This window comes from Solea solea, chromosome 13 (assembly GCF_958295425.1).
Source record: "Solea solea chromosome 13, fSolSol10.1, whole genome shotgun sequence".
Classification (NCBI taxonomy): Eukaryota; Metazoa; Chordata; class Actinopteri; order Pleuronectiformes; family Soleidae; genus Solea; species Solea solea.
In genome coordinates this window covers 9,304,425-9,376,513 of record NC_081146.1, presented here as the reverse complement: position 1 = coordinate 9,376,513, position 72,089 = coordinate 9,304,425, and the positions used below count along the sequence as shown (strand labels likewise).

At 39.7% G+C, this 72,089-nt stretch overlaps 1 protein-coding gene across 1 annotated transcript; it reads right to left on the bottom strand.

The window, feature by feature from the left end:
* Positions 1–47,781: 47,781 nt before the first annotated feature.
* LOC131471036 (transcriptional repressor scratch 1-like) lies at positions 47,782–59,747 on the bottom strand. Its single transcript, XM_058647257.1, has 2 exons — positions 58,737–59,747; positions 47,782–53,092 (listed from the first exon to the last, which is right to left on the bottom strand). Exons 1-2 carry the CDS (start codon positions 58,849–58,851, stop codon positions 52,365–52,367), a joined length of 843 nt encoding a protein of 280 aa, XP_058503240.1. The 5' UTR covers positions 58,852–59,747; the 3' UTR covers positions 47,782–52,364.
* Between the last annotated feature and the right edge of the window lie 12,342 nt (positions 59,748–72,089).

The following is a 72,089-nucleotide window of genomic DNA, read 5'->3' as shown; positions in this document are numbered from 1 at the left end:
AAGATGGCCTTGTGCAGAACAACTAGTTCCAACAGTTTTTGGTGGTGTCAGACTGTAATGGTATCTCATCAGAGGCACATCTCATCTGAGTTGCCAGAGCTCTACTTGTCATGAAATTCCAACTTTTCGCTCTTTGTCCTAACTCCTTTCATGTCTCTCCTCTCATTTCACCATCTCCTCTTTCAGCTTCCTGTGTTAGCCTTGTCCTGCTGCATCCAGTTGCACACAAACCCTCATTTTCACATACACTCATCTTTATCTCCTCCCTTACGGTACCGCTTCAGAATGTGGAGTTAAATGGTCTATTAACAGGAAGCAGAGTGAGAGCTCCAACATGTCAAATATCAGACAGAACTTGAGAGAAGTGGAGGGGACAAAGGAGGAGGGGAGGGGAGGGGATGGCTTATTGAAATGGAAATAGAACAGGCCAATTAAAACATTTCACTGGGAGCTTGTTTGCATCTCTAGCACAGCTCTCACCGATTATATATACAGCACATTATGGAGTAATGAATATGAATAAATTGAACTCCACAATTATCGCGCCACCACTGGGGTCTCAATTAATATACTGTGTCTCTCAATCATAATATAAATAAATATATTTCTCGTTCATAATCAAAAAGATTCACATTTAAATCCCATCAATGAGAATAAAAACTGATCCTACTCTATGCGCCTACAATATTTAAGTTAACAGTAAACTGTGGACTGGGCAGTTAATTCAAAGAATGCAAAAGTACAATGGTTATAACTATGAAATATATACCCCACATTGTCTGTAGTGTTAATGATTAAACTGCTTATTTGTAATTCATGTAAATACACCTTTGGAATCACCACTGCTTGGAAGTGAGTCTAAATAATGACTGTGACCTCTGAATGCCTCAATTATTTTATACACCTGGGATTTGGCAATACCACCAACCAACAGCCAGTTGCTTGTTAATTACTGCAGAAGCTGAAAAGTTTTTTTTTTGTTTTTTTTGCTGGAGCAGATACTTTTTCTATGCAACCAAGTATTTTATAACCGTTTAAATCTAGCAACTGTGGGAAATGTTTGAATTCATAATTTTTGGCTGTCAATGTTCAGTTCTCTGACATTAAATACATTATTATTAAATATTATTTCTCAGTGTGATCACATGGAGCTGCCTCTTTTGAAGACGCTTCATAGTAGTTCACTATTCAGTAGCTTCAGGGTGGGTAACACATACACATGTTAACTTAGTATGAGTAATCATTTATTAATTGTACTTAACTGTCTGCCTCTGAGCAGCATAACTCAGAAAGTAAATGATAAACTTGTATGAAATCTTCTGGGGCTCTAGGTAATGGCCCATTGAAGAAAGTGTTAGATTTTGGTGGTGAACTTCATATTGATACAGATTTAAGATATTATTTTTCTTTTTTTCTTTTTTGAAAGAAATAACAATTTACCTTTTCTTTACTGAGCTGCCTTGGTAAAAGCGTGCAGTCTCCAACTGCTTTGTCTACTTTAGATTTTTGTATTTTATTTATTTGTAGTATTCCCTGTATCCATTTGTAAAATGGTAAATACAGAGTACATAACTTTTAAGTTTTTAGATGTTCTAAACTCAGTAAAACTTAAGTATTTCATTTTTATTTTGCATAATTGTGTAATTGGCTGGTTAGTGACACTATAAGTATGAAATTTACTTTAATGTGCTTTATAAATAGAGTTGAACAATTCATGATTTTCAAATCAAAATTGCAGTTTGAATCAATGAAATCAGCAAATTGCAAAGTACAGTAAATAAGGAACTGAGGCTTGACTTAAAAAGTCATAAATCAAGTAGCAATTGTCATATGTGTCATGAAGAATCACATATGTCTTCAAGAGTGAGCTATTGAGGTAATTGGATGGTGCTGAGACGAGATGGAGTCAGTTGTAAAACTGCAGACAGGGACTGATCACAGCAGCAGCATATCAGTGAAGCACGGAGAGGCTAAAAGATCATTCAGTAAAGTCTGCCTCATTGGCACTTGTCTGAAGGTTCTAATGTATTAATGCTCAGTATACACTCTGTCTGTCTCCACTGTTTCCCAGTTTAATCAGTCAATATTATACCTCTTACAACTTCCACCTGTTCTCAGCACTCAGAGCAAGCTTCATCCAGACTTTACATCACTGCAGGTTTAAAAATTAGATGAGAAACACTCCTGTTGTGTATACTTCACTTGCTCACTCCAGCCTGTAGGGACGCACAATTCCAGGGGACCTAAATGACAGTCAGGAAAGGCTCTTTTTTTGCTGCACTGTCACTCCAGAAAAGCTACAAACTATAGAATAATTTTAAGACACAGTACTGAAATCCTCAGCTAATTCTCTGGTTCTTTCTCCTCAATCTCACCCATGTTCTCTCTGGGTGTGTATGCACCTATCACTGCTCTCTGTCCGCAGATTGCATGATCCTGAAGCTTCATGTGTGGCTGCAACATGGACAAAAACACTAAGGGAGACTCATGAACTCCTCTCGCCCAGCACATTCTGCCAGAAGCTCAGCCCAGAATCAGATGGACAGCTTGTCTTTGCTGTCACAGAAACAGGCGACACTGGAATTGGGTGAGTGTTTGGGATAATCCAATGTTTCACCGACTAACTGTGCTCCCTATTTTGCCTTCATGGACTGACAAAATAATGAACTTGTTAGAAAGAAATGCAGCTATATCCCTGATACCTACCAGTCAGGGAAATCAACTTTGGTATTTTATACAGCAGACACTCCCTTCTGCACCAGTGTTTTGTTAACATTTTGCAGCATGTGATTGTGGGGCCCTTTAATATTCAAAATTATTTTTTTTTCTGTAGCACTGTGATCAGGTGTGAGGTAGAAAGTTGCTTTTCCCTGTTGGTTCGTGTTCGAGTTTGAATATTGAATGGATGATGTCATGAATCACTGTGATGTTGTCACCTCACTGAAACTGGGTTTCATTTTGCCTTTGGGTCTTTTTGTATGAGGAGTTTTACATTTTCTTGCAGTTACTGTTTGACTATTCTACTTGTGTTTTCTTCCCCACATAGTTTGGAACATGCAGGTCAATTGAATTTTGGACTGCGGTGCGTAGGTGTGAGGTTTTGTCCATTTGTTTGCGTGTTTGCCTTGTAATTGACTGACAAACTCTTCAAGGTGAACCTTGCCTTTCACACACACTGCACTGAAATTGGTTCCAGACTCTTAATAGAAGTTATAAAAGGATGGCTAGATATGGACCTGGAGGTGTTGAATTTGATTGGATTGTTCACTGCAGGCATACATGGCAAGTGGTGGCGTCTGTGGTGTGATGAAGTTGATTCAACTGAAGGGATGCTGTACTTTGACAAAGGCTTTTGTTTTTTGTTAATAGCAGATTTATGACTTAATAATCAAAAGGTATCTTAAAATGTACTACTTTAATAGGAAAGTGTTATTTTACCTCCACAAATCTGAGACTTAACTCTTGGACATTTATCCTTGGAATTTCACCCCAACCACCCTAAAGTGGAACTATGCAGTATTTTGTGACCCCAGTTTAACAGCTTTGCAGTCATTGTGATGGTTAAATTGCTTATTAAGGGGAGATTGGGGGCTGTCTCCACTCCCCCTACTGTCTTTTAGTGGAAAACCAGCCTTGCAAGATCAGGGCCTCCAGCCTGAAATCAGAGGTCTGCTGAAGTCGCGGGTCTCGCGAGAAACATGAATGGAGGAAACGACTGTGTGACCGAGCGAGTGGCCACAGACTAGTAAACATCAGACCGGTTTTTTCAGAATGGCAAGAATTGAAAAACACAGAAGCATTCAAAACAGATACTGGACTGGCATTATTGCTGTTGCACATAAGTGTGTTTGGGATTACATTTTCTGTTCTCTGTGTATTTGTCCACGGCTAGTGTTCACCCGCTCTGTTGAAAACAAATGCACAATGCCAAAAAAGGGCAAAGTAGGGGTGAGTTTTTACGACAGTGTGGATAATGTGGTAGACACAAGGGGGAGCGAGAAACTGACTCGACTTGTAAAGTTCCACTTTTAAAAAAAACAACATAGTAAAAGGTCTGTATTTATAAAGCACTTTTCTAGTCTTAATGACCACTCAAAGCTGCTTTACACTACAGTTTTGCCATTCACCCAGTGCACCACATTTTCTATCACTTGTCTTTCATACCCATTGACACGCTGCTGGCACAGCCATCAAGAGCAACGTAGGGTTAAGTGTCTTGCCCAAGGACACATTGGCATGTAGACTAGCGGAGCTAGGAATCAAACCCACAACCTTTGTGTCTCGCTCAATTTCTTACTCATAATTTAAAGGTGAAATAGGTGAGATAGTATAGTGGGCGACAAATGTTGTCCGTATGTATCTAGAAGCAGTGTATGGAACACACTGCTTTACTCAAATTTACCTCCTTTTACTGGATATCTACATACATGTGCTTTAAATTGTTTAGTAGAGGTCAAACCGAGCTGCTGGATTGCTTTTTCAGTGCTTGACACAAATTTAAAATAGGAAAATAAACCACATTGTTAGTACCGTTAGCAGTGTCATCTGAAAATAATGCATAGCTTTCATCAGCTGCTTGTGAGGACTTGGACCCAGAGAAAATAATGCAGCCATGAGTTTGTGGTAGTGCTGAGACCTCTGCTCTCTGTCTCCCACTCTGACAGCCTCTTAGATGAATGCTCTCTGCTTTCTGGAGCTGACTTTGTTGTTTTTCCAGGCAGCCATGTGCAACTAGGCTAATGAGTACATTTAGCTGGAAAATGCTGAGGTAACACTTTCATCACACTTTGCATTTGTGTGTTTGAGAATGTGTGTGCGTGTGTGCACGCAGCCATGGCTTTGTGTATATTTATGTGAGTCTGTATCATCTGTTTATTAAGGTCACAGTGAGTTATTGAAGTTTGAGCCAAAAAAAAACTAATTAAAGACTCACCCTGCCCCTTATATCACACCTTTATACTCATAATAATCTCTTCCTCCATTCATTTCACTGTCTGTGTCTCACCCCAATTTCTTTTTATCTCACTGTCTGTCTAACCTTCCCCTTTTTCTGCAATTTTTTCACCTGCCTCCACATTCTTGCTTTGCTCCCTGTCCATCCTTCCTTTCCTTTTGTCATATAATTGAATTTTCCTCCTGAGATGCATTGTCTTTTTGTTGTAATTAAGATAAGATAAGATGGTTCTTTATTAGCCCCACAGTGGGGAAATTTATGGTATCACAGCAGCAAAGGTAATGAATAATAAACAAGCATTTTCACATCTATGAATGTACAATATACAAACATATATGGACTAATAAGATTACAAAAAATACAATATAATATACAGTATAGACAAGTTAACAAAATATATACAATATTAGCTTGATATTTACAGTGTAAACTAGTTCAGTTTTATATTGCACATACATAACATGTTACAAGTGGTCTACAAGCAGTGCTTGTTGTGCTGTCTAACAGCAACAGGGAGGAACCACATGCGACACTGGTCCTTAGAAGGTGCTGTGCTCCAAAAGATAGAGTCTGATCTGGCCCTTCCTGTAGAGGGCAGTAGCATGGTCAGTCGGGTCCAGGTTATTGTGCAGACAAACACACAGGTACTTATTAGACACCACCATCGCAATGTCCATTTACTGGATGTTCACCGGTGTTGGGAGGGAGTGTCTTCTCTTATGGAAATCCACTACCAGTTCTTTAGTATTGCCTGCATTAATCAGGAGGCACCAGTCCATAAAGTCATGTATCAGTTCTCTGTACTCCCTATTGTCATCATCTGTGATAAGGCCGACACTTGCAGAGTCATCAGAGAACTTCTACAGGTTCTACAGAACTTCTACAGGTGTGCTGCCAGCACTTCTGTTCCTCAGAAGTGCTGGCTGCACGTCTACATTGTTGAAAGCACTGGAGAAAAAACAAACAAACAAAAACTTGATCCAGTGCTCACAGGCGTCTCCAGGTGAGAGGAGCAGCATCCACCCAGATGCCAGGCTGGTGGGCGAACTTCCATTGATGGTCTCACCACAAGACTCGCTCCAGGGTGGGATGTTAGTGCCACTAGCTGTTGAGGAAACACACATTTGTTTACACATAAGTGTGTTTGAGATTAAAAATATAGAGGGCAATGAGGACAAATTTAAGCCACTTAAAAAAAGGAAAATGAGTCAGTGACTTTGACCTTCATGAGCTTTGCTCGGTCCAAATGAGTCATTCATGGGACAGATGAATAGGAGGAATTTGATGATACATTACTAATTGCTATGTTTTGACATCTTAATAACATTTGCAGTATAAAAAAAAACCCACCTCTTGTCGAGAGAGTTTCAGAGTTGTTTTACTGAGCAGTTTAAAGGTGCACAGAGGGAAAGACACTCACCTAAAACATGACTGCTTTGATTAAACTCAGAGGATAAAGGCCAGGAGTGTGTTGCTGTTCCTCACTCAGAGCACTGCATCAGTAATGCAGAGAAAAAGGGAGTTGCTTGTTTGTGCACTTTGTGCGGTTAGTCTAATTATTTTGATTTGTAATTCTGCATAGTGAGGCCCGGCCTCTTTTTTTCTTTCCTGGCATGTTTTGCTTATCTGCTTTGCTGAGCTTTTCTTCAGCTTCACAGGAATATGGCTTATATATTGCTCTATACCTACAAAGTACAACTTCTGGAAGTACTTTGTAGGTCACTGTACACATCAGATTAATATAGACTATGCTTCATAAGAGAATTCATAATAGCTTTTGTTTATTTATTTCATTATTTACACAACTATTACTGATGAAATATTTAAGTCGAACTGTCCATTAACTGAGCATGTCAATGTGAACATTGAAAAGTACGTTTTTATTGAAATGTTCGGTGTCTAGATGTTTTAGGTTTCATTTCATTGTTTCATATAACATAATTTACAGATCTCAAAAAACAAATGTAACATCTTGGCAAGCATCACTCCACACACTTATTTGTAGACAATTACCAACAACGGGGGTCATTGCATTTTGCTAAGAGGAAAGCAAACTAATTATGAGGACGTTTGTGCCCAGCAAACCATGAAAATGCCATATCACATCATGCAAACAAAGGGAACAGATGCTGTTTCACCCTAAATGAACCATTTCTTTTTCATGGAGCATGGATGTGTGTGACTTCACTTTGTTCATCTCTGTGACACAAGTCATTTTGAACACATTACCCCATGTAAAATTATTATATTTTTACAATCAAGAGTTGAAGCTTCTCTACAAAGCCTTACAGGTGTGTGAACAACATGTCAGGTACACAGTGTAACACCAGTGTCATTATAACACAAAAAGACATGAATTTTCAGCTATACACCTACACACATATACACATTCTTTTTCATTCACTACAAGGAGTGTTTCAAGCACTCCTGTGTTTCAAGAATTTGCATTTTTTTCAAGCAAATTCTCATTTATTTGGCTTATAAAAATAAAAGACCTCTAAGCTGCTGTAAAATGGCTGGAGAAAAAAAATCAATCAGCATCACTATGCAAGAGCTACCCCATTCACTGAAAGATCACTTTTATGTTAGTTTTGCCTGGCACCCCTCGTCTCCTCATTCTGCTTTTTTCATATCCTGTCTCCCTTTATTCTCTGCCCTGTTTCTCTTTCCTCTCATTTTCACCCCTCTAATCATACACTTGTATCTCTCTTGTGTGTGCTTGACGAGCGGGGAGGGGGTGGCTATTGTAATAAGACCATTAATCATTGAAAATAATTTGCAGAGAAATCAGTCAACCTTGTTGAATTTGACAGCCACCTTATTGGGTCTATATGCAGGAACATAATAAAGGGTCAGGTAAGAAGCTTTAAGTGTGACCCATGGGGTGTTTTTGCAGTATGTAATGCTAATAGGACTCTGTACTTGTATATGAATTTTATATTCAAATATTATTGGTGAGTTTCAGTTCCATTGTTCAGTTTGTTTTACTGTGACAAACCAACAAAGAGTTTTCTGAGGAAGGTGAAATCTTTAATGGGCATATTTCAGAGAGTTCAGGTCTAACACATGCTGTACTTTAAGTTTCACTCAGAGCATCAGGGCAGCTTGTTTGTTACAACACAAACAAAATGGCCACAATAGAGATGATGCAGCAATTTCAACTGCAGCCAATGAAATCAAAGCATTTTTCCAATAAAGTCAACTCTAATCAATCCTGTCATTTATAAGTGTTGGCTTTCATATGGTCTTTCACCATGGGAGCCTTTGTGTGGGTTTTTATATACTGTAAAACCAACTTAGACCAACCAAGAGGTAACTTTGCAATGTGCCTCTCATTTTATCTGTTCTACAATAGTCAGGGATGGGCATTTCGAGAATTCTATACAAAATATTTATTTTGTTTGCTAGAAAACTTTTTTTGCTAGAAACTCTCCATTTGTAGTTACAACATTTGTACTAGCTTTTACTGGAAAAGTTTGCACTGCAGCTCTTTTCAAACACAACTTTTTGTCTGCTGAAAGAATTTTCTCTTCATGTTTCAACATTTTTTTGGTCAAACATTATGATCATATTTCATATACTTACCTCATCTTGACTGGTTGGTAATTTATATCTTGACTGGTTGATAATTATGTTTTGAAAACAACACATCACCAACGTTAAAATCCAGTGGTGTAAACACAGACTTTTCAATTAAGATCATTTTCTCTCTCTCTCACTCATCATCCTCGTCTTCCTCACATATACTTCAGACACTGGTATAATGAAATTAGATTAAGATGAAGCAAGAGATAAGGTGACTCTAAGAGAGAGATAAGGTGACCCCAATTTTTTGTTAGTTGTTTCACTGTAGAAGAGTATTTATGATTTCCCTTATCACGGGTAATGGCCAGTGACCAAATGATCAAAATTGCTATCTATTTATCTGATGATGGCAGAACCACCCCCTGCAAAAACAATGAAGCAAATCTCTCTCATCATCTGTGTGTTTAACTGCAGCATAGGATCACATTTAAAAGTTTAAACATTTAAGATTTAAAATCTTGTTTGTGTGACGTGAGATGAAGAATGAATGTTTCATGTAAACTTTCCTGCTTCTTTAAACTAAACATCACACTCACAGATTGTTTCAGAGGTCTTTTTTTCTGCTTGATACCCATACGAGTGCTGTTTTAATTAGCTTGGCTCCCAGATGGAAATGTTTCCAAAAAAAAAATGTGATGTAGGGGATTAATAGATTCAGATGGAACAATTCTGGAAAGTGTGTGTCTTGGGTTAGTTTTGTCACTAACAGCATCCAGCTTTGTATTTTGCATTCACCTATACGTACATCTCTGTCTGCCTTTGTGTGTACAAGTGTGTTACTGTGTTTGTGTGTGTATTTATGTGTGTCTGTGTTTGTCTGCTTTGTTCCACATATAATATTGTTGTTGTTGTGGAAAGGGCAATGTCACGCATGTATACAGACACACACACAGTGCAGTAATGTTACACATGAAGGGTGTCAGTAATGGGATTCTGGTCAGGCCAGTGTGACCATGCTGTACTAAGCTAAGGTCATTGATACCATATCAGGAGCAGAGAGAGAGAGAGAATTTTAACTGGATGGATGAGAGGAAAACAAAGGAATAGCCTGGCAGGACAGACAGTAAGCAGAGGAGGATGAGGAGAACAAATTGTCATTCAGTTAGCTGTCAATTGGTGTTGGTTTTCCCTCAGGTGCTATCCATTACACACATTTTCTTTTTTGTCCTCCCTTTTTCATCTCTTCTTCTCAGCTACACTCTTTTCTCCTGCACCTTCTCTTCTCTTCTCTCCTCTTCACGTTTACATTTGTGTCTGTCTGTGCTTGCACAGTATGACTGTATGTGTGTGAGACAGAAACACCACACATTTTATAAGTAGCCATTTGTTTTCTGCGCGTGCTCACCTACATGTGCGTTAATGTGCATGTGTGTATGAATGCCCCCCCTGTTGTGACAGTGTTGAAAGCCAAGCTGACAACCCCTTCTCCCTGCAACAGCATATGCCCCTCAGCAAGACCACTGGGAGACAGTACACAGAGAGAGAGAGAGAGAGAGAGAGAGAGAGAGAGAGAGAGAGAGAGAGAGAGAGAGAGAGAGAGAGAGAGAGAGAGAGAGAGAGAGAGAGAGAGAGAGAGAGAGAGAGAGAGAGAGAGAGAGAGAGAGAGAGAGAGAGAGAGAGAGAGAGAGAGAGAGAAGGAGGTGATGAGAGTTGGGGGGAGGGCAAAAATAGAGAAAATGAGAGGAGGACAATTGGTAATGGATGGCAAGAGGGAGAGGAATAGGAAGGGAGCCACCAACTGAGACCAACACAGAGGGAGAGAAAGCACCCCCTCTGCGTTCCTTTTCAGCCCCGGTAGCATTGGCATGTGTTAAATGTAAAGCTGCTGGCTGACTCACCAGGCTACCAGCTCATATTCAGCACTCTGTACTGCTCTTGTCTGACAGAGAGACAGACGGAGAGAGAAAGGCAAGCAGCTTAGCTTCAACACTCATCAATGATGAAGGGAGAGAAAACAGAGGGAGAGGCCACCAGTGAATTAGCATTAAAAAAACTGTCTTCACCATCTTGCCTCTCAAACACTTTTTAAATAACATTATCAGTGGTTCAGAAATGTTCGTTGCCAGAGCTGTTTAGAGGACATGAACAGGTCAGTTTGAAACATCAGAACCTGAGTGTACAGAATCACCAGTGGAACTCAATATTATTAACTTAAAGCTTATAATCAAGCACTGGAAACTACTGCTACTGCATTTGAATGTGCAAGTGCATTAAAAGTACCTGGGTGGAGTTCTTAAAATGGTTAAAAATAAACGCCATAGCGGCTACATAGCAGCAGTTTTTATTATTTAAACATGTTGCATGAAAGAAATGGCACATACACGTTGGGTTACTTTTGAGCAGTTTCTTCATGTTTTTGCTTGAATGGTCACAATATATATATTTATGTTTACTAGATTAATTATGGTTTGTCTCTCTGGCATGAGCGAGTGAACAATCTCCCACTATCCTCATCAAATTTATTTACAGTACATTACTTACCGATGCCCGTTTTTGTTTTTTGTTTAAAATAATCATGAACACATACTGCACAGTTTTAAACAAATTATCAAAGGGAAGAGACAATTTCAATCAAACAACTGAAGAAACTGTTTTCATGCATACCTGTAACTGCGTGAAATTGCATTTCCCCGCCAACGTGAGAGTTATTTTTGGTTTGTATCACTCAGACAAAAACCTCAAACATTCCAATCAAATTATTATCATGAAGAGTAACAAGTTTCTTTCTCTGAGTGACTCACATGTCTCTTGGGATAAAAAAAAAAAAGATAGATGTGGGAGCTGGGTACATCTGTTAAATTTGTTTTACAAAAACATATTTTGTATCTTTGCTTCAATTCCCCGTGGGCACATCACACAAAAGATGTACAGTATGTTTTCCTACTATTTTAAGGCATTTTTAAAGCCCTTTACAGAACACAGCAGTGTGTCAGGAGAAGTGAGGTATGAGTGGGATGAACGTTAGTGATCAGTCACATGTATCACTCTTGTTAAGAGATTTTTAAAACAGTACATTTATCACTTTTATCTGCTACTTGTTACTTTTTTGTATCTATTACTTTGTTACTGAATATGTGTGGAATTTCTTTTTTTCTTTCTTTTTTAGCAAATTCCTTTTAGTGAAATCATTGCTGAAGGGCACCATAAAGCTGTAGCGCATTACTTGTAACATTCAAACCATTGTCAAATGAGTTCACACAATGGTGATTAAGCTTATCATCTTCACACAGCTCTCTCTGTGTGACTATCTCTTTCAGTAGTTGGAAGCTTAGTGGGGGGGCCACACGGTTGGTGTAGTGGTAGCAGTCTTGCCTTTGCAGCAAGAAGACCTGGGTTCTGCATGGAGTTTGCATGTTCTCCTTTTTTTCTCCAGGTTTTTCAGTTTCCCCCCACAGTCCAAAAACATGCAATATGGGGATTAGATAAAGTGGACACTTTAAATTGACCCTGCATTGGCCCTATATCAAGCTGAGATTGGCGCCAGCGCCCCCTGTGACCCTCATGTGGAGGATAAGACGGTAAAAGATTAGTGAGTGAGTTCAGTAGGACCTCACATTCGTATTTTAATCATAATTTGATTTTGGCTTCTCGCAAATATATTTGCGATATGTGATATTTTTCTCCACCAAGAGCAACCAAGTGCTCCCTGAACAGATGCCTGCATGTGCCAATCACAGCTGCTGCTTTTTCCTTCACTACGCAGCTCCAATAAAGTTTCCTAGATGCATTCTGAACAAGTAACACTACATTGAAAGACATATTTGCAACCCATTTACAACTAACCTTAACCCAAAGTACGCTCTCTCTCTCTCTCTCTCTCTCTCTCTCTCTCTCTCTCTCTCTCTCTGTGTGTGTGTTCTACTACCACAAATAAAGTAAAACAAAATTCCTAATGTTCAAATAGCAATGGTATTATTTCTGTAGATTAGAATGATGTTTTAATGCAAGGCAGCCAACAACAGTACCAATTTCATGTCAACACAGACATTTTTTATTTGCTTTCATGAGGAATAAACAGCTCTGCTGCAGTGAAATATTTTGATTGGACGTTCAGAAATGCACACTCGAAGGAGCGAGAGTCTGGGGGACTGGTTTACTGTGCACATACTGTAATGACACAGTGTTCACATATGCATGAAGGTGATGCAGTCATTATAATGTATGCAATGGCCTTGGAGAGAATACATGTACAGTACACCCACTATGGTACTGTAGACTACATTAAGTTTTAATTTAATTCAATTCAATCAGGAACATCAAACAATGTTTCTATTTATGTGGAGATGAAAGAATATGTCACAAAGCCATTTATAAATATGTTTCATTAACTTTTTACAACACGCCAAACAAAGCCATGTAAAATTAGTAAGTAATTAGTACTGTAAAATGTTGCTGTAACACACGCATTTAAATCCATGTGGGCCTGTATACTCCCATTTCCCCATCTATCCACCTCCTTCCATTTAGTTGTTTCAGCAGGTTGAAAGGCTTTCCACTACACTACCTGCTGATAAGGAGCCTTGATGACCATAGTGGATGTAAAATGATTTCCCTTGCAATTTTTTTCTCCGACATCAGTAAAATGTCATGAAGTGTAGGCTGTTTTCTGAGACTGATTGCATAGGCAAGGTAAAGGAATTCACTGTACTGTGCATACAGCATGACTGATGAAGGAGCCGTCCAGCTGCAGAAAACCATAGTGGTGCAAATACTGTGCAGACTTAATATTATTTGTGATTTTAAAGATTGCGTTAAGTAGTTGAATCAGATTTAAATTTTAAAAATGTTTTACATTATACCGTATTCACCTTCACTTTAAAGGCAGAGTGCAAAACAGAGATTTAGGCACATACAACCAACCACATTACCACTAGTGCAACACAGGTTTGTTCATTTTCTCTGTCGTATGCAACAGTAAACTGATGGCAAAGTGTGCAGTTTGCTCACATTAAGCACTTTTTGGACACGTCTTTCTTCTCACACTGACAAAGCTGTTTGTGATCTTCAACAGCCTTTCAACAAAGCACTGTTCCTACGAGGCCTGATCCCTCCTCAACCCCTGTCTCCCTCTCTCCCCCGTCTCTCTGTCTTTCACCCTTCAGCTATCTGTCTGTCTTTCTCACTCATCACTCTCTCTCTTACTGGCTCCCACTCTCTCTTACCCTCCTACTGTCTCTCTGCTGCTTTCTCCTTTGCCCTCCCTTTTCCCTTTGTTCCAGGGATCAAACAAGTCTCTCCCTTGCCCATACTCCATCACCTGGGAATGGGAATGCACATACACACACACACACACACACACACACTGACACCTCTCCCCTTCAGTTTGTAGCAGTGCTCATGTTTCTGTTCAGGACTTTAGACTAGTTGCAGTCAAAGAACAAGCTAACCTTTCAACATACCTATTGCTTTGGATTAAAGAGGACAGAGGAAAGTTAAAGAGCAGAAACACAAAGCGCAAAGCAGAACAAGACACAGACAGAGCAGATTAAAACTGAAAATTTGTTTCTTCTGTATTGAACTGAATTAACCATGATAAGATCAGAGTCAACTCAGACTGGTGCAAAAACCACTGCTCAGTGTTAAATCTTACACAAAGCTGTGTTGACAAGCAGTTTCTCCAACAACTTAAGACTCAAGAATCTCCAAACATCTCAACAACAATACAGCTTTATTCTCAATTACGTGTAGGTACCTGAAAAAAATAGTGTTTTTTTTCCTGTTTGACCTTCTTTAAAAACAGTCTTAAATATAATATGTTTTGGTATTAGAGAATTATTTTTGTAGGGATTTGATTTCCTAAAGCTGCAGTTCATAGCTTTCAGTGACTTTTGTTGCTGAAGTTAATATTCTGTCTTTGTGTGGTCTTCATAAAGAGAAACGTGTATGCTGCCTCCCTCATTTGAAATCTTGAAATTTCAACTGAAAACTGCTGAGGTTTTTAGTCATACACCAACCTGTTTGTAGCCATCTTGCTTTACTAGTGCAATGCTCACCAAAAAACAAATAGCTTCCTGTGTGCAGTATGTGAATGACTTAACACCACTATCCTATAAGAAAAGACAGAGATAATCCCATTTAGAGTACAAATTTCTTTTCTAAGGGTGTCCTGATCAAGAGGCAGCAGCAACAAACACACACATCAACAAAGACAACTCATCCAAATTACAATACAACATTTGAGAGCCTAACAACAGAAACCTAAAGGCAATGACAGTCCTTCAGAATGAATTTAAAGGACTTATTCTTATTCTGAATGACACTGTATCTTATTTTACAACATCTCAGGGCCAGGTGTGTCACTGGGTGTGTTTTCTGTTTCTTTTGCCAACATAATAAAGTTAACAAATGCTCTAACCCCATGGTTCCCAACCTGGGGTCCCAGCCCCCCTTAGGCGGGCGCCAGAGATCACATGGGGGGGCACAGAGCTTTGACTGCTCTGAGTTTGTGAGGTTAATATAATTATATTTGTGCATCCCAATCAGACACTTTACTGGATAATCAGAAGTCAGTATCATCCAAATAAAAACTATCATTTGTTTGGTCCACCTTTCAATTTATTAAGCTATTTGTCACCAACATGTGATCACGTTCCTGTTGTGTGAGAAACGTAAAAGTACCAAAGACTCACCAGGATCAAAAAAAGAAAACACTTTTTACTTTATTATTTTTTGTGTGTGCACCCTGGACAGGGGTTCGGGTCGGGGGGGGCACTGGTTTGTCCTGGACACAAGCAAGGGGGGCTTCAAGGAAAAAAGGTTGGGGACCACTGCTAACCAAGCAATGATTGGTTAGTTGCAGAGTTTCCATCTGCAGTTGTATTCACCTTTGTGTGAGTCCAAAGTACATTCCCTATAATTCCACTTCAGGTTGAATTCAGCCCAGTCCCATCCAGGTTAGTGTTGGATCTGGTCCTGTCCAGCTGAGAAGTGAACAGGTGGTACATTTGACAGCAGGTTTGAGCTGACATCAAAGGATCCAGGGAGAGGAAATGCTACGAAGTGAGGTAGAGACAAGGGCAAAAACAGATCTGTAGACCAAAGAATTGTGAGGCTAAGTAAGAGACTGAAATGTCAGTTTTTCATGGACAAAGTTCGAAAGAGAGAAGGAAGTGGTAAATGGAGAGCTGTGTGATTGGAGAGGTTGGGGTTTAACAGGCGGGTGGGCGTGACAGAGGGTTGGGCGTTTGTCTCTACAGCAACAGCTTGTGTGCTTAACTCTGATGAATACAAATTATTCTGCAGTGATAAAAGTCCAGAGCAAAACTCTCAGTTACAAAATACACCCCTTTATCTGTATCTGTGTCTATTTCTTACTTTGTACAAGATTTATTCAAATCATTAACTTTCTCTGTGAAGGATCCGTTTGACCTCTTCAAAATGCCAGTCTTTTGATAAACTCATTTCCTCATGAACTGTCACAGTTTTTCAGTTTTGACCATGTGTACATAGTTTCTCTTTCACACACACACTATTATAGGCGCCTTTCTACAGATGATGTCAAGTGAATGTGGACATTGTTTAGCAAGCGCTGGGACAGGAAAGAGAAGGGATGTCGTAGGAGGACACAATAGGAGAAAGAAGAAGAGGAGGAGGATGTGAGTGGAGGTGGAGGACAGTAAGGAGTAAGAGAACAAGATTCAAGACTTGGAGAGAAGGCAATGTGGAAGCTGCAAGTGTGGATGTGGGGAGGACTGAGGTGAAAGGGTGGGGGAGAAGAGAGAAGACCAAACAATCCAGAGAAAGAGAAAGAGAAAGAGAAGTGATGCTGGATTGAAATCTGTCACATTCGGAGGGGAAGCAGAAGGAGGACAACAAAACAAAGTGTAGTATAGAGGAGACAGGAGGTAAGGACACGAGCATAGAGGACATCGGGTAACACATGGGGGATGGAAGAGTGGGAGAAAGTCATATGGGAAGAGTATAGAGGAGAAACATAGGGGAAAATGTATGTCAAACATAGCCTGAGGAAAAGTGAAAAGTGATTAAATACAGACAGGGAAAGTGGAAGGACAAGCAGAAAACAAAACAGACAGAAAAGGTTTCCTATTGAATCCTTATAAAAAGAGGTGTGTTTGGGTGAAGGTTATAGGATGATCACTCCTCCCCCTGACCTCTCCTTCACTCACCTCTCTCTGCTTTTCTTGCTTGTTGTCTCTCTCTCTATGTCTCGCTCTCTCTCGCTCTCTGTCTTGCTGTGTAATGTTAGACCAGTGGAAGGGAAAATCACCACGGTCAGCTCTTCTCGTGGCTTTCTCTGTTCTCGCTTTTCACATTGTGTCATGTTATTCATGCTCACAAAATGGAAAATGTTGCAGAACTTATGCACCCTAATTAAACACATTTTTCCTCGGTAGTTGCTGATTCTATTCATGCAATCTACTTTATTTCTGGAGCCATGATCAAAGTCACAGTTTTTTCTGTCTTTTTTCTTTTTCTTTTCTTCTTTTTTTGCTGCACTGCTGATCCATTCTCAATGGAGATTTGTGAAACATTTGCTTCTTTTTTTTCTCCTTTTCACACTTTTAACCCGGAAGGGTCTGACATCCAATTGTATGAGAGAGAAGAATTTTCTTTTTACAATAGATACATTTATATACACAATTCTGTATTACACTGCAGCTTTCAAGATTAATCCTGTGTGAAAGCTATGCCGTTCTTCTGCAGGATTTATATGGCAGATGTGTGGGTGACCAGTGAATGTATCTACTATATCCTCTTTTTGTTCACTTGCTTCATGCAGCTCTCTCAGCAGATCTATCATTAATGGTCATTGAATCCAATACGGCAGTGACAAAGGCCAGTGTGCGTTGTCTAATGTGGAATCAAGTCACCCTCTAGCAGTGAGTGTGGCTCATAGTCGTCTGCTTACTCTGCCGTCCTTTGCCTCAAAGCACGAAATCCATTCTGCTGTCCATTTATATGCTGAAAATAAACTGTCACTCAGTTCATCAGCCAGTGAATGACTGCCTCTTCTGTTTCTGCGTGTCTGTTTGGGTGGTTGAGGTTTAAGAATTGTGTGAGCAGGCTTGGTGCCTTGTGGTACCACAAACACTCAAAACTGTGCGTGTGTGAAACTGTCAATTTATCTTGCCCAGCTCCATCCAAAAAGACAGACAGCCCATTGAGGCGTATGCTGCACAGAAAAATAGCAACTCCAACTGACAAACATACTTTAGTCAAACACAGCCAGCCACAGTGGAATGGGGTTATGCATTTAAATTAAAGAGATATTGTTAACTTATTCATACTTATTGCACTTTTTTGTCTGTGTGAAATTGTTTTTGTTTTTTTATTTGTTTTAATAGTGCTTGATTCAAATTATCGATTAATGCTGCAGTGAATGTGAGACAGACTCTCCCTGAGGGGTGACTGTGGCTGTGTTAGCGTGAATGAATCTGAATTGTGTTCAGATGCAAAGGCAGTGTTTTGTGCCCATAAATACTGTCATTCTGTCTGATTCTCATGTCACACTGAGGAGCAAAAAGGGTGTGTGTGTGTGTGTGTGTGTGTGTGTGTGTGTGTGTGTGTGTGTGTGTGTGTGTGTGTGTGTGTGTTGCGTCTGTTGCTCATGCCTAACCAAGAAAAAAATTCTGAGATCTGCAGATCTATACAAAATAATGAATCCAGTGTTCGCAGCCAAAACAGTCTTGGCAAAACTATGAAAGGTTATTTAAAACATCAGCATTTCACTGCCAACAAGTAGATAATTGAGATGTTACAAGGATTTGACATTTATTTTTTTCTGAAATAGAAATATACAAAAGCAGCGGCTGGAATGTGTAAAAACAAGGATCATTAAATCACAATGAATTTTCTTCACAAAATCGAAGAAAACATATCCTGCAGTCGTGAGTTTTACCCCTCTGACGAAGCAGCGTGGGAAAGTTTCAAGAGCACAGAGACGGTGAATTAAAGCAATATATCAAAGACCCATTCACAGGTTTATTATGCATGTGAGGTGGTCCAGTGCATACAGTTCTTTAAGGAGGAGGAGTGAGACACAACCCCAGGTTATCAGTGATCAATTTGCTTCCCAATTATCTCCAAAAAGAAAAGTCTAGTGTTGTTACATGGATTATATTCGGGCTGACAATATTGGGTCTCAAGCAGCTTTGTCTGTGGTTTCCATGGTGGACCCACCTGTGTCTGTCCTCGTGTGGGGCCCCATGTTATTGAAACTATATGGGACCACATAATCTGCTTCAAGCCCATGCCCACTTAGTACCCAGGTGAAGCCTAGAAAGTGGGCATGGACTTGAAGTGGACAAATACGGGTGGGTCCACCAACTATAACCCTTATGGGTATGGGTATCTGCTACTTCACTACCCTTTTATGATCTGTCGCCTTTAGTTATTCCATTTTATGTTAACTATGAAGCAGCATTATCATTGTTGTCTAAATCCAGTGTTCACTGTCTTTGGTACATGACAACACATCCTGAGAGAACATGCAGAGACCGTAGTGTTCTCAGTCTTTTCTTCTTGTAATCCTTATCTTTTCATCTTTCTCTGCCTTCTGAGTGTCTCATTAACTTTTTTCTAACACATTTCCTTTTGCTTTTTTCTAACCTCCTTATCTTCCATTTACCTCTCTCTCTGTCTCTGCTGTCTTTGTCTCTATCTCTGTCTCTTCCTCTCTGTTCCCCGCCTGGCCACACCAGCTGAGAAAAGCTGTGAACATGAAATAAATTATGAAGCATTTCTATTGCTGCTACACCTGTAGTGACTGCACTGCTGAGAATGATGAAAACAAAAGCAATGAATTAAGGCAACTCCACAAGTCAGCAGCAGTAGTTCTGCAGAAGTATTCTGTAGTCATACTCTGAAGAGATGAGGGCAGTGCCACTAAAAATAAACCTTAATCCCTAATGCTTTTTGATAGGTTCAATGGTCTAATGTTGCGAGCCAGAATATACTGCGCTTACAGAACTTTCACTCTTTATAGGAAGGGCTGTCACAGTGACTGCTGTGGATGGCAATCCACTGTCACAACCACATGTGACTTTGTATTCAGACAGAAACAGTGGCAACTGCACTGGTGGACAACAGGTGATGTGGCTCTTTAAGAGCCGTGGTGAGTGGCTGATGATGATGAGCTGCGTAATGTGTTGAGTCATTTCCTGTAACTCCAGTATTGTGTAATATATTAACTCATTTTGCTGTTTTTGTAAAGCATATACGGTTCCCTCCCACAGTCCAAAAACATGCCGATTTGAGGATTAGGTAAATCGGACACCAATACTAAATTGATATGGGTGTGAGAGTGTGAATGATGCAGGGTTCATGCGGATGCTTAAAAAGTCTTAAAAGGCATTGAATTCATAAATCTAAAAAAAAGGCCTTAATTATTATTAAAATGTCTTAAATACCTCTTTCAAAAGTCTTGAAAATGTTGTAGGCTTTAATGATTTTTTTGTAAGTGAAAATCTCAAAATAATTGGTTACAGTTATTGGGGAAAAAAAAAAATCAAATGCCTCTATATGTGTGTCCTTGTGATGGACTGGCAAGCACCCCCGCGACCGTCATGTGGAGGATAAAGCGGTAGAAGATGGATGGATGGATGGATGTTGGCACTACATGCTTAAATGTGTGTGTTGACCAAGTATGTGTTCAGTGTGTGATTGATTTGTTTTATTTATCTTTTCTTTTCTATTTTTAACCACGTATATAATGAGCAAAAACCCTAACCAGTGCACTAAATTTAGTTTTATACACCATGACAAAAAAGCTATCTTGAAAAACGCACGCTCTTGCTGGTTTGTCCATTGGAGCTGCTGTAGAAACATGCCAGTGTACGATGTCAGACTTTGTCAAAGCACAAACCTTGTCTAAAGTAGGCTACATATGAAAGGCTTATTCTAAAATAATATGTGTTTTTTTGTTTTTGTTTGAAGGCAGTTGTAAACTTAGACAAACCTAATGATGGTTATACTTACAGATCCTCTTTTGTCTGAATTGTTATTTTGGTTTTGAATGCGTTTCCCTCCTGTATTACCTTTTTTTGGGGAGAACCTGGTTATGAATATTAAAATCATCAGAGGCTCACTGTGTTTGTGGAAGGTAAACACATCTGTCACAGCTGTTTAATTGGTAAACAAGTTGGACGGCTTACTGTTTGTTTGTAAACAACTGTGTCACTGCATGATATAAAAGGTCATTAAAAGAGCCTGTCTGATACTCTGTCTGAACTGTCTGCACCTCTCTGTGGTGTTTATTAACAAACACATTTCATTTACATATAAATTGTAGGTCTGTAGTTTTATCCAGTGTAACTCGCAGCGAAGCAAACTTATTTTCATCATCATTGTGAATATAAAGCTCCGTCGTTTGACCTTGTTGTTTCATAAGAAGGGATGGATGGAAGATTAAGTAGAATATTATATTGGAATTTTAAAAGCTGTTGTTTATTCTCGTGGAGAAAAGATTAGATTTAGTGAGATGTAGATGGTTCAGGAATAAAGCAGAGAATTCAGGTTGGGGGGGTTTGTGAAATATTATTTAAATGTGTTAAGTTTTAACTTTGGCTTCAAATAAAATCATCTGATATTCGACAAATATCGAATTATCTATAAGAACTGTGTTCTTTTTCCCTTTGACTGATCACTATTTCAATCACTTTGTGACTTTCTTTAAATAAACCAAGGCAACATATACACTACTATAGCTTAAAAAAAACAAAATGTTTTTACATATGTCGACTGTTCGTCATTCACCATTACATCTGTGAAAATGATTGAAAAAGCCCTGTGTTTTTAATTTCAGTAAACTGGCAACTCCACAACAATTACCCCAACAAAAGACATTAAATGTTAAGTACCATGGTTATTGTAGGCAATTCACTTAATTGTTGTGTATGATTCTTTTTTCTGTACATTTGGAAACAAACCATATCAGTGAAACATTATGCCCCCCTCATTTCTGATGAGGAAAACAAGTCTGGGTTTTAGGTCCATCAATATAAAAGCTCTTTTGTCTCACAGAAACCTAGAAGTAGGGAATGTAGTTTCTCACCCGAGGGCTCAGGCCAATTTAAAACATATTAGTGCTCCTGTCGTGTGGGGATCCAAACTGAGAAAATGTAGTTGCTCAGCCTGGGACACAGCCATGATAAAATTTCCTGGAACAAACAGGATTAGGAAGCATCCGTCAACCAGCAAAAATTCAGTTTGTTCTCCACTGTTGTGGTTAGCCATGTGGTACAGCCTGAACTTCTTGTTTAGTGTGTCCTCAACATTTAACCACTGTTATTCAAATACAGGGTCAGTTATAATCCACTTATGTAGATGCAAAGAAGTACTTCTGCATGTCAATCCCTTGGGAAGAATCCACAATGGGAAACCCGACGGAAGCAGAAGCGTCTGTCAACACTGAACTGTTTACATGTTTGGGATTTTGACTGTGTGTACAAACAAAATTGCAGCATAATTTATATGTGTGTGTGTGTGTGTGTGTGTGTGTGTGTGTGTGGCAGAGTGGCACTGATCCAGTGACCTGACAGCTCTTCCTGTGGGAGTGCACACATCCCTGTCATTACTGCAGTACCCACCACTGATCGACTGCTTTCAGCTCAGTTCAGGAGATGTCAGCCAGTCAGTCACACAGTTGATTTCAAGCCAAACTCAACACACTTGAGTGATGCTGACAGCACTGACTGGCCATTGATAAATTATGAAGCTTCTTTCATTAACACTATTTTACCCCGTGAGGTTATTGACCTACCTGTAGAGTCTGTTTCTCGCTATTTCGGCACGGTGCAGTGGGGTGTTGCACATCTGAGAAATAGTCAATAAATCCTGTGCTTTGGCTAAAGCCAACCACTCCCACAATTCATCAGGAATAAAGAAGCCACACGTGCTTTCTGTATTGTTTCCCCCAGGCCAGTTGTAAACCATTTGGTAGTTTTTCTTCATATAATTTATTATTTCATGTAGTTTTCTGCTTCTTCTTTGCTTAATGATGGCAAATTTAATTTTTAATTTTTTTATTAAAATATAATAATTTCACAGATGCATTACCTCCCACAGTTCGCACATAAAGGACCATGGTTGCCTTGCAGCAAAAAGACCCAGGTTTTGTGACCCTATGTGTGTGTGTAGGTTTTCTTTAACTTCCTCCCACAGTCCTAACGCATGCAGAGGTTAATTGACACTCTAAATTGTTTACCCTGGCACCAGCATAGTAGATGATGAATTAATGAACTTCATATACTGAGTTTTATTTATTGATTCAGTTAGTATTCAATTGTAATAGTTGGCTGATTTTTTTATTCTTGGGGTGGAGGACTAACAACAACAAAGAAATGTAATTTTATTTGTTCTTCTGTTTGAAATTCATTCTTCTTTTTGATTGAATTGCAGCTGTAGATATTTCATAGACAGACAGCTTCTGAGTGTTTAAAGTCCTACATGTCTTTGAGTCATCTATACAGTATGTTTTCATATTAATTAGTGCATGAATATTGTGGCCACATCCGGGGAACGAACACACCAATGTGGGTGTGTAGAGCATGTAATGAAACAACATTTCTAGAACAGAACATTTCGAGTGCTCTGATTGTTAAATGATTCACCCCATATTACACACCCACTGTGCTGATTAAATGTAATGATGTTTTCATGTTGGGACAAAACCTGGGACCTAAATAGAGAAAAAAGAATAGCAGCTCCCATTTGACACAATAGGAATGCAGCAACTGTTTCAACTCATTTCCTAAATCGTTCCAATCAACAGTTTATGACACATTGTTAAGCACAGCAACTTCTCTCTCTCTCTCTCTCTCTCTCTATCTCTCTCTCTCTCACTCTCTCTCTCACACACACACACACACACACACACACACACACACACACATACTGAACTGTTTCCTTGTAAAGGATTGTTCTGCTCAGCACCTTCACATCTGATTAATTGACTTGTCAGCATGGTATTTTTATCCTGCTCCCCAGTGTATGTGTGTGAGCCTGTATGCACGTGTGTGTGTGTGTGTGTTTGTGTGTGTGTGAGTGCAGTCCTTCCCAGTGTCCTCTCTGTACTGGTGCTACTCTCTAGGTGTTGTGGCAATCCAACCTACAGGAGAGAGAGAGAATATTTGTATGTACATGAACCTTTGTGTGCCTGTACATTTGATGAGCAGGCCTAGAGGGAGGTTGTTTTTTTGCTGTGTGCAGGACTTTGATTGGCTAATGATTCGGTGTGTGTGTGTGTGCGTGTGTGTGCAAGACAGAGAGAGATAGTAGGTTAGTAAAAAAAACATATGGTGTATGTTTGAGATGTGATTTATGGAGTACTAATGTGAAGCTGTGATACACTGTTGACTGCAGAGTATCTGTTTTTATGAATGAGAATGTTGAACCTGCAAAACAAAAGACTGAGGCAAAATTGCACAATTAAAAAACCTGAGAGTTGATGTAACTGGATAGATAGGTATAGTGTGGAAAAATAAGTTGTCAAAGCAGTTCTCTTATAATTGATACACGTCACAATGTACCGCATTGCAAAATGTCTTCAATCAGTAATATTAAGCCAGAGAAAATCTATTTCTAGTATTGCTTTCATGCATAGTTTGTCTTCCACATCGATGGTCAAAGTCAGTTTACAAGTCACAAGAAGTGCTGATTGGTTGATTCATCATATATAAATTTATGCTGCTTGTCCACATAAATTAAATATCAGTTACCAATATTCTGAATGTACTACACTGACCAGGAATATACAACAGAACTATATTCACCAAATGTAAAAAGTAGAATTTTAGTTCACACTGCCCCAACATGTCACTTTTATTACGTCTTACACACATTATAGTGTTCTGTATCATGGTAAAACAGGTGCAGATTTCTAAGATCTTAAATATAACATTCCAACATGAACATGGGATTTGAAGAGCTGCCATTTACCAGGCAAGTAGATTCTTGCAAATATTCTACTGGGTTGCCTGATGGGATTTTTTTAGGCCAGATGTGTCTCAGTGCTGTGTCCAAAAACCAAGATCCTGCATTCCAACTACAATATGTTTGTGCACAGTTTACCTCATGGCCCAGACTAAATAAATCAATGAATTAAACTCATCCGGCACTTGATTTTTCTCAGCAGTAGTGACAGCCATTTCTTGCTGTAGTGATTTTATTAATCACCAATATAACCAATTTAATATTGTTTAATTTCCCTTGCAGCTGTAGCCTGTAGTTTATTATTTCACACTGAAATACAAAATGTACTGTTTAACACGGATGCTTCTTTGCATTGTTGTTTTTTTTCTTCTTATCCGCTTAAGGGATTATTGTTGTTGTTTGTTGTGCTATGACACAGCACAGCTCTCTACTCCCCAAAATACTGATGTTTGCACCCAACATCTACACATAATTGAAAAGTGGTGTTCACACAAACACACACATGCAACAATAATGTACCATATACTTTTTTTTTTTAATGTTCATCTGATTTGTATTAATGTTTTTTTTTTGTAAAACAATAAGTATGATTTAAAATCCATCTAGATGTCAAGCTTGATGTACAAGTTTCATACCTTTTATTATTTATCTTAAAATATCCACGTCACCAAACTCAGCTTGTGTTGGTGGAGTCATGAATGAGTACAAAGTCATGCAAGTAGATGCTATTAACAATGTCACGATGTGCAGAATCCAGAGAGAGATTTATTGTGGGGAAGTGTTCTGGTGTGGTGTTCCACTACTGTGACTTTTTACTGATGGGGTCTTTATAAACATTCAGACACATACATCATTGTATTTAATGGGATTCTCACCAAGATGGGAAAAGACTGCAGACACAGTAAGCAACACTTTCCACCACACAGCACTTGCTGAGATCCTTGTTGTTGAACTATTAAAAACAATAAACATCTGGTTTTCTGTGGACCACATATTGCCACAGTGCATTGCAGCATTTGCTAATTAACCACGTTTATGTACACACGCGCACACTCAACTTTTTAATACAAACACTTTTGATTACACTCTGTTTCTCAGCGGACTGCATACACACTCAGAGGAATTAGCATACACACATACACCCACTAAATATAGACAGGCATTAAAGAGTTTGAAGACATTAAGAGAAACACATAAAGAGCATTAAAACTCCAATTCCCAACCTCCCACTGGGGCAATCCCAACTCTTTTCTTGTCTTTAGAACCAATCAGGATAGAGCTAAATGAGCCTCAGTCATCAGAGGACTGACTGATTGGTTTGGGGCTTTGAGAATGATATGAAGAACCTCTGAGAAACCCACTAATTTCCAGAAAAAGAAAGACATGTTGAAGTAGAGTTTGTTTACATGCCCTGTGCCAGTTCTTCTAGTCATCATTCAGCAAGGCCTGGCTCATAGTGTTAGATATGTAGTTTGAATTCCAAACTGGTGAAATATAGCAGATCAGCTCACTCATCTTGTTTACATGCACAGTTTAATCGAGCTAAGGCCATAGTCCGACTGAGACAGAGTATACATGTGGAAGAGAAAATGGATTTATTGGCTGTGTATGTCTAACTACGCCTCAGTAGGTGGTGCTGTATCTCTCTATAAGCGAGTGTATATTGAATCAGTTTCCTGTTGACCCTGACGTCACAGAAAACCAAGCCAACAGCGAGATGGACGGTGAAATGGATTGTCTCGTCTCTTCGTCAGTCCATAAGTGGGTCTTCTCTGTAGCTTTCACTCTATCTGACGCCATTTTTTTCTTTGTTCTTTTCCGGCAATATCACTGCAGTCTCCTTCGATTTGTGGGTCGAACACCCGGGGGACATTTTGGTGCATGTGCAGAACCAAGTCTGACTCTAGTCTGACTAAGTGTATACATGCAGGCATAATCAGACTATTATAATACTATGAATTTGATTATCCAGGTATGTTAGCTCGACTAAGACCAGCTTGATTTTAGTCATTAAGACCAAATTATCGCCTTAGTCCTACTAAAATTAGACCTAACAGGCATGTAAATTTACTGACTGATGCCTCAATCGAATTTAACTCCCTTTACAAGGTATGCCTTTGTTTTGCTTCAGACTAACCAACAAAAACTCCTTCTCCATGGATTTCCTGAACTCCATAAATTAAATCTTTGTCTCTGTGTCTGTCAGAGCTTCAGCTTCTCTGACTTCCTGGTGCCTATCTGCTGCTTCAGGAAACTCCTGGGCCAAACAGGCCAGTCTCATTCGGCCTGGCAGCTTCCCCGCTGTTCACCAGCCACACCACAGAATCTTACATAACTATTTCATTGAGGATTTCAATCAAAATGAATTGTCTATGGAATAAATGTTGCTACATTCAGTCATCTACTGTGCTATCACGTGCAAAACAGAACAAATAATCGTCCTCTAGTTGTGTGTGTATTGTGCTTTCTAGATAGGTTAAGTGCACTGGGTTGACACAATTATTTTCAACCTCTATATTTGATTTAAGATACTGTTCTAGGTTTACTGTGATTTAACTGTGAGAGTGAGTTGCTTGATTACTGTATGTGGACGGCAGATGAGATGAGTTAGAATGCTGTTTGTTCTCGGTGTGTTTTTAAAGAGAAGTTAAAGGGGCTGTCTCTTTGAGCTGTTAGTTTTAGCGGAATCAGTCTGTGGACTCCTGTCATATTAGCAGGGATGAGGTGTTAGCTGGCAAAGTTAGAAGAGATGTTTTCCCTCCCTGGACGCTCCTGGGAGGATAAACAGGCCATCCATAATTAACAGCCGCTCCGCCTGCATTCTGATCCACTCTGCTTTAAAAAGAACAACTGTCACCATCAGTTAAAGAGAGCGCATGAGAGAGAGAGAGAGGGGGATAAGGAGATCATGCACACACATGCAGGTTTACACAGCTGTTCCTCTTAAGACATTGTATTGATTTCCATTCATTTGAGTAACCTACCCAAATCATATCCCTAAACTTAATAATAACCAGTTAATGCACAGCCCAAACCTTACCCTAACTAACCTATTAAAATCTCAATCCTAAACTTAACCAGCTCTTCATATATTATGTTGTGTCAGTTTAGGACCAGGTTTTGACTACTGGTTCTGACAAGGTCAGTATTTATGCCAGAAAAGGTCCCAAAGAGGCAACAAATGAAGGCACACAGATGCACACACATTTAATGCAGCAAACACATTTTACCTCTGGCTCGGGAATGAAGAGTGACTGGTTTTATATTTAGTGAAAATGCATTCAGCAGTGAAAAAGGGAAACTTCCACTTTGTGCTTCTTCTAATACAGGAATACATTTATCTAGAGCTTTTATGGCATTAATATATTCACCTGTTGCACGTACCAAATTCCAAAAGTATGCTACTTTAAAAATTTAAATCTAGTGCAATATAACAATGGATTATGGACAGAGAGAGTGAGCACAAAGCTGTGATTTAAAAATGACACATTTGCTTCCAGTTTTGCAGCCTTGCTGAAGCAGATTTGTTTAGAAAAACACTTTATGTGCAGATAGCCATCGATAAATGTATTTGTCTGAGGAAAATAGAATAAATCATGTGTAGTAATCATAGTATTGAGTAATGCACAAAAACACAGACCACCTGACAACTGCTAGAAGCTGAGTGGAGGAGAGAGCTCTGTATGGACAGCTATCAATACTAACGATACTCACTGTGTGAATCACCTGTAGAAAACTAAACATTATCATGATGAGCCATGCAGGCAGGATGGGCTGGTGACAGGTACGCCAGTGAATCAAGCCATTCACTCCAAATTAAATGACTAGTAAATAACAATATTTCAAGGGCTTAAGACACAGTTTTTTTCTGTTTCTTTTGTGGGGAATTAGTTATATGTGAAATCTAATTTCCAGCCTATTCATAATAAATGGGTGTTTTTATGAGATGCATGCATCAGAAACCAGGACAGTTGTCACGGGGACGGTGAAATAACAGTTGATAATACTGAATGTTTCTGGCATAGAAAAGTAGTACTGTTCCTTTGTGTCCTCTCTCCTCCCTCCTCAGTGCCTCCCCCTTCTCTTCCCTTGTGTTTTCTCTTCCCTCTCTTCCTTCCTTTTGCCCCATCTCTCCATAATTTACCCCTCACACCCGTTCCCCCTTCCCATTCTCCCCTCTTCTGCAAATCTATGCACAATCATCTCACTGCAGCAGCCTAATTTCAATGTGGAACAAATGTTGTGACAGACTAAAGGTGGATATAAGTCCTTATCTGCAGAGTAAGAACTGAATTATCCTGCTTGAGTGACCTGCTGACAAACAGAAGAAGAGCGAGAGAGAGAGAGAGGGTGAATGAAAGACAGAGGGAGGGCACAAGCATCATCTGAATTAATCAAACCTTTTTGTTTGTGCATTAGCCGCCCTGGAAGCACGTAATTCCTCAATACCTTAATGGAGTGACATCCAAGTGTGGTTTGAACTTCAAGCACAGCACCATAAATTACCACCTTACGTGTAATTTGGCCCTTCAAAACAACAATACAGCTGTAGAAAATAATTTCACACAAAGCTGATTTAGACTTTCAGTTCCACACAGTATAGCTGTGTTTGGATATTTTGTCACCCGGTGACCTCCCCATGCTGCACACAGGAAGTTACTTGGTTTTTGTCAGATTCTGACATAAAACAATAATTCAATTCAGTCATTCAATTCAATTTAATTTTATTTGTATAGTGCCAAATCACAACATATATTATCTCAAGGCACTGTACATATAATAATAGGAATAAATCTCTGACAGAACCAGATTTAGAGATGTGCTGCCATCTGCCTCGACCGGTTGGGGTGAAAGGAAAAAGGGGGACAGAGGAGAGGTGGGATGTCTGATAGTATTGCTTGACAGAGCCTGTTTTCAAATGAAGGACACAACACACATTAGATCAGATTAGATCACATTAGATAACATCATCAACAACAAAAAAACATATGTTTTATAAATAATTATATTGTCATTCTGCTAAAACAGGACAGTGAGGACACAATCCTGACATGTAAAAGAGCACAGTTGTTGAAAAGACTTGAAAAGGTTTGATTTTGAATTACACCAGTGCAGCATAAAGCCAAGACAGACGATAGACTGTTTAACAGGAAGTTTAAGAGCATAATGAACAGGCTCTTCTATTTAAGATACTAAACTCAATGCAGACTGATGTGTTATTGGTGTTTGTTCTTAGTATCAGTAAACTCTGGATCCTACATGTCCCATGATGCAACCTTTCAGCATCTGCTATTAAACCCTTTTACTCTCGACAGTAATTGCAAGCAAAGATGACCTTCATTTTTTGTTTCACCAAATCACGGAGCTTATGAGTAAAATATGTGGAAGCTGTTAAATGTCAACTACTCAGTTTATCATCAAAGGGAAGGGGGCTTTAAGAAAGGAAAACTATGACTTCATGTAAAATAAATGTCGTAATATACTGTCAGTCCATACTTATTGTTGACTTTCAGATTGTACTATGTCTCAATATCAATGAGAGGTGTAGTGTAATATTTTGGTCTTATTTACAGCTCTCTCTTTGCTGGTCTTCCCATAGGGCTAATATAAACCAGTTTCTGTCAAGAATATCTTGCACGGAAATGAGTCCCAGCAGCAAAGCTTGCTTTAATTGTTTGCTGCAGACAAAGGAGTTGTTTATCATACAGTTTGCAAACCTCCAAACCAAATTGTTTTTTTGAGGGGGGGTTCATTCAGTCTGGATGATCCTGATTGCTGCTGTTACAGTAAAAATACATGAATGTTTAATAGTCTGCAATGCAGAGATAATGTTTCTGATAGTCACGCTGAAATCTGTGTGTACATTTGTTTGCATTTGTCAGGAAGATGGAGAATGAGTTGGAGGCCATTGGGGTATTTGTCATTAAAGACATATATTTTATATAGTCACATTTTCATTGATTGTCTTATTTTACAATCATCCTCAAAGTCAGACTCATATTTCTCATAATCCCTGAGCTGCACAACAATCCTGTTTCATAAAAGAATTCTGATTCATATGGTGATTTATTCTGCCAACAGGGAAATTGATATGAACGCTGATAGTACTGCCAAGTCCTCCAAGAACATACTTAAAGAGGACATGACGGACTTTTTAAGTGTAAATAAATCAATTAAACATACAGAGCCTGGAATAAAACACATCTTCTGAGGCTATGAGCCCATTTTCTAGTTCAGACTTGAAGATGTTGTTATTAAATGGAGCTCAATGAACATCATCAACTGCAATTTGCATTTTCAATTAAAGATGCACAGTAATTACATTTATACACAGCACTACTGTATGTGGTATATTATCATACCAGAATGGCAGCAGTTATAAAATGCATATTTAGTGCATTGATGTCATACAATTGCATTATCACCCATTCATTTATCCTTCATTAGCAGTTGTCTACTTGTCCAACCGACAACTATTAGGACTCTCTTGGTCCTTGTAAGGATAATTTAAGGCCCTTTAAATGCGTCAACATGTTCACCAGCTGCTTATTGTGTATTGTGGTGCTGAGCAGGTAGTGATGTGGGTTCATTTTAACTTTTTTTGCCATTGAATTGCAAGTGACACATTTACTTCAATCACAAATGCATAATTATATATCCATGCATCATCTATTCATTACTCTGTCTTATTAAAAATGTATATTAATTTCAGAATACATCATAAGAGGCACGTAACTTTGTTTATTTATTTTTGTCATGTAAACAGATTATTTGATTGATCTGAACAAGAAACATGACACAAAGAGCTATGCACACGATGCCAATGTATAGACAAATGAAGACACAAAAGCAAACAGTAGAGACAATAATAATGAGAAGAAGTAAATCTATTTTTCATTGATTGATCATGTTTGTTGCTGGCTGGGCACTGGTTACAATTATAGACTGTATATGAAATATGGTTGCAAAACAAACTCCTGTTTTAAAGCCAAAAGATTCACAATTTGACCAACACTGTAACAGTTTTTTCAACTGGAAACCCACAACTGCAACCGGGCCCATATTGGACAATAGCAGCTGTCCACTGGTGTCCACTCACTCATATGTGCCATGCTTTATTGTCCATTTCTGTCTAAATGACTGACGTCATGTCCTTTTAAAGAAGACCTGAGACTAGCACAAAATAATGACGTCACAAATCAAGTTTTTCCATTCAAACAGACATCAAACAGTGGAGTCAACCCCTGGTGGCTAACTGCTTCTTCTGACCTACTTCACTTTTCAAACTGAGAACTACATGATTTTTTTTATATATATATACAGTCAATGGGGAGATTAAATACCGCAGGTAACTAACTGAATGGATACAAGTGAAAAATAAGGCCATTGTGATTATGTACTGTGAGTGTGGAACAATGACAGGAAGTGAATGGACTTGCAACGACAGAAACATGTTAATACGTTTTAAATAATCACATCCCTAGAAACTCATGCTGTTGTCTTTATGTTTTACAAAACATACACTGTAGCGAATGGACTTGTGAGCCTGAACTGAATCAGGTTTTTCACACTTTATCAGAGGAGACAGTGTCAAGGCTAGTAACTGGTTTGTGTTTGACACATGTTTTGAAACCAAATGTAACTAATCAGAGTGAGTTATTTGTGACAGGAGCATACAGTATACAGTATATTCCCTGTAGAAGTGTCATACAGTAGCAATGCATGTTTGTTTGATATGTATCTACAGCTGCTCTCTTAGTGTGTGTGTGTGTGTGTCTGTGTGTGTGTGAGAGAGAGAGTACATCTTCCTACCAGCACAGAGTTTGTTTTTGTAAATGTATTCCAAACTCTGTGGCTGACTTTGTTATTGTGCTTTGTTTACCCTAAGGCACATATACACAAACACACACAGGTGACTGTTGCTTTCTGCCATGTTGCTCTCCCGAGGGCAGTCGCAGAGCAGTAATACACAGGACACAGATAGACACAGACACACACTCAATAACCCTCACTTCACCCGATATGTCACAGTGGAATTGAGTATTTTGTAGAAACATTTATAATAAATGTGAGTTTCAGGCAAACTTGGCTCAAATTGGTTTTAGCAAAGAGAGAGAAAACTTGTTCTTTTAAAAAGTTGAATTCAATTTTGGTCATTTACTGTTGAGGCAAAAATGATTTTCTGTAAAGGTCCATGCTATGACCTACATGTAGCATCTTGTACCATTCAGAAAAAAAGACAGTAAAAGAGGAAAAGGTTCATAATTCAAGTACAACCAAACCAAATTCTTTAGTTTCTTCTTTTTTGTCATTTCATCTTCCTTCCCTTTGGTCATCATTTTTAATATCTTTGTCATTTGTAACTGGAATCATTTTTATTTCGTCTTCTCTTTTTTGTGTGAGTGAGACCATGACTAACAGGTTGCTGCTGTTCAGCGCTGCAGCCAATCCCTTTAGGTCCTTCTTTCTGCTGCTTGTTTAGCGACCTTGACAGCCTTTTTCTGTCCCTCTGAGTCTCACTACCCCCATTCCTCCTTTCCTCTCTTTCCCCACTCTGTCTCTGTCTCTCGTTCAGTTCCTCTCTGATCTTCTCTCTTGCTTTTGTCCAGGTCTTTTCTCTTTGCTCCATGTTTATCAACACTGGCAGCTTTTTTTCCCATTTCTTTAGGAGAAATCATCTCTCTGCTCCCTTTGTCCTCTTGTCTCGCTCCCCATTCCCGTCCTTCTGCTCAATAAATTGTCCTCCTCTTGAACCATTCTTCCTCATCCCTATTCCCAACCTCATTTGTGTTGTTGAGTTTTATCACAGTGTTTAACACAAACACTGTGTTTATTGGATTGTGACAGTTTTGGGTGAATGGTTGTTTTGTTAAGACCATTTTAGATTACAGTACTGTAACAATGGCAATGTACTGCAATGGCAATGCCATGTACTGCAAGTTCTAACTTCATAATAACAATTGTAATGTATGTATGTAGTTATATTGAGACATATTACAGTAATACCGTGTTATTTCTAAAGTAATATCCAGGTACCTTGGTAGCATCAGTGTTATATCTTCACTTGACAATTGCCATGAATCAAAATTGATAATTACCACAAAAAAAGGTTGAAATTCATCCTCCCTAATGTTCCACAGACATGTTCCAATGGTATTACAAATATATTACTTGATAACTGCTAAAGAACGAATGCATTACTATATTACTTCCCTACTATTACCAGACTTTTACCATATTGTTATTATACTGTAATGTAAAGTGTTACCATAATCATAAACCATACATTTACGCCATACATTAAGTATATTTCCAGTGTTAAGTTTGACAGTGTTAGTTTAACGTTTATATTATTATGATTATGGTTAAAGCAAATACTTAGTTGCATAAAACTAAATATCAAATGATATTAATAGATTTGCAAGTGTTGGTTTACTGTATCACATTTAATGGAAAACAGTTGTGTCTCAGGCCACTGCAGTGCATCATTTATTGTCTCAGTCAAGGTTACATGTGTTGCCTTTGTTTCATGAGAGCAGCGCACATCCTTTTAGCCCTTGCACCCGCAGCTATTTCCCACAGTGTTATGTGGTTGATTTTGTCACAACAGACATTATGAGAAAACACTGTATTAAGGCTGCTGTGACTGAGTTTTATTCCTAGTGAGTGTTATGACTCACACCAGGAAATCAACTGAAATAACTTCAAACATCCTCTAATGTATGATCAGCATGAGCCAGTCAACCCTTTAGCTCACCTCGTCCCATTTGTTGTTCTCCTCCCCAATGCCACCTACATCCCTTCTCTTACCCCTCTCCAACCTCCCCACATCCTATCCCTTCATATTTGTACCTCCTTTCTTCCCGCTTCCTCCCTCCCTTCTTTGTCCTCACTTCTCACTTACACCATCTTCCTCTCCCCTCTTCCTCTTGCTTGTCTCGTAATCCCTCCTCTCCACCCTAATTTAAACTCTTTGAAGCCTTCAATAAGGCCCCATAATAAGCTTCTCCCTCTCCGGGCAAGAAAAAGGAGCAGCCTCCCAGTTATATTCTGCCACTGTGTGAGTGCTGGCATATTATTTGTGTGTTCTCTGCTTATTATCATCTCTGCTTGTGAGCTTTCATGCCTGTGCTCGTGTGTAGCATGTTTGAGAGTGTTTACACTTGTGTGTGTGAGTAGTGTGAACCTAAACACCAAGCAGAGAGCTGTGAGGAAACAAAGGATGATATTGTGGAACAGAAAAATGAAACTTCACTGCAGATTAAACTGTATTAAGTTGTTTATTGACGTTGTTGATATTAAATTTAACTGAACTGAAGTCAGAAAAATAAATATATTTTAATCTAATCAAAGACAGTGTCAAAATGTAATATATTAACAACTAAATTGTTTTGTTTTTTCATTATTCCAAAGTGGGTGACTCTAAATTCAGAATACTCGTGTCATTTATGTCATTCAAGGATCTCAAGGAGACAAAAATGGATCAGCAATTGGACTAAACTCCGACTCCCATCACCTTATTAGCCAAGACCAAGAAAACCCTGGAAAAAAACTCATAAGGGAAATAATAAAAAAAAAAAGGTCAGTAGAAAATATGCATCCCTGAAAAAGATCTTGTGGAGAAAAACGTCAACTCACAAGGACTTTTGAATGTTTTTGCTCTGTTCATCCTCCCTGTTTAATCATTAATAATTAATAGGTCTCATACCTATTAAAATGACTGCGTCATGTAAAGGACATTTGTTTGCGTGTTACATTTTAATAAGATGTAAAAAAAACTTGTTCACATACAAAAACACGTGACACATTTTACATTAGGACTGAGCAGACAATGCAAATACAATTTATACAGCTGCGTATTAGCTGAAAACACCAAGAAGCACCCACGAAAGGTTTAGAAGTGGAATTTTTAATGTTTTTAGCTTCGCCTAGAGACTGAACTGTTTTGGTACTACTTAAAAGTCCACAGCGGGCAATAGAGGTCCCACACTGGAGTTTTAAATATCCCTAATAATTGCCAACCTACAACTCTCATGACTCTAAACTTAACTAATTCCTAACCCTCACTTAGCCCTTTGAACGTATGATGATCAGCAGAAGTGTCCTCATTACGATGGTTTTTAACAAATTTGCTCTCTACACCACACAGACATCACTGAAAGACATAACACACACACACACACACACACACACACGCACACACACACACACGCAGGCTTAACAAAGTAAGCATGTGCACACATTCACTACTCAGGCAGTGCACACAAACAAACACACACAGCATGCTTTATCTTCCTAATGATAAGCAGACTGCTTGGCTCACATAGAGAAGAGTGAGCAGAGTTTCATCAGGTATGAATGACCTCTCTTCTAAAGTAAGAGACACAGGCAGAGACAGGAAGTAAATATCTCCACCCCTCTGTAGGTAGATATAGTTAAAAACAGAAAGATGGTGAGAAGCCAGTTTGTGGCAAACAAACAGTAACAAACGTTACATGCAAGAGTTAAACTTGCCCATTTCTTGTCTCAAAACGGAGATCGCTGAGTTCTCTCCAAACAAGAAGAGACAAACATTGTCAACCAGAGCAGGGAGCCTGGAGGCTATGAGAGAGCTTTTAGTATGTTGTTGTGTCTGCATGTTGATGTCTTCAGGCCAAATTTTTGAGTCAATGTGACAGGATTTTTTTTGTTATGCATTACTGTGGACCACAACATCAGCTACAGTATCAGGCATGTGTCTTTACAATAAGTTAAAAGCAACTCTTAGAGAAAACTGACCCCAATGTAGCGGCTGTACGTCTGTGGTAAGATTTGAACAGTGAAGTGTTTGGACTCCTCTGAATTTGCACATCTGAAAGTTTGCTACAAGCATCAAGCACATACATTTGTACCTACATGAGAGAAATGCACTTTCCCTAGCAGCAGATGGTGGAAGTCTGTGTCATTGAAAAAAGGGGAAATCGGAATTAGCAACAGCCAGGAGACGGTTAATGCCTAAGTATCAATCTATGGGTTATTGAGTCCAAGGAGACAAGAGGTCACAACTCATTGAGAGACAGAGATGTGATGGGCCTAAAAGAAATTGTGGCACACAAGCAAGGGCAAGCTAATCACTGGGAGAGTAGACTGTAGTCCCAAAGTGAAAAATGCAAATACAGAAAGAGGCAGGCAGTTTGAGAGTTTGAATACCTGAGTATTATGACTACTATACAGCATACCGGCTTCAATATTGCAATTGTCTGTGATAAGCACTGCACGTTACAAAAATAACAATCCTTGAGTCAGCAAAACCTTAAGTAAAATGAAAATGTTTGTCACAGCCATTCAGTGTTTCATCAGGAGCTTTGTTTTAAATGGAAATAATGAGTTTGGCAAGTGACTCACTCCAAGAATAAAACCAGAATGTGTACTTCCTATTTTTTTCCTTCAGCTTTCCATAAGAAAGGAGATGAGAAATGGATTTGAATTGTTTTATAATTAGCACAAAAAATGTGGGAGAAGACAACAATTAAGCTCTTCTCCAGTGACGTTCACTGTCTCCAAGATGGAGATGCATACAGTGAATAATGGAAGTTGATCACTGGCTGACTGTTTACTAGTTCCTTCTACAGTCTATGAGTGTGCTGTGAGGGTTAATGACGAGTGTGCATGCATTCATGTGTGTGTATGAGTATTAGTGTATTAGTTAGTGTTTAAATGGCTTTTATAAACAGAGACAGTAAGAGGATGAGACTATCTAAAGCAGCTAAAACTCAGATTATCTATTCTGTGATCCCGTTTTACAACATGTACACACTGGCTTCATCACAGCTACATGTTTATTAACTCTGTCAGGTTCTGTTATCCTGTGAGGTGGAGGCATATGTTCTCATCTCTTACTGTACAATCATCTTTTCAATATTGATAAAAATCACAACACTGGTTGTTGTTTTTAACAGGAAAGTTAAACAAATACACTTGCTGAGGAAGTGGATACTTTGCCCTGAAGCCTTTCATCATTGTATACTTGATCAAACTTGCACAATACAACAAAATGAAACTAAACATACTCACTTTTCATGAACTACAACTCCTCATCCTGCCATAGCCTTGTCACAATGTCCATTCCTCTCTAATTATTTTCTCTAAAACTCAATGTTTTGCAGAGCCCAGATAATTCAAGCTCATCTTCTGTGACAGGATGACAGATTTTCTCAGTTTCATTTCTGCAGCAAAAACTAAGGGAACAATAGAACACATTAAATACAGGATTTATTGGACTAAAAGCTGATTCACTGTCAAAAACTGATTTTGAACAAACTTCGCTAGCTGACATTAAGGCCACAAACAGCCCAACTAACCCTAACCCTAATATGTGGCCAAAAAAGAATGTGGTTATGCTGTCTAGTCAAAAGGAACATCTGTTTTATCAAGTTACTAATTACCACTGCTGTCATACAAGACAAGCACCACTTTTAATGTTAATTTTAGTTTTAAAAAGTGTCTTACACTAAGGATCAATATTTATCTTTCTTCAGAGAGCTCAACGAGTTTTGTCCTTTCTTCCATTTTATGCATTGTGACAATTGCATAAAAGTCTACAGCTCTTCATACACCACAATTCTCTCAGTATGTGTCAGCCCGTACACCTGACTGCTGCTCTCCTCCTCACACCACTAAATGATGGTATCCGTGTTTTGTTTGTATTTCCATTGTTGCGCTTGTGTTTTAGGACATGAATGTGTAAGACACACTGACATGACATTGTGGTATCAAGTTGAAGTAAAACAATGTGCATCATTATATTCATAAAAATGAAACTACATAAAACTCTAAAAGTGTTTTACAGACTGTGATAGTGTTGGGCTAAATGTGGAATGTTGCTGTAAAAAAATCAAACATTAAGTCTAAAAGATTTTGTACCATAATCAAACTACTCAATCTCAAGAATTGAAATGACAAGCACTGAGTGCGACAGGAGAAGAAAGCTGTTGTCAGAGAGAGAGGATGTGATTTTCTCAACAAATACTGAACTCATAACACCAGTAGAAAAGATTAGCATGCACATTTTGGGCCAGCACTAATTCAAATGTGCATGAATGCACACAAACATAAGCAGTCAGTTGGGTTTATACACAGACTGTCAACTCACATCCACACAGACTTGCAGAACAGAAAGAAAGAACCCCTGCCAAGTGCTGTCAAACAGCAGGCAGGCAAAGGAGTGTGCTGCAAAAAGACTGGATAAAACACAAGCATGGGCAAAGAGAGGTATAAAAGAAAAGACAGAGAGCTATATCCAGGAAACAGTAAAAAAGGGAGAGATGTGAGGAATCGAGATGAAGAAAAAAATGATTCAGACAGAGAAGCCATAATTGAAGAATTAGGATTTAACACCTGGAGCAAATAAGAGCGAGACTAAATTAAACAAAGAACAATGTAAGAGTGGAAATAGTGAAATCAGCAAATATGTACAGTACAGCATATATTTTCAGAACAATTTATATGGACTACTATATACTGGTACTTTGATTTGGTTGAATACAAGAATGTGCTTCTTTGTTTACAGAAAGAAAAGAAGGAAAAATGTGATGACCTGTGTTATGACCATCATCACTGAAAACATGCTCACTGTCCGTCACAAAGTGTGAGCCATCTATTTCGCAGCAGAAAGCGTTGTGTAATGACACACACTCGGTGTTGACATCACTTGTAAATAATTCAAAGATTACATTTGTGTGATGATCTCGCTTAAATGACAAGATGAAGCTTGTTTCAGAGCAGGACATCCAAAGAGAGTATGATTTTAACTCTTCACCATATTCCACAGAGCTGCAGTCATTGTTAATGGTGAAAGTGGGGGACGGTAGTGGAGCATCAGTAGGAAGCAGTCAGAGACATAGATGTTGTGATAATTGTGGTCTACTCCTGGTGTGGGTGGAAATGAGATCCTGAAATAAATACTTCCTGGTTCTATTTTCAACTAAGGTCAGCGGTGGAGGAGTACACCATGTGGAGAGGTGTGATGTTGGTTTGTTGGTTTGACCCACACCTGCTGCGTATCCTTCACTCAAGCACCAGAGGATGTGTGTGTGTGTGTGTGTGCGCATGTCTGTGTGTGTGTGTGTGCATGTGTGTGCGTGTGTGTGCGTGTGTGTGTGTGTGTGTGTGTGTGGATTAATGACCTTGGCTAGGAGTACAATCATGCACAGCCCTGCCACACGTTCAAAAACACAAATACTCTAAATGCTTTGTAACACACCATTTGTTTAGCTGATCACACACACGTGCACACACTCGCAAATGCACGCTCACACACACCTTTCTATAGCAACATTATATTCAATTAAGAGGACAACAACAAGACATCACACACAATGGAACTTTGTTAAATTTCATAGACATTTACAAACATACACACGCACTCACACACACTCACACACACACACTATAGACTCAAACAATGAAAGAGATGAGAGACTTACACACAAGCAGTCTGATGACTCAATGCTACACAGTACAGCCTCTATACTGTGTGTGTCTTCTTGTATTTGTAGCTTTGTGAGGACCAAATAAAACATATAAACCATAGGGAGTGCGGACATTTTGGAAAAGTGAGGACATTTTGGCTGGTCCTCACATCTTTAAAGGGCTTTTTCAAGGTTAAGACTTGGTTTTAGGGTTAGAATTGGGTTTTGGTAAGGCTTGGGGTAACGGGCTAGGGAATGCATTATGTCTACAGGGGTCCACACTTTGAATGCTGCGCAAACGTGTGTGTGTGTGTGTGTGTGTGTGTGTGTGTGTTTGGCTGTAAGGGACCTGTTTTCCCCTGCAGGCTGGTTTGAATCGATAGCACTGGAAAGTGCTGAAATAGCAGCCTGACACACACTCAAACTTACACACACACACACAGAGCGAGAGAGAGAGAGAGAGTGAGAGAGGGAGGAAGGGAGAGAGAGAGAGAGAGAGAGAGAAGGGTGACTCACTGGTTCTGAAAACATGAACAAGAATGCTGACTTCTGAAACAATGCAAATAGAAGAAGGCAGCATAGAGAAAGCAAAGAAAGGAGAAGATCACACTTCTGACTACACTAATTTCTGCAAATATGTGCAAAGCAGTGAGATTCAGTACTGCTGTACTAAAAATGCTCAATGTGTGTGTGTGTCCATTTGTTTATACTTGAGGGAGGTGTGTGTGGTGGGAAAATACCCCCATAAATCCTTTCCATCTGTTCCCCTTTTCCTCTTTCCGTCTTCTTTATTTACTCTCTTAATTATTATGTTAATTATGACCCAAACTGTGAAAATGCAAGATATGTTATTACAGAGGAATGGTATTCTACCAGGTCCAATTGGAGGACAGAATTGTATTTAGTGCAATAGATGTAACTTGTGATATTTGTCTCCGAGGCAGTAGCAAGATTAGGATGGGGGGGTTAACCACAAACAGCCTTTGGGGTTGTTGTGTCTGCTGCAGAGAAATGAGCTCTGCATGATGTAACCTTGAACTCTGGGCATTCTGTTGATGCTCAAATGAAGCCAAACTATTAATCTGATGGAATAGGCATTTGCAGATATGTTCCTCTCACCGCACATGACTGCATTACATTCAGCTCCTTAAGTTTCAGAGTAGTGGTGTTGTAAACAGAGGTTCACACTGTCACTTTATGTGTGCTGTCTATATACTTCTGTCAATTCAGAATGTCTTGTGGAAAACAACCTTGCTTGTGTCTGAACTTGCCATTGATTCATTGTTTAATATACAGTTACTTTGCCATTTTGCTGCAGTATTTAATGTCTGAGTGTGAGGCCCGCTGTCCACACTGACAGACTTTTAGGGGAATTGCTTAAGTCCATGAAAGCTTAGCCAACATCTGTTTCCAGAGATAAAGTGGCAAGCATATTCTTAAAAAACATAGACTTAAGAGGGCATAGATTTTATTAAGTGGTAGCCATGTTTTCAACGTGAGCAAGCCTCCCTTTCTCAGGCCGGTTCTGTGCCACTTTTCCACTATATGGTCCCGCCACACCATGGCACGGCTCGGCACAGCTCAACTCTACACGGTTTGGTTGGTTTTCCATTACGATGTAGTACCTCCTCAACGTGGGCGGGGTCATCAGTGCACAGCTGCATGAAACTGCAGTGACTTCTTATCGTACGTGACACACAAACTAGTGACTAAAGTGATTAGTTCAGCACTTCTTGCATGCCCAGACCACAGACCGTCTGACACAGTCACTGAACTGAAATGCAGCAGAAGGTGTTGTGATGCGTCTCGCCGCTTGCGATCGCATGCTTTCAGCAGTGCTGTCACTAAATAAACCAGACTCCTCTGTTAAATATTGAGATTCAAGACTTTTCAGATTAATGATTAAGTTTTCAGGATTGTGAAGTCTTTTTAACTGAATTGTTTCGTTTGATTCTTGTGTCGTCTTGCTCATGCCTCTTCCAGTGATGACACTCATAGTATCAGCTCTGCTTGCTTGGAACCTTGCCAGAGCAGGTACTAAATAAAGTACCAGGTACTGTCACTAATGAAAAAGCAAAAAAAAAAAATGCGCCATGCCATGCCGAGGCAAGCCGTGGTTTGGCATGCTGGGACCATGCACATCAGTGCTGTGACTGTGTGTCCTTACCTCATACAGCCATGTTAGGAAAAAAAAACTTGAACTGTCCCTTTAATGCTAGCTTCTTTGAAAACTCATTATATTCACTTACATTACTGACCTTCAAAATGTGTGATGAGGTTAATGTTGACCAAATGTTTTAGCTGCTGTGTTCCGTGTGGGATTTTCCTTGGTACACCTTGAAAATTGCAAATTTGTTGTCCTTCCTTACGAGACCTGATAAAAGTGCCAGACCACTGACGCCACGTTAGCTCGGCAAAGAGAAAACTGTCTTCATCTTATCATCTTTTCTAATCAGCCTTTGTGGAGACAAACAAGGTATTCAGAATAAAGACCAAATCATCAGAGCAATCTTTGTATTTATTGTATTTATTTCTTTTCCTGCTTTTATAGATTATCACAGCACAGGAGTTATTCAACAGGCCAGAGTTAAACTGCTGCAGCAACAAGAGTCCCAGTCAACTGTGTCTGTGTGATTCTGTGTGTGTGGGAAGATGGATATGTGTGCATGTGCGCGTGTGTGTTTAAGCGGTTGGTGCTATTAAACATTCACTGGCTCACTCAGCTGCTGCTGCTGCTGTTAGGCTCACAATCTGGGTCAAGTCTTCCTCTCCCTTCCTCCTGAGCTACCTCTCTCCCTCTATCATCATCTCCTCCTCCTCGTCTCTCCTTTCCTCTCTTTCTAGTCAACTCATTTGCCCTCCTTCATTTCCTTTTCTTTGTAATTCTTCTACCCCTCACTTTCTTTCTCTTTCCCCTGTTCCTCTATCTTTCCCCCCTCTTTGTCTCTCTCTGAGGAATGTGGATGTTTGCTTAGCTACAGAGCTCAGAGGCAGACCCATGCTCTCATCCAGTGTCCAAGTCAAATAAAGATGCCATAAATTTTTGAGAGACATGATGAATAATTTCTGTTATTTTCTCCAAGTGTGTGTGTCTCCATGTTCATGTGTCTGTGTGTGTGTGTTTAAATGGCCATTATCTGCTTTACAAGTTTCAGTTGCGTGTTGCTAAATACTACATATGTGACTCTAACATGGGGAAGAGGTAGAGCATGAGTAGCAATGATAATACTAATTGCTATTGTTTAACTAAACCATGAACACAGTTAAGTGTTAAGAGAAATTAAAACACGTGTTGCTCTCCATCTTCAGTTGCACAGTGCAGCATCAAGTGTTAGTGGAATAATTAATCTGCTCTGCACATACTGTACTGTCTTCTCAATTTGGCAACTCAGAGACTCTTGATGTGTTTTGTGTTGTATATACAGTAGTTCTCCAAATGAGTGATGGAACCAAAACAATAAATAATACCTACACATATTTTTTTTTGTCACTGTAAGCATTAGTAGCACTGCTGCTGACGCTTCATATCTGCTGCCTGCTGTGCACCACAGAAGTATCAAATTAGGAGCCACAAATAACTCAGGAAACATGTCTGCATGTGTGTTCATGGTGGCTTTTCTGTCTTTTATTTTATTTTTTTATCTTTTATTGAATTTGCTGTACTGTCCAGTGTGTACCCCTGCCATTTTCCCTATGTCAGCTGAGATTGGCACCCCCCCTATTTTTCTAACAATGTGATGGAATGGTGAATTGTCCACGGTGTACTCCTCGAATGTGAACTATCCATGTATCCATGTGAGCTTCTAACACCTTTAGTCAAACAGTGAAGAACACACCCATTCAAACACATATATGCATTTGTGGTGTTCATACATTCACACATATCATATATCTTGTTGCAGTGCCTCACATCTTGTCAGCAGACATCACTAGTGACAGATTGACTAGAAATCAGTTAAACAGCTCTACTATAGTTGTGAGACATAGTGCAAACAGGTCCGACATCAGTTTAAGGGTAGGTTAGTTTCTTAAGTGCAACAATGCAGACTCTTCTGTAAATATAATTTATTTTTTTCTGTGAATATTGTCATTTCTGTCAACTATCACTAGAATAAATGTGTGAATATACCAGTGCAGTATGTTAGCTGTCTGGAAAAAAGTGCTCCCGTTAAATGTCTGTGAAAAGGACAGAGAGAAAGAATAAAAGAAACAAAGAAAGCAATGATTTGAATTGTAGCCACCACTTGTCATCTTGTTATTGTAGCAATCAATATTTTGTCTTGTAGTTTATGCGTATTTGCACTCTGCATATTAAGTACTCTGGACTACCAGACACATTCATTTTTACATTTAACTATTCACACAATGATAAATTATTAGTTGAGAAGCTGATTACTGAGAAATCAGTGTTTATCTCCAAGCTCAACATCAAGTCTCTTCTTACCACACCTCCACCTACCAGAGTTGTGAACAGCACTTGTCTCCAGCCTGATGATGTTTCTGATGACAGCTGCCATCTCTACAAATAGCCTGGGTTATGATGAGAAAATTCACAGCTTTGTCCTACGCTTCTTCACGCTCAAAATCATGCTCACCTTGAGTGAGAGTAGACAATGTGTCTATTCAGTATGTCACAGTTTGATATTTAGCAGCAGATGAAGAAAGATCATGTGTCCAGTACAAGATGCAAGTGCTGGTAATTTACTCATCTCCATACAAGGGATCATAACAAGCTGGATCAAAACCACCTTCTTGAAAATGGGAGATGATCGTGATGAGTACACTTTATTAGTTACACCCACAGAGTCCTTGTTGACACTGTTTGTAGTTTAGCACTATGGTAGTGATGGTTGAGGGGTAGCTGTCTGCTGCGCCCGAACTGTCCATCTGTAGGGTGGACATGCACCACTGGCCCTCATCCATCCTCCAAACTCTCACGTGTTGGCTCCAGGCGTCACACCCCGGTACACCACTTCAGCAGGCAGGCTAAACCACGTGAGGGGACAAGGACAAGGATAGTCCGTAATACAGCCCAAGGACCTCCATGCAGACGTCCCAGCTTGCTTGGCCATGGTAGACGAAACTTGAGCCTAAAGGGTGGGGCCTATGCGCAGGGCTAAAGGTAACATCCACGCTCATGGCTAACTGCTCAAGTTATCAAAGGGCACGCAGCCAGAGTGGACTACCCCATTAATCTTCATCAGTGAAGAATAGGCAAGAAGTGATGGTGTAGTACTGGACTACTTTACACTTAGATGTATAAAATCATTAAGCTTCAACTGAAATTGCTTTTTTGAAGTGCAAAATGTTTCTAATGGCCTATCCCAGACAAAGCTGTGGTCATCTTTATTAGCCATGACATCATTACCTCTCATTATTAAACATACTGGTCCTGTGACACCTGTGTGTAGGAACTGGTCGAGTTGTAAAGTCAAGTTTTTTTTTTATTTCAGGAAGTTTCACTTATATTTCTCTAATCATGTTACGTGTGATCTTATAAAAGATTCTTAAAAGAGATTTAAAAGTCTCACTGAGTATAAAGCCATAATCATTTTCACATTAGTTTTCTCTTTTGAAGTGTTATCAGTTTAATTCTCATCTACTCCTCTCTGAAGAATGTACAGCATCAACAAGTTGTAGTTGATGATTAAGTAAAATGCTAATTATGCAGTGAGAGTTCTGTAGTAGAGAGGAAGAACAGAGGAGTCATGGAAGAGGGAGGAGGTGAAAGTTAAAGTGCAAGAGGAGAGGACAGAGGACAGGTGAAGAGACGGTTTCTGTGAGACTATCAAACCAGATCAAAATTAAAGTCAGCGTGACGTTAAGTAAAAAGGTTAATGTCACACTTGTGACACCTAAACTGTTGAACTACGTCCTGCAATTACACCTGTTTGGAAAGTAATATTGGAAAGTAACCTTGGCTGTTTTCATTTTGCACCTTCAGCAATTTGCTCATCCCCTATTATGATTAAGTCATTCACACACACACACACACACACACAGAGAGAGGGAGAGAGAGCGTGTTAATTTGACTTGCCAGGAAGGAAATAGTGTGATGCGCTTGAGTAGGTCCCTGGACATGAATCTAAAGACAGTAGGGAGCGTGCAGAGCAATCAAGTGATAAAGCTTATTATCTGAGAGGAGCTATATTCTAAGACTTATTATCTACCAGGAGTTAAATGACTTGCAGGTCCTTAAAGGCCTGATGGCCTGGTTTGACTTGGCACGAGAAAGAAAGAGGAGGTATTTGGAGGAAAATGGGGTGGATGAGAGGAAGAAACAGGCGATGGAGATCAAAGAAAGATAAGAGAGAATAAAGGGGGAGAAGGAAAAAAAACATGTGCTGAAAGGGAAAGGGGGTAAAACTGTGAAGGAGAAGATGGAAGAGAGAGAGGAGAAGATGCTTCATGTGTATGGGTAGTAACTTAAGTCTTATCTGCAACTGCTGTGAATCCAGTTTTCTGGTTAGGGTCGGGTAGATATACTGTACTTCATAAAATTGCATTGTGTCTTTGTTGAGACAGTTCAGATAGTTTACTACTATAGCTTACTGCCGTGGACACCACTAGTGTTGGCATAGCAACAATAGTTTTGGATCGTCTGTGTTTACCACGAGCTGACGGCAAGGTTCAGCAGAGGTTTGACAGTACTCTGTGTAATATGATGTAATAGGTCAGCGGTGTCAAACTCAATCACAAAGGGGGCCACAGTTGAAAACTGTGTCCAAATTGAGGGCTAGACTGGATCAAATAACGTGAATCTCAGAACAAAGCAAGCTTATAGATTGTCATGTCGTGTTAAGCGCTGCAGTCAGAAATACAGCTTCTGCTGTGAAAGTTCCATTCACAGCGAAAGTTGTTAGTTTGAGATGAGTTAAAATGTTGCCTTATCGGGTCACCTTTATTTCAAAGTCAGTGCAGGATGAAGGTTAGTTGGTCAGTTTCCCATACTGTCCGTAATGTCTGCAATGTCATGGGTAGCATCAGTGCACCTTTAGCTCTGTACTTGAACACCCTAGTTCCCAATGTGACCTTTTGCAAGTACACATTCTCTTCATCATCATTCGATCACTCTACTGTTGTCATTAAGGTTAAATTAAATGCTAATAGTTACAATCTCACTGTTTAATTCTCACTTTTTAATTCCTATTTGTTTATGTTGGTGGTCAATTGTGGCATCGTTGTCTCACATACATTAAATGTGACCTGCTAACTGCTGGATAGATCATTCAGTGAAGGTGATGTTTCAAGGTCGTGGAAATCTAGATTGAGAACGTTAGGCTTCTATTGTGTAAGTGCTATTTTTACTGGATTCCTCTTGTTTTCGTGGTGCTGAGCACCCGTCTGGATTTAGCAATTTTGGATAACATTAGTGCCGTTTTTTATGTCACAAACAGACTTTCAGTTCAACCTTTTGTCTCAATTAAAGGTATAGACAAATAAGATATGAAGTCAGCTACTTAAAGCAGTCAGAGGCTTTACATAACCACTGCTAAATAACTGTCCAAAAATGGAGTGAGCAAACTGCTGTATTTAGCATCCAGGCAGCCCATTACTGGTAGATAGCTCCCAGCCTAAGTAGTGCTAATGAGCACACTGTGCTCCACTATTAACCCAGTCCCTCTTTAAACATACAATATTGACAAAGCTCATGCAAAGAATGGGCTGTTAAGTCCAGAGTGAGTTCTCTGTAAATTTACTCAGCACTCATCTAACTTAAGAGTAAACTTACTGTTTTATTTTTGCATTTGCATGATTTTTAAAGGCTACTTAAACAGAGGAGGGATTTTATGGACATGTGAGTTTCACTGATTAAAATATCAACATTATTCACCACTCTAGTTCAGCAGCCCGACTTGTTTTTCACATGAGAAGACACAAATCTACAACAGACAACACTGGTTCATTTAGATTATTCTTTATTATGAAGTGCCACAAAATGCTTTGTGTTCATTGTGCTTACATTGTTTGAATACTGGCTCAAAAAACCCAGGAGATTGTCTCTCTGCAACAGAGATACCAACCTCCTGAGGTAAGGTGTGTCAGATAATCGCTATACAGCAGTAAAAATGTATCAATCCAAAGGATTCTTTACAAACCCTCTTGCAATAAATGATTATTTAGGTTATCATCATTCTTTAACTTGGAAATACAAAAAAAGAAGAGAGGTCAAGCTAGTACAAGGTTTTAAGTCTTCTCTACCTGAATTCTAGTTAGTTTCATTGTGCTACTTTCTTTAAGGTGGAAATGACTAAAATGGAAGTGCTTAGAGATCAGATCTGGAGCTTACCCAGAGACAGACACACACAAAGGGATGCACAAACTCTGTAACACCGGCAGCCAACAGCTGCTGAAGTCAAATACCTTTAAGATGTTTCAACCGCAGTGCAAATATGCAGAGTCTTAATACACAATGAGACAATCCGTGGAACGTAAACAACTGCAGACATGGCAGCCAGAAATACTGTTTGTATCCGTCACTCTTGTCGTTACTCGACTGAACATTTAAGAGTCAGGGATTTGAATAATAGCATTTTAGTATGTATACGTCTTCAGGAATCAGTGTTTGCAAGATGTGTTTAAAAGTATGAAGCTAAGGCTTCTGTTTTCTTTGCATAATACGTCATTTTAGTATTCATATGTATTTGAGGAGAACCTGTGTTCAAGCACAGAATTCACTTTGTAATACTTTGTAACTGTTGCCGTTCTAATTTATTTATTGTGGCCAAAGATGAAAAGTCATGCATAAAAAGACAAAAATAAAAATAAATAAATGGCTGTTTACAAGTCGGGGCTTTATGACTAATCTTCTGATACAATTCAAGTAATTGGGGCTCAAATGCAGTTCACACATCAGTGAGAGAGAAGACCAGAGGGCTGTACTACAACAGCTTAGGTTTTATTCTTCAGGCTCCGTGTTTGTTCTAATAAAACGGGCCTTTGATGCATTATTTGACTCTATTTCCAAATTGATTGTGTGTAAAGGAATTTAGAAATATTTCAAATCAAATTAATTTTGAATAAATATTATAGACTTTAGAATGAATGAGAAAGGCTTAAAAAAAAAAGCATTGTTTTGTAGGTAAAGTAGCAGACATGATGTGATGCTACAGTACAAATACATGTTGGCTCCTCCAGAGAGAACAAGTAGATCCATTCATGTTAACGAGCATCAGGTATAGTTAGTGCAGAGGGACAAGTATATGTTTTATCGTGTCTGTGTGCTTTCACACACAGACAATCTGAGAGTGAGAGGGACAAGTGCTGTCTGATCAGCTCAGGTGGTTGATTAACATTTTTTCTGGCACCTAAATCCACTGGATCTCACAAGAATCAATTAAGACCAAGTCTAAAGAGGCTGATTCGTAGAAACCTGAAACTCTGAAGCGTAAATTGTCAAGATAATCTAGCCAGATTAAAAGAGAGCCGCCTGTGACACAGACGACATTGGCTTTAGACTCAACACCTTGCTAAACCACTAATCTCAGTTTGTAGTACAGACCCCTGCAGTTCGATGACTCACATACACATTTCTCCAGTCACAACAGAAAAACTGCCTCCTTGTCATCAACTTCTGAGCTGCAATTTTTTTTGTAAAAGATCACCCAATTAGCAACACAACACTAATTACAATGTGATATAATTTGATGTTGAGTACCACAGCTTCACTCCTCCTGTAATATTAGATAGTGGGTCTATATAACAGGGTGAACGCTCTGTCTTTATCACCCTAAGTAGTACTGAGTATCAGTCAGCTCCAGCTGTAACTGAGTGACTCATGCTTGAGGAAGCACTGCATTTATAAAAACATCTTTCTCAAAGATTCACATCTGAATATGAAACCCATTTATTATCAATCATTCAGTGGAGGCTTGGCTGCAGACACAGATGTCCATGTAACCCCCGATGATCTCATCAGCAGACACTGTGCTCTAACATGTGCAAGCATGCACAACATGCACTTGTGCATACGTGTGAACGTGTCTATGCAAAGCTGCAGTGGAGACCTACAGCACAGCACAACACGTGAAGGTAAACAACTGGACTGTCTTTTTGTGCACATCTGTGTGTCTTCAGTCTGTTTCTCAGGAAGCTCCATGAATCTGTAGAAAATGTTTCTGAGCTGCAGAGAACTGGGTTCAGCAACACTGGTTTTGAAACCAGTAAAACCATCTATGGGGTTTGTGATGATTGGGCTAGCCTGTCTATAGGTATATATCACTCATGGGGTTAGCATATGGTTGGCCTAGTCGGGACGCATGAGGCCTACTGCAGAATAATTGGGACTCATATTTATCGTCATATTTATCTACAGTGTGGGGCTGTAATATTTAAGCTGCAGTCCGACCATTCAGCTTAAGTGCATGCTTTTCTCAGTGGTTGAAGAATGCACTCTGTTGCTGCATGGTTTGAGAGTGCACTGGAGGGGAAGTTGAATAATGCATTGAATTTAAAGTTGACCTCAGTCCAACTTGAACAAAGCAACAAACCTTGACTCTGTTTTCTGTTAGAAATATACAAGGGTTTGCTAAATAGCATGCATCAGTTTGAGTCAGTGCACATCTCTCTGAACAGTTGTCTTGTCTGATATATTAACATCGTTTCAATGTTTCTTTTGCCTCGTTTCCACGAAGTGGTACAGGTTTATTCAGTTGGTAACGCAATTATCTTGTGTTTCCATTGTTAAACGTTGAGAAGGGAACCACAATAAAAACTGTTGACTGGTCGACAGAGAATAATCACTTGTTTTTTCCCGTGCAGCCTTCTCTCAAACAAAGCTTGTCTCATTTTTGTGAAAAACAGCCACATGCCAAGAAGAAACAACATGGAGTGTTGGATTTCCTCCACTGTTGCTCTTTGTTTACTGTGTCACATTCTCCTCCTTTGTGGAATTTAGCTACGTGGTGTCGCACTCATATGATGTGGTGCTGCCTTTTATGCAAAGAGTGTAACATACGTTTCCAGTGTACACACCCGCAACTGTGGTGAGCTGCACTGAACTGTACACCTTGGTGGAAACGAGGCTTTTAATTTATAAAGAGGAAAAATATTAACCCATTATTTTTATTTGGCTCTATGTATTAAAATATGTACTCAGAGTAGCATGTGCCATTTTAACATCCCAGAACAAAAAAAACACAACACACTGTACTTTCATGAATGTTCCAGTCTCAAGAAAGTTTTGTGAGGCCTGACACAAAGTTAGGCCTCTCCTGCTTCTTGAATGCTAGAGTTCACTTTGTGCAGATTTGAAAAAAAATTTATCCCACAATAGGCCTCAAACCTAGCAGGCAGCTGATCCCAGCCTCTCTAGCCTACATCCTACATTAGTTCTACTCACTAAGAGGCAGGCAGTGCATAACAAGAGAGGAAAGACAGGACTTTTCTTTTTGTTACTCTAACACTACATTGGCATGTTCCCTGATGTTTGTAATATTAGTATTTTTCTGTTTATGACTATAGGTGAAGTAAAACATACCTGATTTTTAAACTGCTATACAGTAGTAGGTAATACTTCATAACTCCATCATAAAATACCATGCATTAGGTGATTATTGCTTTTAAAGAGTCCTATGGAGGCTCAAAGAGAAAAATATTGCCCTCAGGTTCTATCTACTGGATTTTGGCAACAAAAAAAAAATCATAAGCTTTTTATGACGTTGGCATAGATTTCATTTTTTTTTTTTGCATGCAATAACGTTAATAAGAAAAAGGTAAACAACATAACAAGAGAAAAATAGTACTCAAAAAAGTGTCATATGCTTTGGCCTGTAGTGATAAAAAGAGGTTGGCGAATCAAACATATATCTAGACACACATAAATTAAAGTGCAACAAATAAATAATGGTATAAAAAACGTATAAACTCACAATGAACCAAAGAAAAAATGCTGAAATAAATAAATAAATAAATTTTTACCTTAATAGTGGAAAGAATATGGTCACTTGGTGCAGCAGAACATTATTAGTATCATTATTATTACTATTATTATTATTATTACTATTATTCCCCCCAAAAAAAACAAAAAAACAAAAAAACTCTTCCACTGTGTTTCAGTATCGGGAGGAAACCTGGAGCGATGAGCTTACTATTGTCTTTGTCGTCATCTTCATCATCACATACAGAGTCAGACTGTGTCTCTGTGCCGGAAGGAAGCTGTGTTTGTTTCATTGTCTCTATCTAGAACAGACAGAGGAAGAGGAGGTGAAGAGATTTTTGAGGAAGTGCATGCGTAGATCAGGTAAATCCTTAAGTGGGCAAAATCTCAAGGAAAAAAATTGTGCTATCTTCATCATCTTCATCGTCGTGAATAGGCTCCAAGGAAAAGCGAGGTTGTCGGGAGTGAGAGAGGGCAGGGGGGGTGAGGAGGAGAAGCGAGGTCACGTTCTGACCAAAAATAGATTGTTTGTGTCTGCAGTTGAGTCTTTTAAGGATATTGGTAATTTATATCTGCAGTTTTGTCTGTGTTTTTATGTATGCAGGGGTCATGCATCTAAGGGGCTGGGAGGAGAGAAGGGCCCTTTGAAGCAGGCGGACTCGTAGTGCTTGTTCAGGTAACTCTTGAGTGCGAAGGTCTTGTCGCAGCGTTTACACTTGAAGTGTTTGAAGGCCGAGTGGGTCTGCATGTGAGCGCGCAGGTTCGAGCGATCCGCGAAGGCCTTCCCACAGTGGGCACACCCAAACGGCTTCTCCCCCGTGTGTGAGCGCATGTGGCCCTGCAAAAGCCACGGCCGGCTGAACGCTTTCCCACACACGTCACACTTGTGCTTGAGGTCGTGCGTGAGCAGATGCATGGCCATGGCGGGCATGGACACGTACACCTTCCCACAGGTGGGACATTTCTTTGCCAGCTTGCTGTCCAGCGAGCGGTGTGTCTGTTTGTGCCGGCTCAGGTTCGAAGACGTGGCGTAGGTTTTGCCGCACTCGTTGCAGGTGTGCCTCTGAATGGTCCTGGGACTTCCGAGGCCTTTCCTCCTAGAGCGGCCATCAGTGATGAAGAAGGCGTCGACTGTGTAACCCTCACTCACCGCAGTATCTCCGTTGATGTAGCCATCAGTGATCTCTGAGCTGGGGCTGCCAGGAGACTCGGAGTCAGGTGCTCCGTAGTCACTGTGGATTCCATCGTAGAGCGGATCGGGAGAGGGAACCTTGATTCCACTGTCACTCTCACCATCGTACACAACAGGGTTGATGTAGTCACTGATGTAACCAGCTAATAAGGGAAAAAGAAAGAATTAGGTTATAGAACATTGTAGATGAAAAAACAGATACATAAGGAAAACTGCAGTATAGTATTTGTATTTGATGCAGCTAGAACATGATTTGTTGATGGGTAAAAAAGAATTCAACTTTTCTTTCTTAACACTACAGGCACTGTAATAAAAAAAATAACGTACTTCTCCAGCTGTAACGGGAAGCCCTAGGATGTAAGTTGGGTTTATCGTTTTGCCGTTTATGGACGACTACACTGGTTTGAGAGGAACTCTATGGTAAAATGAGCACTTGATTTATTACTTGACTAGACTTTTTTTTCTGAGGCGTTAATGGTCTCACTCACTACATGGTTTTCAACAGATCAGGTCTTTTTGTAAATAATGTTCCAATTTAGAGGAAAATAGACGATGAAGCACATATGAGTGCACGGCAGTGTGATTGACAGCTGAGGTTGTCCATTAGGATCCCGGTTGCAGGAGACATCTGCAAATTTCTTTGGACGCCGCTCAAACCAAAACTCAGGAACCAAGAGGAATTATATATATATATATATATATATATATATATATATATATATATATATATACATAGACTTATATACAGTCCATGGTTCCATCCACCATTTCAGAGTAATGCTAATGTGACATACTAACAGGGAAACAAAGGAAAAAAACACAATTACACAATTAGACTGAAGGAAAAGAAGAAAATCAGTTTGGATTTCTTTCACAGTTCCATTTATCCTCCCACACACAATAATAGGTGAGAGTCAGTGTACTAACCAGCTTTACACAGTCCGAGTTGGTTGAATTAAATAATTGCCTCCTCGGTGTTGTAAACGGCTGTGTTGCAAACAGCTGTGTGTGCCATTAGTGACACACACAGGTTGCTTTGTAACCACTGCATGGTATTTTTTACTGCTTCTGCTGCCCAGCTGAGCTCGTTCACGACAGAGAATAACACAACATATAGAGATGAGTAGCTGTCCACTCTAAATCATTCAGCCCGTAACATGTTCACATGTTTTTGTTTGAAATGTGTTTGGTGTTACATGTGCGGTACATGGAGAAACATCATTAAGCTGTTCACTTAGTGCCGTGGTCGGACACAATTGCTGACATGACAGGTGGTGCTGTAATGTATGTGACGTGGACGAGCAGAACAACAAAGATAGCAACACAGATGGTTCCAGTAAGATCTGATCCTGGGTCAGCAGTTTTTCATTAGAATTAGAATTAGTTCTTTTTTGCGCACACACCAATTAGCGATAGTGAATTTGACCTTTGCATTTAACCCGTCCTTATTACACATCAGCAGTGAACACACACAGATAAATGTTGCCCACTGCTCCTGTGCCTGGGGAGCTCAGAAACACCCCGGCCCTTAATTTGAGTTGAACCGACAACCCTCTGGTTACAAGCCCAATTCCCTTCCTCTTGGCCGTGCCCTTCATCGCCGTTATCCCACCACATTAACCACAAAATCCTCTGCAGTTATGCAAAATGTTGTTAATAAAAGCTATTCTATATTGGTGTTGGTTGTTTTTTAAAACTATTTTGTAATAAGTGGAATTAGCTGATTATTGTTTAATTAATAATTCTATTTTTACTTATTTGTGCAAGGTAAGACAGTGTTTTTAACTAATAGTTTGTCTGAATTTAGTTTTCAGAATACCTTGTATCATGCATTTAATATTAATTTTATTCAAGACATGTAAGTGCAATTCAGAGCAAACTTATAATGCAGATACAGACCGTAAACATGTTTTTTTTAATTAAAGCAATTTTTTTGTATCATTTGTTATTCTTAAACTGTTATATTTGATCGGATGGAGTATGATTCTTCATTTATGTATCATTATGTGTCATACCATTTGTAACTACAGCCAAGGCCCATTCACTACAGTTAATGTGGTTAAGGATAGTTGCCAACCGTACTTTAAACAACCGTGATCACACTGAATTCTATAACAGGAGAGAGAAAGGTCTTCCTGCAGCACACCTGTTGCCAGTGTGAAAAAAAAAACCTGCAGCGTTTGTCCAGAAGTAATTCAGCAAGATAATTTCCCTCAGGTTGCAGGTAAAACTGTTCCTCTGTAAACGATAAATGCACACAGAGTGAACCTTAAAGGAAGAGGGTGTAGTGTGTGTGTGTGTGTGTGTGTGAAAGTGAGCAGCATCAGTACCATGGACAGATCCACATCAGTGCAGTGCACATGGATGACACCGTGACAGCGAGATTCACTGTGCGTCGTCAGCACTGTGACAGTTTGTTACAGATCAGAGGGCTGGAGCAACAGGCCTTACAGGCAAAAACACTTCACCTCATTCTACATCTGAGCAGAGGGGAAGCAGCTGTCATTTCATATTAATATATCTGAAATAAAACCTACTCTTTTCCGATTTGATGTGCGTCTTTCAAGTATGTCATTAAGATGTGTCTCACTGGCAAAATACACATAAACATGATTGAAACGTGTAATAAATTACCTTTTTGTTCAACTGTTTGCAATTAGTCATAAAACAAACTTAGTAATTAATACTGATTAATGCAAATGAGCGACTAAGTCAGTCACTAAATTAGAATCAACGTGCAATTAATGGATGTTTAAATGATGATTTATGAATGATTTACTGGTTTATTTCTAACATCGAAACAAGTAAAGGGACAGTCAGTGAAAGCAACTCACACATTTTAGGTTTCACTCCTAATGTGTGCTGTAGTTGACATTTAGTGGTGATCCATGTCAATGATTAATAGTTTGCAGCCTAGTGTTGGGACATTTAACATTTTGTTTTCAGCATTAAAATGTTTATATTTTACCACACACCAATAAACACTAGTTTATTGTGGCTGGTTTATTTGTAGCATACTGTCTTTTTTATTACTGTATTAGTAGTTTGTACAATGTAGGTTTAGTTTATTCAAAGGAAGACATTGATAGGTTAATCGAGTAAGAGAGTTTAAATAGGTTTAAAGGTCCAGTGTGTGATTTTGACAAGGGGTTACTCGGAGACATTGAATATACTACATATAGGTATGTTTATGTAGGTGTATAATACCTTTAAAATAAAAATTGTTTTTGCTTTAACAGTAGCTTGAATGGACAAACTAGCCAGCATGTGCATTCAAGATTACAGAAACAAAGAGAAATGACATTCTTTCTGGTATGTGAAGGCCACCATATTTCCCTGAAGCATTTAAGAAAGAAAAGGGATGAGTGGTGGGGTCCTCTGACATCTCATCATTAGATATCACTAATTCTTACAGATTGGACCTTTAATAGATCAAGATAGGTTAAAAAAAAACAGGCATCCTGTCTTTACAGTCCTTACACTTTTTGTTTTTCATTATTAAATCTTCTGTAGGCTGCAGTGTGTTCCCATCACTGACCAAAGACACACAACCCAGGACCAAAAATATATGAGCTGTGACTAAACATCAGTGCCATATGTTGTCATGTTCTGTTTTTTAAAGTTTTAAGATTTAACACTTGTTAAATTTTTTTTAGTTTACATAGTTTTTCCTTGTTTTTATTTTTATCCACCCAGTCTGGGGATTTTTTTTTTTGCGTATGTGGCAGAAGCAACAAGACACATGTGACACCTCACTTCCTTACATATTAACAGCTACATCATGCCACATCCTGTCTGGAAACACGGTCCAATCACACAACACACGGAGGAACACAAGAGGGACATGAATTATTCCAAAAGCCGGTGCGTTCAGGCAGAAAGTCTTTCCTAACGTGTTGTGGCTGCAGTTTGTGTTGTACTCACATTAAGATGTCATCATGCAATGTTAGGGATGGAGACAATAGGTGGCTGGTGTGTGTGTGTGTGTGCTGGTACTTCTGCTGCTGCTGAGGCAGCAGATCGCATGTCAGGCCAAGCAGGGCTTGTTAACCTCGACATTATAAATACACCGCTGACAGCTTTTTGCTTTATGAGCGGAGGAATACACACAGAGCGCACGTATCGACATGCACAAGCTGATGTGCATCAACGTGTCTGTGACATTGGGGGTGGTGGAAGTAGTGCGGTGGCTTAATTAACATAGTGAGGAGCACATATCTGGGGTTTTTTTGTGGCAGGGTGTCAGGAAGTTCACAGCATCAGAGTAGCAAAGGCCAATAACACTGTAACTGCAGTGAGGGCAGGGATTATTATGACACCTGCTGCATGTAAAATAAGAGAATATAATATTACATTCACCAGCCACTATTAGGTGTTTTCCTAATAAAGTGGCAGGAGTGGCACCTACAGTTGTTGTACGTTAACAGATGGTCCTCTGCATATTTGTAACAAGTTACTGTTGCCTTTCTGTCATGTCAAACTAGGCTGTTCTTTCTCCTCTGACCTCTGGCATCAACAAAGGCGTTTTCTCTGTAAACTCCTTAGACAGATGTGCATGAGAATCCCAGCAGATGAGTCGTTCCTGAAATACTGTCACGTTCAAAGTCACTTAAATCACCTTTCCTCCTCATTCTGATGCTATTTATATACTTCCGAAGGTCATTTTGACCACATCTACATGCTTAAATGCGTCGATTACTGATGTTAACATGCAGTTGAACAGGTGGCCGGTAAGTGTATTACAAGACCATTTGAAAAGGCAGCAGCATTGCTCATGTTCTGCTGCATCTGCAGCTTTTGAGTGGATAAATCTGTCAGTGGTTCAACTGCCACCCCCTGAGTGTGGCATGGTAGCATCACGCTGAGCTCACAGAAGCACGTACAAGTTTGTGAGTCAATGACCAATAAGATTTCAAATAAGCTCTGCCTTTAGTGACTAATTAGATTAAAAAGAGGTGTAAAAAAAATTGAGCAGATATTAATAACCTCTATCCAATCTTTACCTCCTTTAACCTTACTTGGCCTGCGTACGAGGGAAAGTCCCTGCTGACGATGAGCCACAATCAATGAAACATGGGATGTGCTGGATTTAGTTGATTTCTCAAGTGACCTTTCTGCTTCAGTGGCAGCTCAACTCCCACCACTGACCAACTGCCTTAGATCAAACCTGCTTTCTACTCAGTAAATAAAGTGTTGGGCCAGCGTGTGTGGTGTGGTGACACTGAGGGAACAGAGAGTGTTTGTTATTGAGGTACACTTTGCCACGCTCATGTTACTCTCATGCAACTTTCATCCTGTGCTCTGTTTTGAAAAGCACTGCAAATTAGACTTTGCTTTTCATTGGCCGATGTCACAACTACTGTATGTAATAAGTGTGTGCTGCCTGCTGTTATCATTGATTATAAGCTACTTACTGTAAATGACTTGAGTGTCTATAAACACATCTCCATTCATTACAGAGGTATAACAACAGGTGATTGGAAGATAAAGTTAAACAGGCTGCTCTGATTATAAATATGGAGCGCTGTTAACACCTGTTCTAAGAGTTATTGATTACTAGGTCTGCATTGATGTGTCAGCTGCATGGGGTTGATGTTAAAGAGCAAACTGAGGGAGTCCTGCTGGGACACTCAGGTAAAGCCTTAGTTTGGAAAGGACAGTGTTAGGTTCCCTGCCTTTCCTCCTCCCCCTCCTCCTCCTCTTCTTCATCCTACTCCTCTTCCTAGAGACTGACTTGTTTGTGAAAACACCTGTTAGTGCTCGCTGTGCGTCGGCAGTGTGACCTACCTTTGTCATGGAGCCGCAGGCTGAGGTCTGTCCTGTGGCGGTAGGCGTTCTCCAAATCCGCTGCGCTGGAGAAATCATCCAATTTCACCTTTTTCACCAGGAAAGACCTTGGCATGGTGGTGCGACACCGACACACACACACACACACGCTCACACTCGCGAACACAGCCGCACACACTCACGAACACAGCCGATCGCAGCGTGCTGATTTCACTCTTTACACACCAAAAAGAGCGAGCGGGTTGTCTGAGTGTTTGTTGAACACGCGAGAGCCGCGAACTGAACTCCAGTGAAGGACTTTTAGAATGTGTGCTCAGTTCGGCTCCTTCTCTCTCCGCCTCCTGGCTCCTCACGTTGGTCCCCGCGCAGAAAGAATGAGAAATGCAACTTCAGCACCGGACAGCTCCCTCCTCGCGTTGTCCGCGCTCACGTGCCAGAAGCACAGCAGAGGACAGAGGTTTGCGAGCAGACGAGCAATAACAAAAAGAAAGAAAGAAAGGAAGAAAGAAAGAAAGAAAGAAAGAAAGAAACAAGCAATGGAAGGAACCCTGCAGCGTGTGACAGCTTTCGGCCCTCTCTAAAGATGAAGATGAAGAAGAGGTGGAGGAGGAAGATGAGGAGGATGAGGGAGGGAGGGATGCGAGGGAAAGAAGAGGGTAAAAAATGTGAGGACGATTTTGGAAGCTTTTTAAAACGAATGTCCTTCCCCCGGTACAGTCCTTAAATCCAGTTTACAGGGACTACTGAGGTCGGGAAAAAATCACAGTACGACTCCCCGTGGTCGCGAGGATCATCATCATCAGCATCCTCTCTCTCTCTCTCTCTATCTCTCTCTCTCTCTGTATCCCTCACTCTTCACTATCTCTCTCTCTCTCCCTCTTTTCACCCTCTTTTCTGCAGCTTCAGTGAAGGTGTTCCTGTGAGTGTGCCGTCTCGCGATCAGCTGTTGGCATTTATACTGCGCAGAGGGAGAGAGAGAGAGAGGGGGAGAGAGAGGGAGACTCGGGTGGAGGGAGTGCTTAATTTAATCCATCCCACTTCCCCGGGGAGCAGCGACTGGCCCGGATGATTTATTGAAGCTGTTATCACCCTCTTTCTCTTTCTTTCTCTGTCTTTCATTCTCCTTCCTCCCTTTTTTTTCTTTATTTTTTGAGCCCGTGTGTGTGTGTGTGTGTGTGTGTGTGTGTGAGGCGAGGCGCCATGTTTTGGGGAGATAAGAATGGAAATTATTGTTATGGTTTTTTTAAGCACTCATCGATTTGATTCAGCTATCACAGCGTGAAACATGAATTTAAATATTGTCTCTTTGTGAGTAAGATGGGGGGGGGGGGGGGGGGGGGGTCTCTACAGCAGCACATACTTTCTTGTTTTCCTTCTCCTTTTATCACCTGCTAAGCATATTCTGTCTTAGCCCTTTGCGCGATGACATGGGTTTTATGGGGGATATTAACTAGCATGCTGAGAGCCTCGTAATTACCATTAATGTGCCCTCCAAGGCAGATGGATGTGGACCAAATGGAGTGTTTTACAGTGACTGCAGGAATAATATGCTAGTGATATCTGCTCCAGGGTCAAACCAGGTTCACTCACAAGTTTCACTGCAGTCTTTGCTGTCTCTGTGCCCATATTATGTAACAGCAACAGTGAGCATTTGAGACATGAATGAATCATCTGTTGACTTTCTTTATTTATCTCAGTTTTCTGATTCCCTCTCTGCCCCAAAGGGAAATAAAAGTTGTGATATTTGTGTACATGTCTACTGAGCGCCAGACGTGACAAGCCAAACAAAATGTGGTCACAAAATATTTATTTGTGGCCAAAACAAGAGACATTCATTTATGGCCACAACATATGTATAATGAGCCCAAAACTAATCACTCATTTGTGGCCACACAATGCACCTAGTGAAATACTAACCTGTGGCCATTAAAATAGGTATATGTGCACACAAAACACCAATTTGTGGCCATGACATATGTATAATGTGGGCACATTTTTAACTTTTCTGATCAACACAGAAACCAGTACCCACAGACAACAAACAAAAAGCTGCAGTGATGGACAATGGTCCTTTGATGAATTTTATTTTAGCCTGGGAATGAACTACAAAGATATTCTCCAAGGCTTGGAATTGCAAGGAATCCTAACTGAGAGGCATTTATGCAGAATATTGAGAGCCAGTATGATTTACCAGGTTAGACTCAAACGCCAGGAGACTTTTAACTGTTGACCAACAGTACACAGTCCCTCCAGGATTTTGCAAGGTTATAGAATTGCAACTGTGAATGAAAATCCAACCAATTACCATGACGTTTGTCCAATCATAGTCGTTTTCTACAAGGAAAATCACTGTTACAGAGGATGTGTCATTAAATATTATCAATCAGTCTTTCTCACATGATGAGTCAGGAGCAGAAAAAGTGGGCCATGGGACTGGACAACATCATTCAAACCTGGATATGATGCGTTCAGGTGATCCACAGACTCAGTGAGCTGCAGGACTCTCTCATCACAACTGGAGATCCAGCTTGAGTCTTCACAAAAAAACACAATATTTTCTAACAGGCTTGAGAGAGAACTATAATTAATGCAGAGAGCAAGAATGAGCCTGGAGCTGTGAATTAGACACTAAACACATTTTCCTGACTCTTACACAGAGGTTTTGATCTAAAACAAACTCTTGAGTTTGAATGTAAATACATTAAATATCAAGTACTAGTTGTACTTTCATTTTGACTTGTATTTTTGGAAATAAATCGCAAAAAAAATGCCTTAAAAACAACGAAATTGGGCATTTTTGGTCCTGGAGAGTAATGTTCGAAAGGATCACGGTAACAAGTGGAGGTTTATCCTCTTCTCTCTTCTGCACCCCATGGTTCCTAAATTGGCCATGTCTCAGAAGAAACTTATACATTAATTTGTGGCCATAGATTATTATTGTATGCTCACATTATACATATTTTGTACTCATGAATTAGTTTGTTGTGGCTAGGAATTCATATTACTTGCACAAAAGTTGAGCATGTCCTATCTGCGCCTCTGTACATGTCACAACTTAGCTGCCATAACTGACGTTTAATTACATTTTATCAGGAGTTTAATATCTACATCTATTTTCACTTTCAGACCCTGAATAACCGTGTTTATGTTTTAATTAGTCCCAGTGTGTGGAAGCTCATATTACTGAGTTTGGGTTATAATTAAAAAAAAAAAAAAAAAAACATTGCTGTGCTTTAATGAGGCAGGTGTATCAGAGACACTGACTCAGGTAGAAAGTTGCAGAACATCTGTTAAAGGTTAGAGGAAGCCACTTAAAGATCAAGTTTTCGCAGCGATGTGAGACTTTGGTGCATCGGCTGTGGCACTGAAGTGTGTTGGAGCTTAAAGAGTCTGGAGCTGCTCCGAGTCAGTCTCACTCTGTTGCAAAGTTGGCAACAGCAAACTCAACTTGGACGATTGAATCAGTGGAAATCGGACAATATGCAGATTAAAATGATTAAATTTAGCTGTGAACGGCACCAAAAATAACTTCATTGTCATTCGTTTGATTTTGCATACTTTACGTTTATTTTCACACAAACAGAGTTTTATTGCATGATATTTTTCTCTCTGTTTGTCTCTTTTTAGTTTGTATTTGTAGAATTACAATTATATTTGTGCTTCAAAGGCATTTCATTCAAAGATTCTCATTAGGCGTTTTCAAATTGAGTCATTTGAATATTTAAAAGTCACTTTTTTAGTAGTAAAGTAATTTGGCCAAAATTCACACACACACACACACATACACACGGTTTGTTTTCAGCCACATTTCTACTTGAATCTGGTGAATGTTTGATGCTCATTCATTCTGAGTAAATGAAGCTCTCATGTCTGTCCGTCACACAGATGGAGAAGTACAGCGGAGATGTTGACTTAAAGAGGCAGCGTGAGGGCCATTAACATAACGATGAGGGTGATGCTGGTGTGTTCTTGCTCACGATGACCAGGAGAACGCACTAATGATGAAGACTAAACAAACTGAATAATGCCGGGTCATTAATACATGATGCATCGCACGGTTACCTATCGGGACATGTGTGTGTGTGTGTGTTAAGTATTGATTACTGGCCGTGTGATATGTGCAATATGTATATGTTTAGTGTGTGTGTGTGTGCGCACGTGTGTGTGTGTCTGTGCGTGCGTGCGTGTGTGTGTTTTGCTACCAGTCCATCTGTTGTCCTTAATCAGGGGAAGAGCAGATGAGTTCCATCACCTGCAGTCTGGCTCAGGGAGGTCCAATTAAACACAAACACACACACGTTCTTGCACAGCATTCTTAGTGAGGACACTTAAAGACATAATACTTTACCCTAACCCTAACCATCACATCTAAATGCCTAACACTAATCAAAAATGTCCTCACAAAAGTAGGATTGACTCAAAATTCCTCGTCCTCACAGCCTCACATGAACACAAACACACATGTAGTTGTCTGAATAAGGGTGCGACACGACCAACAGAGATTAGATGCATTGTGTTTGTGTATGATCAGGGATGCGAGAGAGTCATTTTTAGGGATGGGAGGAACATTTTTCCACTGGAGAGCGTCAGAGTGTGAACTGCAGCCTGAAGTGGAAAAGCTCTGGGTGCTCTCGTGTCATCCTCACACTTCAAAAACAGCACCGCACGTTATTTCTGGGAGAACTGGGGATTTTTATTTCGTCAGCAGGCCTCGTGACCGACCGAAAGAAAAAAAGGAAAAAAAAAAGTGGGCATACACAAATCAATTTGCCGCTGGTGTTATTTGTGTTAAAGAGACCTAAAGATATACCTCCTTTACAGCGCCTTACAAAAACCTCATGTAGCAAGTGATCATGTGGCCTTTTTAAGAATATTTGTTTAAAAACAGGAGAGAGGGAAGGGATTTTCCTTCAATGGACAGACACCCCTTAAGTCTTGCATGCAGTGTTTCCATATCTTTTATTTTTATATTCAGTGTTTCCATATCTTTTATTTTTATATTCCGTGTTTCCATATCTTTTATTTTTACATTCAACTTAACCTCTATTTTACTCACAAGTCACATTGAGATTAAATTCTCTTATCTTACCCCCTAGAACCCCCATTTCTACCCCCTAGAGAAATATGGTGGAGCAGGCCTTTCTGTGAGGCAACAGTGCTAACCGTCATCCCACCATGTGGGCCACGGTCCAACTGAATTTCAAGTTTAAGAATGGACACTTTTTCATGCAGTTTAGGACATCATGTTTCATGCATGTTTGGTTGTGTGTGTGTGTCAGATGTTGCTCTGAAGGTTGTCCTGTTTGGGTTAATTGATGCACTTCCCATGAAAGAACAACTCGTGTCTTGAAAGCCAAACACGGAGCCACTGCCCAGCTGGTCTGTGTAGGTTTAGTGTGTAGGTGGATGTGGGTGTGAAAAATGGTGTATGGTGCGTGTGACAGCCAGGCAGCTGCTGCTAGAACTTTTGTCTTACGCCCAAAATGTGAACAAATGCACTCATGCACATGCACATGTCTAATAGTCCACAGGGATAACATGATGATGATTTTTGAGTCACATCTCTCTCTCTCTCTCTCACTCACACACACATACACACACACACACACACACACACACACACAGAGTATGGTGGAGTCAGGTTGAATCAGTGTAAAAGTAGAGTTTGTTGGGATTTATCTTACAGTTTCTTTTGTTGTTTCTGCACAGAGGTCATAATAACACTTAATACTCACCCGTCTCTCTCAGGGTGAGTGCAGGTGTGAGGAAATTCTGATAACATTTACTTATTATTAGATTTTTCCTATAACCAATAGCAAAATATTTCATCAAAATGTGTTTTGGTCCTTGTCTTTGCTTTTTATTTCCTCTTCTCTGAAAGTGAGCCTTGTTCTGTTCTGTCCTAAAGCTGTTCTGTCGCAGCAACACTAAATATTGCTGAGCAGCTCTTCTCATCAAGCACGCAAGCACACACACACACACACACACACACACACACAGACGTGCACACACACTGACACACACACACACATACATTCTCTTGCAGACACATGCAGAAGTGCTGGGCTATGGGGGAAATGTGGCCTGTTTCTGTGCAGTTTTTGATGACTCCCGCTGTACTGGTGAAACAGAATGCAGCGTACATTAGTGCAGGATAGAGTGTCCCAAAACAGAGGAGAGGAGAGGAGAGGAGAGGAGAGGAGAGGAGAGGAGAGGAGAGGAGAGGAAATAACTATTTAATTTGAAGATGATAAAATGTTGATTTAACACTAGAAACCTGTCACTTGTTCTGGAGGTTTCACACAGTTGTCACATTGCCGTCATCAACAGATGCAGATGACTTTGTTGTGGGTGTTGTTTTACTTCTCTAAAGACTTTTTGTCCACTCACTCGTGCACTTCAAAATATATAATCCATGCCTTAAAGGGTTATTGTACAGACTACTGTAACACTCTCGCTAGCCTTACTTTGTTACATTGTTGTGTGACCTCAGTTATTGTGTAATCAAGTTACTTCTATTAAAAAGGTCATTATCAGTTGATCATTTACCTTGGAAACAGTAGTCAAGAAAACATTCTCCAGACTTTGTTTACTTCCTCGTGGTGATCACATGATCTTCACCAGCAGTGAATAATGACCTGTCAAGCTCCATCAGGAACAACGTTGCACTTCACATCAAGTACATGAAAAGTTTCTTTCTTGTCTTTATTCAAGAACATGCTCTTTTATTTTAGGAGCAGTGATTTTCTTCTCTCTTTTCTTTTCATTTCACATTCAGATCTCATAATGCTCTCGTAATGTGTTCCCGTCTCTCATGAACAGCCGCAGCTCAAGCCCAGATTTCCTCTGCTCTTCTGTTCTCTCAGATTAACTGTTGCTGCACACATGGCCTGTGCCTCAGTGTGAGTTTTTAACCTTTAAATGATTATATCTGATCTGAGGGACATTTGTTCCATACAGCGACACCTGTCAGTCAATCAGTCCTGTAGTATGTACACTAAGTGATGTGCATGGATTGATTCTGACGTCTTTGCTTTAGAGAGCAGGCTGCTTTACTCATTGTAAGACACACAGTGCATTTTTGGTGTTTACAGTCTGCTCTATAAAAATGTATATAATGCTTCATTAGTTCACTAAACCTGCAAGAAATGGAGGATTGATGAGGTCCAGTTAAACACATATAAAGCAATAGAAATAATGTTCACATTGAATGTGTAAGAAATGATTTCACAGTCTCCAGAGTCTAGAGTGTAAGATTAATGCCCTTGACATTTATTTCTGTTACAGACTGTGTGCCTGCAAACAGCTGGTTTGGTTGGAAAAGCACCAAAGCATCCTCAACCTTGAGTTCTCTGTATTTCCCTAAACTCTCTCCGACCCACAGCGCTATATTCGGGGGAGATATTTCTCGATCTTGGAGTAATTGTGTGAATCAGGAGAGATTGTATTTTCCCAGACAGCTGAGTGGCGCTCTGGCAGGGTAATAAATGGCCCGATAACCAGCACTATACTCTGATCCCTCTCAACACAGGAATAAGAACAAAAAAAAAAGAATCATTACCTGCCTCAGACAAGCCTATCCTGCGGTGTCGCGTGTGATAAAGAGAGACATATTTCGGAAAACACACAGAGGCAAAAAGGAAGAAAATGAAAAGAGAGCTGAGAATAAGAGTGATGTAAATGTTCCAGGTAAAGTTTGTATTCGTTTTTACTGATTAGTTCTATTTATTAACTGAATTTGAAGGATAGACAAACAGAGAGATGAATGATAAATCAACAGTCCAGCCGGAAACAATTATTTGAATTTTAACAAGATAAAGTAAAATATAAAGTAGAATATAATTCATATTTGTCTTGTTTTGTCCAGCCTGACTGTGTTTACCTATTAAATGGTGAGATCAAGCGTAGTAAACCAATAATTAAATATTTAGCACGCACACACAACACTCAGCAGTGTATGCAAATGTGAGCTATGGCTTTGAAAGTCACATTACTTATTTAGTTTGCATCCATGTATGGTTCAAAGTCAGTCGCTGCATTATCAGGTGGATGTTTCCACGTTTTGTTTGTTACAGGACTGGATCACGTGATCACCCAGAATGAGTTCGTTTCTGTTACAGCTGACAGATAACGTCACATCAGGTTGTGTCTGTCAGCAGCTCATCTGGAATAAAAATAGGCTTCAAATAAATCTCATTCTGAACTTTAAATCTTTAGTTTATTTCGACATCAGATTAAATTTTTCTGCTTTGCCTCAACACAAGCCACAGACGGTAATCTCTCGACTCTCTTGCTGTTCTCTTCAATTCCTTAGCTAATTGTTTTCCTTTTACAGCCTGCAACTTTACTGTCCTGATTCAGTCGCACCGCTCCCACGGCTTTATTTTCAGCTGCTACGAACAACTGCTTTTAATGAGCAAAAAAACTCCATAAACCTATACTGTGCTTTACCTGCCCGGCAACAAACTGCAGACAAGCACACTCAGAGGCGACAGTATGGTGAACATATAGTGGAGTCTTCCGCAGCTAAAGAGCCACATATGTCCCTCAGGAGTTGGGGAGTTGTTTTTGTGCCAGGTTTATTTAAATATTAATATTATAACAGAAAGCAAGAACGCTGCAATTTGTTAAAATATTGTTTCATCCTCCTCTACTCGACACGTTAAACAATAACCCATTCACAGCTCTCTGTGTGCAGTTAGTGAAACAGATCAGATATTTCTGTTGAACAAATGGAGAAAGATCCAGCATTGTGTAGAAAAGTCCTCAGTGGATTCACAGGCTCAGTGCTGTTACTCTTCCTCCCCTCCCCCCTCCTCCTCCTCTTCATCTCAGAGTGTTTCCAATATTACCAGAGGTTTCATTATTTTATTCCATCCACACCACCACCACTGTCGCCTCTTAGAATGTCTTCTTTCTTTTTTTTTATTCTCATCTCACACAAGCAATCTGTCTCTCAGACAGTCACGGTCACTCACACTCACATGTCCACACACAGATAAACATGCTCACATGATTACAGATACACACAACTGTCCTGCAAGGAGCAGACAACACACACACACAGACACACAGACACACACAGAGCCAGTATGTATCCCTGAGGCAGTGCTGTAGCATCAGTGGTCGCCTGATGTTCCATCAGCAGGACGACACATTACTATTCCAACACACTACTGTTCAAATGTTCTAATGTTTTGTCAATAATGCTAAATCAACTTTATTTGCCCCCGGAGGGCAAATAGTTGATGAACACACTTGAAAAAAATGAATTGAACTTTGGATGAACCGGTTTGGATGATCATATATTTTTTTTTACTTTCATATTATGTGTTTTTAGGCCTTTACCCATTTTCTGAGATCATTGTTATGTCATCTTCACTTTATGAAACAGCACAGTTAGAAGTTTCTCTTCACAAAAATACTATGTATAGTCTTTATACAGTATTCCTCTGGAGTGATGTTAATGTACATTTAGTGGGACAAGCTCTGAAAAGGTGAACTATAATGGTGAGCGCTGACTGAGGATTTGACTGTTTCTAATTCTGGGACACGGGCAGTCAGGTTTGTCTTCAGGGTTTTTCCCCTCCTCTGTTTGGAGAGTGTTGTGTGAAAATGTCGCCGCTGTACTGCACTGCACTGCCTCTTGTGTGGCAGTGACCTTTAATGGATCGTATAGATGCAGGAGAAGCAACACAGTGTACAAGTATACCGTTTATGCAGTGAAAAAAAACGTTTTCCCTCAGGAAGTGTCTGAGTAAAATAAGTGATAATTATCACTATAGCAGACATTTTGTCTCTGTGCCAGTGTCGGCGCTCATGCCCCAGTGACATTCTTTGACACTCTGATTGTTTATCTCATTTACTGACAGTTTAATGTATTTTAGAGCAGTTTATTCACTTGTTTTACACTGTGATTATAAGGGAGACATTCTTTAATCTCTTTAATTGGGGAGTCTTGTGTGTGTCTTAATTTAATAATAAGTCTACTATATTTTTTTGCAATTTGATTTCAAGTGGGCCAGACCAGTAAAATAATAGCATAATAAGCTATAAACAACATGAACTATTATGCAAGTTTTACCATTTACACATTATAACTTACAGATCATGGTGGATCTACAAAGGCACAAAAATATATATATTTATATATATATAGTATGTCAGTGCCAGAATTTCCAGAAATCATGCGGGCCGAATTGGACCCTCTGGTGGGCTGATTCTGGCGGCCCTCCAGCCATATGTTAGACACCCCTGATCTATAGTGTTATCTTATCTTACTAAAAAATTGTTTTCCGAGTTATTATTACTTTATTAAACATAAGAAAAGTATTTATCTCATCTAATCTACAAGAAATTACTATTTCATTCTGTTTACTGATAAATTTCATATACTGTTTTTTACAATTCACTGTTACTTGGTGTTTATCTGAAATTGTGTATCCCAAGTTGATTTGTAACATTTGTCATTCTTATAAAGTCTACTATATTGTCTATATAACCTGACACAACATCGTTGGATCTACTTTTATATTATCAGTTCACCTGGCAACCAGGTTGCATGTCGTAGACACCAGTAGTAGAATTTTGCAACCTGTTCCCCAGGAACGATCAATTAACTGATCAGGTTTGAATCAGAACAAGAATCACTTTGTGTTGAGTCAACTTAAAATGAAGACTTGAAACGTTAAAAAAAAAAAGTCAAACAAGGAGGCAAAGTAGGGAAGTTAAGTGAGATAACGGGAGTGATAGCAGAGGAGGGACCAGGAGGACAGAGGACATAAGTAGGAGGAGAAGGGTCAGAGGTCAAGTGGCCAAATCTCATTTTTTGGCCCAGTTTAGATTTTTCTTCACAACATTGTGAACCGGACACATCAAATTGAATCTAATCCTTTTACCATTTCTGACTTGGTGGACTTTCAATATGTCATCCAAATAAGAATTGATTAGATTTAGTCTCAACAAGTGACTGACTGACAAATCAGGCCTGAGCCATGAGGTCAATCTCACTGTTAGTGAGTAATTACTCCTGTGCACTGTTTTAAAATGACTCACACTGCTGCCTTTTCTTAGTTATCTGCAACCACCACTTTCTCTTGTCTTCTTTACTTAAGCCTGCAGACTATTTCAAAATAGTGCTAATTATAAAATGACCATATGATCATCCATATGGCTCATTCTAATTGGATCTCCCCTCATCTGTCATTAAATGCTGATAATAAGCCGCAGCTTTCTCTGTGTTTGTGCCTGCTCTTTTCCAGTCCACTGTCTCTGAGCTCACACCTGAGCGTAAATAAACGGAAAAGAACCTGAGAAATAAAAATGTCACTCATGCAACTCTTCTCTTTCATCAGCATACTTTTTATGCTCGTGTGTGTTTACTTATATATCTCTTTCTTTCTCTTTGACTGCAGAGGCACCCATGACCCCTAACACCATCGTCATGATCAGAGGCCAGATAACCTATAGAGATAAATCAAGGTGAGTTCTTTGTCGGTGTTGGTGCACATAAGGGATCACATGCTTTGTACATTAGATGATGTTTCTTTGCATTGGTTCTGAGCTCACGGTTGTAGATCGTTTGCTTAGCTTAGCATTAAGACGGCAGGAAGCAGAGGGTGAGAACTGTTCTGGCTCTGTCCAAAGGTCAAAGACAAATCCATTGTCTAAATGTCACTAATTAACCAGTTGTATTTTGTTTAACTTGAACACAACAAGTTTTCTTGTCACCTCAAAGAATCCAAGAGCAATGCTGCTCTGCAGTGAGATGATCAAGTAATCGTTTTATCAGATAATGACCCCTAAATTACCTATTGTCACTTGAATGTAAAGGTGCTAGAAGGTCAAATTAAACTCTTGCTTTTTATATTTCTATTGTTTGTAAAGCACTTCTGTTTAATTGTTCTATACAAATAAAAGTTCATTTTAATCAAGTGATCTGTGAGAGAGAGAGAGCAACACTTCTGCACCTGCCCTGCAAGGCTCTTTTTACACGAGGAGGACAGTTCAGTCCAGGGCGAGAGCGTCCTCTCCAGCAGTGTCAGTATCAGAGATGGAGAGAATGCCTCAGGTCATGTGTCACACAGCCCACGTAAACGATACCTAAACTTTAGTATTTTAAAAACCTGCACAGTGAAACTTAACAGCTATTTATTTTCAGCATCATAAAACATTCACCTTTAACCCATTCGTTCAGTCTTTGTGCTAAACAAACAAAAAAAAGCATTTCCTTCTCCTTTAACTCTCAGAAATTAAGAAAATGAGCTTCTTTCACAAAAGTCACCTCAAGATAAAATGATTATATCTAACTCATGCTAAATCCTAATTATAATCCTATAATATTTAATATTATAAATAATCCTAATTACTGCCTCATTTGCTGAAATTTAAGCAGGTTTATTTATGTTTTCTTCTTCTTTTGGCTTCTCCGTTTAGGGGTGGCAAAAGCAGATCGGTTGCCTCCATCTTGTCCTTTTCCTTGTGTCCTCTTCTGTCCTCTTCAGTCCTCATGTCCTCCTTAACAACATCCATTAACCCTCTCTGTGGTCTCCCTCTTTTCCTCCTGCCCGGCAGCTCCATCTCCAACATCCTTTCAATTCATTTCAAAGAACTTTATTTGTCCCCGAGGGGCAATTTGAAGAACGACAGAAAATATAATATAATCCAATATGATCACTCTTCCTCCTCTGCACGTGACCAAACCATCTCAACCTTGAGTCTTTCACTTTATCTCCAAACCGCTCGACCAGAGCTGTCCCTCGATAATGCTCATTTCTAATCCTGTCCATCCGGGTCACTCCTAACAGAAATCTCAGCATCTTCAACTCTGTCTCCTCCAGTTCCGCTTCCTGTCTGTTAGACAGTGTTACTGTCTCCAAGCCATACATCATAGCAGGTCTCACTTCTGCTGCTCTCCGTCTTTCACACATCATCCCTGACACTCGTCTCCACCCACTCCACCCTGCCTGCACTCTCTTCTTCACCTCTCTTGTGCACTGTCCATTGCTGTGGATGGTCGACCCCAAGTATTTAAACTCATCCACTCATCCACCTCTACTCCTTGCATCCTCACTTCTGAATCTCTACATTTGCACTACCGAAAACTAATTCCACCCATTCCTGTTTGCAGGGCCATAAATGTAATAAAATGCCATGAACAATCCAGACTCTTTTCATGTGTCGTTCCACGCTGGTGGAATGACCTACCGAGTGCTACCATAACAGAGAAGAAGCTCTTGAAGACCCAGCTCTTCCTAGAGCATCTTCTGTCTTAGCACTTACTTTACTTTACCCCCTGCACTATCTCCTTCTGCACTTGGATCCACTTCTGCACTCTCACCCTCTATCAGCCCT

Bases quoted from the DNA above. Each gene is read 5' to 3' on its own strand.
- LOC131471036 (XM_058647257.1), bottom strand. From the start codon at position 58,851: ATGCCAAGGTCTTTCCTGGTGAAAAAGGTGAAATTGGATGATTTCTCC. The intron at 53,093-58,736 runs GTAGGTCACACT...TTCCCTTATTAG, and splicing joins CCTGCGGCTCCATGACAAAG to CTGGTTACATCAGTGACTAC.